At 44.7% G+C, this 67,572-nt stretch overlaps 1 protein-coding gene, 1 long non-coding RNA gene and 1 other non-coding gene across 3 annotated transcripts; 2 read left to right on the top strand and 1 right to left on the bottom strand.

The window, feature by feature from the left end:
• Nucleotides 1-34,207: 34,207 nt before the first annotated feature.
• VXN (vexin) lies at nt 34,208-61,934 on the bottom strand. The gene is made up of 6 exons (XM_008000777.3): nt 61,409-61,934; nt 57,109-57,164; nt 47,228-47,378; nt 42,554-42,615; nt 39,077-39,174; nt 34,208-36,833 (listed from the first exon to the last, which is right to left on the bottom strand). Exons 1-6 carry the CDS (start codon nt 61,476-61,478, stop codon nt 36,650-36,652), a joined length of 621 nt encoding a protein of 206 aa, XP_007998968.3. The 5' UTR covers nt 61,479-61,934; the 3' UTR covers nt 34,208-36,649.
• Nucleotides 51,799-51,905, top strand: LOC119625014 (U6 spliceosomal RNA). Its single transcript, XR_005241164.1, has one exon. It is a non-coding gene; the product is annotated as a U6 spliceosomal RNA (small nuclear RNA).
• Nucleotides 57,174-59,872, top strand: LOC140712204 (uncharacterized). The gene is made up of 2 exons (XR_012093699.1): nt 57,174-58,371; nt 58,979-59,872. It is a non-coding gene; the product is annotated as an uncharacterized lncRNA (long non-coding RNA).
• Nucleotides 61,935-67,572: the final 5,638 nt, after the last annotated feature.

Genomic DNA, 67,572 nt, shown 5'->3' with positions numbered 1-67,572 from the left:
AAAACACTTTCAGGCTAAGAACTATGTGTTAAAATGCGTAGTTTAGTGATTTATCTTCTTTTTTTCCCTAAATTTTCTGAAATGCTAAGGTATTTCAATAGTATAAGATGAAACTGGACATACAGAAGGATTTAACATTTTTACTGATTTAACAGATTATAATACTAGTTGTTCAAATTTTAAATGTTTATAAAGCAAGGCCAAGTTACCAACAATCGAACTTACAAATTCAAATAAATTCTGGCAAATAGTTTATTTTCTCTGAAGGCATTGATATCTCATTTATATTTTCTTGATGGAAGAAGAAAGATGGAATTTTATTTCCAAATACCACTAGCTTGCATTTATTTTGCAGTAGATCCTTGACATCCACTGTGCTTGCGTATTGTTTTTTGTTTGTTTGTTTGTTTGTTTGTTTGTTTTGAGACACAGTCTCACTCTGTCCCCCAGGCTGTGGTGTAGTGGTATGATCTCGGCTCACTGCAACCTCTGCCTCCTGGGGTTCAAGCAATTCCACCGCCTCGGCCTCTTGAGTAGCTGGAATTACAGGTGGGCACCGCCATGCCTGGCTAATTTTTGTATTTTTAGTAGAGATGGGGTTTCACCATGTTGGCCAGTGTGGTCTCGAACTCCTGACCTCAAGTGATCTGCCCACCTTGGCCTCCCGGAGTGCTGGGATTACAGACGTGAACCACCGTGCCGAGCCAGTTTTTACATATAAAGTAGAACTAATGTTGCTTATCCCTTCTCTAACATCTAGTTTCATTTGTATATAAAGGAGGTGTTGATATTGCACAAAGGGTCAGAAAGAAGGCCAGAATTCTCATCCTAGAGAGAGATCTCTGGAGGAATGATAGATCTGACAGTAGCCTAGGTTGGCTACCTTAACCTCTCTAAATTTCAGTCTCCTCTTTTACAGAATGGGAACAGGTATGTCTTTGTTACTAACCTCTGAGTTAGGTTGAAATGAGCTAATGAGGCCGGGCTCAAGCCTGTAATCCCAGCACTTTGGGAGGCCGAGACGGGCGGATCACTAGGTCAGGAGATCGAGACCATCCTGGCTAACATGGTGAAACCCTGTCTCTACTAAAAATACAAAAAACTAGCCGGGCGAGGTGGCGGGCGCCTGTAGTCCCAGCTGCTCGGGAGGCTGAGGCAGGAGAATGGCGTAAACCCGGGAGGCGGAGCTTGCAGTGAGCTGAGATCCGGCCACTGCACTCCAGGCTGGGCAACAGAGCGAGACTCCGTCTCAAAAAAAAAAAAAAAAAGAAATGAGCTAATGATTGTGTATGTGCCTATCAACCATGGAATTGTCTGCAAAGATGAGGCATTCTTATTGGCCAAATGACTAACTACTGTATTATTACATCAGGAAAAGTCATTGTAAATAGAAACCCCGCCTCAAATTTGTAGAGGAGACTGCCCAATTAGCAGAGGTATGGATGATTAAGAGGGCAGGAAATCATTTCTATCTCATTCAATACTGTAATTCAAGCACATAGTACAGTGCCTGGCATATGGTATATGCTCAATAATTATTTGTGGAATAAATGTATACATGCATATATGCAAGAATGATTGAAATTTTGCTCTACTCCAATATTGGGTTCCAATATTAGAGAGTAATTTTAATCAATGGAGATGAAGGAATTGCGTTTCAGGCAGAGAGAACAAAAATGAGTAAAAGGCTGGAGAATGGAAAATTAAGGATATACTTAAGGAATGCCAAGTGGCTCCACTTTGGTTGAAGAAATCATGTGGTAAAAATACACACGGGGGCCAGACCCTAAGGGGCCTTTATTTATTTTATTTTTTTTTTTATTTTTGAGACGGAGTCTCGCTTTGTCACCCAGGCTGGAGTGCAGTGGCGCGATCTCGGCTCACTGCAAGCTCCGCCTCCCGGGTTCACGCCATTCTCCTGCCTCAGCCTCTGAGTAGCTGGGACTACAGGCGCCGCCACCACGCCCGGCTAATTTTTTGTATTTTTAGTAGAGACGGGGTTTCACCGTGTAGCCAGGATGGTCTCGATCTCCTGACCTCGTGATCCACCCGCCTCGGCCTCCCAAAGTGCTGGGATTACAGGCGTGAGCCACCGCGCCCGGCTCTAAGGGGCCTTTAAAATCCTGGTAACAGGTTCAACTTTCATACTGAAGGAGTTTGGGAGCCTATGAGTATGTGTTACAAACAGGAAAGTTTGTGCTGGCAATAGGCAAGACGGGCCACCAAGAAATGGCTCACATAGTGACCGTTGGCCCCAAGCTTTAATACGGCTAGCTTATTCCCATCCAATCAATCAACAAGTATTTACTGAGTGCCTCCTGTGTGCAAGAGCCTGTGTGGACCATGTGTGGCAATCACAGAAGTACAAGACAAAAGTGAAGATTAACATTGTTCACAGCTCCCCCCAGAAAGATGGACATGTGCGTGTGAAAAGTTTACCAAAGACACACGGCAGTTCCTGCTGTGGACCAAAGGAAGGGATAGAGATGGAACGCTTTAACAGTTTGGGGGAAGATCGAATGCTGGGCCAGAGCAAAAAATTGCCGTAAAGGACATTATTGGGACCATGCTGGGGCTGCCATAATAAAATATTATTAACTTATATTAATATAAGTGGCTTAAACAACAGACATTTATTTCTCACAGATCTAGAGGCTGGAAGTCCAAGATCAGGGTGCTGGCAAACTTGGTTTCTGGAGAGAGTTCTGTTCCTGCCTTGCAAACAGCCATTTTCTTGATGCCTCCTCATACGGCCTTTCTTGTATGCATGTGTGGACAGGCAGGAGAGATCTCTGGTGTCTCTTCTTATAAGCATACCAGTCCTATTGGATCAGGGCCCCATGCTCACGACCTCATTTAACCTTAATTACTTCTTTAGAGGCCCCATATCCAAATACAGCCATGCTAGGGGTTAGGGTTTCAACATATGAATTGTAGAAAGACACATTTGGTCCATGCAATTAGCAACACTTAAGTAAAATTAATATATTAGATAATGGTATTGTATCAGAATTAACTTTCATGATTTTGATCTTGGTAGTATGATTATTTAAATGAATATTTTTGTTTCTAATACAGGAGCAGTATTTAGGGATAAAGGAGTAACTCTCAGTTCAAGGGAAATGTGAGTGCCTGTACATATGCATGTCTGTGTGCACACACATGTATGCACGTAAACATACAGAGAGAGAGGGAAAGAGGATAATAAAGCAAATGTGGCTAAAATGTCAACAGTTGGTGGACCTGGTTTGAAGAACTATTCAGAAATTTCTTGTATTGGCCAGGCACAGTGGCTCACACCTATAAACTCAGCATTTTGGGAGGCCAAGGTGGGTGGATCACCTGAGGTCAGGAGTTCAAGATCAGCCTGGCCAACATGGTGAAACCCTGTCTCTACTAAAAATACAAAATTAGCCAGGCGTGGTGGCATGTGCCTGTAATCCCAGCTACTCAGGAGGCTGAGGCAGGAGAATCGCTTGAACCCGGGAGGCAGAGGTTGTAGTGAGCCGGGATCACACCGCTGTACTCCAGCCTAGGCAACAAGAGCGAAACTCCATCTCAAAAACAAACAAAAAAACCAAACCAAACAAGAAATTTCTTGTACTATTCTTGTTACATTTAGTGTCAAATCATTTCAAAATTAAAAGTTAAACAAGAAATGTTTGAAGAAGCAAAAGAAGTCTGGAGTTCTGGAGGAGATGGGAATAAGACTTTCCTTCGTCCTTCCTGGACGTTGTGCCTCTAGCCTGGCCCCACTCCCGATGTCTTTGAAGGCTGCTCTTTGCATCTGACCTCCCTTCTTTGAGGCTAGCCAGTGGGGGATAAACCTCTGAGATATTTAACCAATTTGAAGTAGTAAATGTAATTTATATATTTATTATTTCATTTACTGTTCACTTTCCAAAGGAGAAACTATATGAATGGCACCAGGGAGTCATAGTGAGTTTGGGGAGTAGATGTGATGATAACATCAAAATTTACTGCAATTTCTCAGCACTTTAGATTTAGTGGTAGATTCTTCATGTAGCTTGGGTCCTTTATTTATTGCAATTACCTTTGCACCAACCTAATAGTTTTTCTCACTGTAACTTTTTATGATACAGTTTTTATTTTTTAAGACAGGGTCTTGCTGTGTCACCCAGATTGGAGTGAGTGGTGAAATCATGGCTCACTGTAGCCTCGACCTCCCAGGCTCAAGAGATCCTCCCACCTCAGCCTCCTGAGTACCTAGAACCACAGATGCATACCACCAAGCCTGGCTAATTTTCTCTCTCTCTCTCTTTTTTTTTTTTTTTTTTGTAGAGACAGGGTCTTGCTATGATGTGGTTTTAAAGGTAAATTTTTCTCAAGCTTGCTGGTGGAGAAAGAATAGCACAGGAAATTGTTTCCCTGGACCATAATACAAATTAAGGGTTGGGAGGTGGGCAGGATAGGAACATAGAGTGAATGGAATTCATTAGATCATTGCAATACCACATATTACCTGAATTCTCGAATTCAGTTTGAGATTTTTAAAAATCAATCTTTCAACCTGGGCAAATAATTAGAAATACATGTTTTTCTTTGTTAAACAATAAATTGTAGTGTATATATTTGAACCTTAAATCATGATATTGGCTGGGAGTGGTGGCTCATGTCTGTAATCCCACCACTTTGGGAGGCCAAGGCAGCTGGATTGCTTGAGTCCAGGAGTTTGAGACGAGCCTGGGCAACATGGTGAAACCCTGTTTCTACTAAAAATACAAAAAAATTAGCTGGGTGCCTGTAGTCCCAGCTACTCAGGAGGCTGAGGTAGGAGGATCACCTGAGCCCAGGTGGTTGAGACTGCAGTGAGCCGAGATTGTGCCACACCACTGCTCTGCAGCAGGGGCTACAGGAGTGAGATCCTATCTCAAAACAAAACAAAACAAAGCAAACCATGATATAAGGGATATGTATAGATAGTAAAATTGATATAGTAAAACAAATTAACATATCTATTATCTCACATAGTTACTTTTTTGTGTGTGACAAGAGTCGCTAGAAATCTTATTTAACAAAAATTCCCAATACAGTACAATTTTATTAACTTTGGTCCTTACATTGTACTTTCCATCTCTAGACTTGCTCTTCCTTCTTATCTGCTGCTTTGTATCCTTTGAACTACATCTCCCTATTTTCTCTCCCTTCCCCTCCTCACTAGTCCCCGTTTTCTATCTTTGTATATTTGGGTTTTTTTTTTTTTTTTTTTAAAGATTCCACATATAAGTAAGATCATGCAGTATTTTTTCTTTCTGTGTCTGGCTTATTTCACTTAGCATGATGTCCTCCAGGTCCTTTCCATCCATGTTGTGGGAAATGGCAGGATCTCTCTCTCTTTTTTAAAGATGGGGTTTTGCTGGAGTGCAGTGGTGTGATCATAGCTCACTGCAGCCTCAAACTCCTGGGCTCAAGTGTTTCTTGAACTTTAGCCTCCTGAGTAACTGGGACTATAGTCCAGCACCACCACACTCAGCTAATTTTTTTTTTTTTGTAGAGATGGGGATATCGCTATGTTGCCCAGGCTGGTCTCAAACTCCTGGCTTAAAATGATCTTCTTACCTTGGCCTACCAAAGCGCTGGAATTATAGGCATGTGTCATCATGCCCATCCAGGATCTCCTTTCTGTAGTTGAATGTAAACAAGTATTTTAAAAATTTCATTGTCTATATGAAAGGCAATTATATTTTGGGTGAAGCTATACTTTTATTTGAGAAAAGCTGGTGGGCATAATATGCTTTTTAAGTAAAACAAAAGTTAATTAACTTATAGAATGTTCATTCATTCTGAGAACACATTCTTTCTATTTTTGGGGTGTCTGCATAATAATCTTTCTTTTTGAAACAATGGGGATAGTCCTAATTTGGCAATATATGACAAACCCCAAACATATTACTTCTTCAAACCCCTAATATTTTTGAAATCTTACAGGCACATGAAATCCAGAATTTGGGGAACCACTCCTGGGGTTCTTGAATAAGAAACCCCCATCCCTAGAAAGATCTCTTTCACTCTCTTCCAATATTTCCTTGTATTGTTCATGTTCTTGAATATGTTCGGTGGCCAGTGAACTATGACACGAAGCTTGGTGGGAAGTAAGATTTAGCTCTCGTTGCCATTGTTTTCTTGGCATGTTGATATCAGAAACTCTAGTCACAGTAGTTGACTGGAGTAGGTGATTTTATATTAAACGGATAAGAGCACGGTTAGTGGTACATTTCAGTTAAACTGGGCATTGCAGCCATGATGGGGTCTCTTTGCGTTCTGTGATGAAAGATACTGAATTCGCAGGTTTGAGCCTGGAATCCTCACACAGAATGTCAAGCCATGGTAAAGAACAAAGGGGCCCACAGGAAAACAAGCCACTGCATTCTTAGCAGCAGCCTGGATTTTCTTCTCTTATTATAACCCAGTGGCAATGGTTTTAAATGACAAGGCAGGATGTCTATTTAATAATAACCACAAAAAAAAGTAGCTGAGGAGGTAGAAATACTTGGTTGGGTGATAGTGATGAGAGGAACCCTGGAGGCAGAATGTCTGTGGGCCATGTAATTAAATCAACAGATGTCAGCTCTCGACTTTTTCCTACATTGTAAGGAGAGAGCTATCTTCTCACTTATGGTTATTTCTCCTCATTTTCATGAAAACATAAAATGCAGTGTGTTCTGGAAAAAAAAATACTAAAGTACTATTATAGTAGATAGCTAGTCAGACACGATCAGGGCAGGAAACGCCCCCCGCCCCCCCCCCCCCCCCCCCCCCCCCCGGTGATGGTCAGGTGGTTATTAAACTCTCTCTAAAATAATAATTGCAGCCAGGCTCACTCCTGTAATCCCAGCATTTTGGGAGGCCGAGGCGAGAGGATCACTAGACCAGCCTGGGCAATATAGTGAGACCTCACCTGTTGGGGTCCGCGTGTTTCCTAAACAAAGGAATGAACACACAAGACAACACAAGACAAGACAAACATGGCGGCCGCCTCGAATGGCTTGCTCTGCTTTATTTTATACACTTGTTTGTGGAATGTTGCCAAGTCATAAGACACATTGTTGTTTTTCTGATCTTTCCCTGACTTTCTGGATTTTCAAGATGTTTACACATAAACAAGCCCCCAACGCCCTGCTTCGTTTGCAAGAGCAGGAACGTCTGGTTTGCGAGCATGTAGTCCTCTACACTCACCTCTATAAAAAAAATTATATAAAAAAACAATAATTGGTCACAACCAGCACCAGGCAAAGGCAGTCTCCCAATAGATAGAAACACCTGAAACTGGTGATCAGTAGCTTCCCAATAAGATCTCAGGAATTGGGTGAGCAGGCTCCAACATGAGCACTAAGAGGCAAAATGATGGAGTTTAAGTGCTAGATGACCTTCCTCCGGGAACACTTGACTGGTAAGGCAAAAATGCTTCAAGTGAGCATGTACACCACCAGTGAACACTGCTCCTAGGGCTCCTCCAAGTGCTGGGCAGCCACTGAGCATGTGGAGAGCCCACCCCAGGGGAAGAATCAGGGGAGAAGAGAGCAAAACCCCAGAAACATGCCAATATATAAGACCCCAAGTCAAAGGTCAAACACGGCGTTTGAATCTCTTAAGTCACCGCTTGGCCCTCTTCCAAGTGTACTTTACTTTCTTTCCTTCCTTCTCTAAAATTTCTTTAAAAAACTTTCACTCCTGCTCTAAAACTTGCCCGGGTCTCTCACTCTGCCTTATTCCCCTCGGTTGAATTCTTCTGAGGAGGCAAGAATTGAGGTTGCTTCAGACCCTTATGGATTTGAGGCTGCTAAGAGTACTATTATGCTCAAGAATATGGTCATTATTTTATAATCCCCACTTATTTTCCTGAGGCTTGAAAGTCATTTCCTGAGACAGATATAAGTTATTACAAAATCGTTGAGAAAAAGAGAGAGAGTTAGGGAGTATATGTTTGGGTTTTGTGTATTAAATGACTCATGTAATAGCTCAAGATATGCATGGTTTCCATTATATAAATAAAAATAGTTCAATTACTGTGGTGTTGGTTACACAACTCTGTGAATTTATTAAAAAAAATTTTTTTTTTTTGAGGCAGGGTCTCACTCTGTCACCCAGGCTGGAGTGCAATGGCACAATCACAGCTCATTGCAGCCTTGACCTCCTGAGCTCAAGTGATTCTCCTGCCTCAGCCTCCTGAGCAGCTGGGACTATAGTTTTATACCACCATGCCTGGCTAATTTTTGTATTTTTTTTTTTATAACAATGAGATTTTGCCATGTTATCCAGGTTGGTTTTGAACTCCTGGGCTCAAGCAATTCACCGGCCTCCTAAAATGCTGGGATTATAGGCATGAGCCAGCATGCCCAGCCTACCAAAAATTATTGAATTGAATACTTGAAATGAGTGAATTTAATGGTATGTAAATTATGCCTCAATAAAGCTGTTAAAAATTAATTGGTTTGTTAGGCATGTATAACCAATAAAATGTAACAAAAGAAGATAGGAGTAAAATATTTTTAAAAAGACGTAACTCAGTTCACATCCATGTGTAATATTGTAGGCTGTAGAGGGATGGTCAAAAGTGAGAATCTGATATTGAATCACATGAGAAATATGAAAAAATTTGCATTTTTAGTTTGAAGAGTGTTCTGAAAGCTTTGACCCGTGTAACCACTCCAGTTCTGTATTCAGTGTTCAGCAGTGACTCCAACAGGTTCTGAGGTACTAACAGGAACCATGGACAAGAAAGAGTTTATAGGGGAGGGTGACTCAAAGGGTTTTTGTTGACTTAAGAGTAGCTATGGCCAGGCGTGATGACTCATGCCTGTAATCTCAGCACTTCAGGAGGCTTAGGCAGGAGGATTGCTTCAGCCCAGGAGTTTGAGACCAGCCTGGGCAAAAATGTGAGACCCCGTCTCTACAGAAATATTTAAACATCAGCCAGGTGTGGTGGTGCACACCTGTAGTCCCAGCTACTTGGTAGGCTGAGGTGGGAGGATTGCTTGAACCCAGGAGGTTGAGGCTGCTGTGAGCCATGATTGCACCACTGCACTCCAGCCTGGGTGACGGAGTAAGAACCTGTCTCAGAAAAAAAAAAAAAAAAAAAAAAGAGAAAAAGTAGCTGTAACTGGAATAGTTATATAATTTATTATGTAAACTAGGGATAGTTTGGAACTTGAAATGTGATGCTATTCATAATCATACTGCAACAATAAACATAAGCAAGTCATATGCAGTCACTCTACCTCTAATCTTGTGTCTGATAATATAACAAATATTTGGTCCCAGAGCAGTGGCTCATGCCTGTAGTCTCAGCACTTCAAGAGGCTGAGGTAGGAAGGTCACTTGAGTCCAGGAGTTCAAGGCCAGACTGGGCAACAAGTGAGACTCTGTCTCTACAAAAAATAAAATAAATTACCAGATGTGGTGGTATGCACCTGTAGTCCCAGCTACTTAGCTGAGGTTGGGAGGATCACTTGAGCCCAAGAGGTTGTGGTTGCAGTAAGCCACAACAACAAGAGGTTTAGGTGTGCAGTAAGCACACCACTGCACTCCAGCCTAGGCTACAAAGCAAGACTTTGTCTCAAAAAAAAAAAAAAAATTCTATGTAACTCTTGATTGGTTTTATAGGTAGGATTTGGAATTGGAAGCCTTATATAGAAGAGTTTCTGGGCTTTGATTTCCTCAATTCTAAAATAGAGAATCTTATTCCTTTTTCCTTCCTTCCTTCCTTCCTTCCTTCCTTCCTTCCTTCCTTCCTTCCTTCCTTCCTTCCTTCCTTCCTTTCTTCCTTCCTTCCTTCCTTCCTTCCTTCCTCTCTCCCTCCCTCCCTCCTTCCTTTCATCCCTCCTCTCCTTCCCTCCCTCCCTCCCCTCCTTCCTCCAACATGTATTTATTGAGCTCCTACTATGTATTTTTAAAGTTCTGTGCTAGGGATTCAGGAGATAGAAATAATAATTTCTAACCCCAGTAACTCCTAGCCTACTTTTAGAAACAGAGTCACTGGCTGAGTGCAGTGGCTCACACCTGTAATCCTAGCACTTTGAGAGGCTGAGGCAGGCAGTTCACGTGAGGCCAGGAGTTTAAGACTCACCTGGCCAACATAGTGAAACCCTGTCTCTACTAAAAATACAAAAATCAGCTGGGTGTGGTGGCGTGCACCTGTAGTTCCAGCTACTTGGGTGGCTAAGGCAAGAGAATTGCTTGAAACAGGGAGATGGTAGTAGCAGTGAGCTGAGATCTCACCATTGCACTTCAGTCCAGATAACAGAGCAAGACCTTGTCAAAAAAAAAAAAGAAGGAGAAACAGAGTCAAAGACATAATTATAATTCATGTGCTCAGTGACAGCCCCTTCTTTAGCTTTTACAGGGTGCGACCCTAAGTTAAATCTTAAACTCAGAATAAGTCCAGCCATGGTAGCTCACACCTGTAATCCCAGCACTTTGAGAGGCCGAGGCTGGTGGATCTCTTGAGGCTAGGAGTTTGAAACTAGCCTGGCCAACATGGTGTTACTCTGTCTCTACTAAAAATACAAAAATCAGCCCAGCGTGGTGGCACACACCTGTAATCCCAGCTACTTGGGAGGCTGAGGTGCGAGAGAGTAGCTTGAATCGGGGAGGTGGAGGCTGCAGTCAACCGAGATCACACCACTGCACTCCAGCCTGGATGACAGAGCAAAATTCTATCTCAAAACAAAAACAAACAAACAAACAAAAGAGTCAGAATAGGCTTAGATTTTAAACTGGGGTTGGAGAAGCTATCTCTGGCAAGAGGCTGAAGAACATCACAATCCAATGTTCCGAGGTGACAAACTCTCTGCAAGGCAGCCATCCCCAGTGCCCCTTGTCATCTCTGACATCACCCTGGGCAGGTTTCCTCCATAGGGCTCACCCTTCTCTTGGGAGCACCTGCAGGTGGCAAGAGGAAAACACACAATGGTGCCCACTGGCCTTCTATGAAATGCATTTCATGCCCACAGACCTAAAGCAGTCCCTCAGGATGGCTGCATGGTCCTGCCCTGTAACCCTGGGCGGTCAGCTCCTCCCCTCTCAGGAGGGACCTTTCCATCTTCTCCTCTCTCTTCAGACTTGCATTCACAGTCTCTGCTTTGTGTTTTAGACAAAATAGTGACAACCAGCCAGATATATCTCATCGCCCCTGCCTGCCAGCACAACCCCCCACTTCCCGCTGGGCCTACACCCACCAAGTTCCCCGCAGAGGTGCCCACCTATACTCTCTACTCTGCTTCCTCAGGGTGCACCATCCTTTGCTCTCAATTCTAAAATAGAGAATCTTACTCTCTATTTCTCCCGCTGAGGGCCAGTCTACCCATATCAGCCGTCAGTCCCGGCGCCAGCCCGGAGCGGGAGGGGGCCCAAGCCCGCAGCACCCTGGGCCCTTTGAGTGGGCCGAGCCCCAGAGAGGCTAAGGGCACAGAGGGCACCATAGCCTGCGGATGGCCCTGGCCCGCACCTGCCAGAAGTGTGTCGCGTCGACCCGGCGCGGAGCGGCCACTGCACTGCACAAGTGCATAACCCGCTGGAGCGCAGCCGGGGCGGGCGGCCTTTGTGCATGCCAGACACCAGATGGGACGCGATTAGGGACATGACAAGCAGGGTCGAGGGCAGGCTCCCCGTGGACCTGCTGCTGCTGCTACTGCTATGGACATTTTGGCGGGAAGAGAAAATTATTTAAAAACGAAATAAATAAAAGAACGTCTACTCTGTGACAGGCCCTTCGGACAAACGTCTTTTTGACTTCGTGTGTGCTCGGGGGCGGGGTTGCCTCTCAGAACCAGCTCTTTCCTCTGGGATAAAAGGCTTTTCCTCTGTTGGATCTGAGCCAACAAATGAGGGGGAGTTTCCATCTGGCCTTTGTGGGCAGAGACTAGAGCGATGTTTGCACTTGGGTGAGCGTGGCTGGCCCCGGGCCATTGTTAGGACTCTTGAATGCAGGGTGTCAGCCAGGATGGATCTGCTCTGCATCCCCCTGTCCAGGGCCAGCCCCAGGAGCGCCCAGAGTGTTTGCATCTGCAGACAGACAGGACACCGGGACCCCCAGAGAGAGTTTCCCAAGGTACTTCTTGGCCCAGTATTCCTGGCCAGAGAAAGACCTGGCAACTGGGGGACATGGGCCGACGCCTGACCCGGTGTGGATGTGTGGTGCGTTTAGGGGAGGGGGATGGGACACAGGCAAGCAGAGTCATGCTGTAGCTGTAGCCACACTTCCCCTGACCTCTGCCATCCCTGGTGGCCGTTTCTTCAGATCTGGCAGCAGAACTGACGATAGTAAGCATGATTTATCTAGGCCTGCAGCTTGATCACCATTTACACAGATTGGGAAATGCCCCGTTTGGATTTGAATGGAGTGTTCCGTTCTAGAACACCACCGTCCTGGGCTAGTAGATGTGAGCGAAGCTGTATGAAGTCCCCTTCTATGGTCGCAGCATCTGCTCCACTGCCTTGTCCTTTTCAGGTCTAGGTGCTCTCTTCAGAAGGCCCTGGTTACATCTGTGGTGGTGACCCGAGTCTATTAGCACACTTCATCCCTTTAGCGGGGACCAGTCATTGCATGCAGGCCATGAATCTTGGCCCAAAAGTGCCCTGAGGCATGAGAACCGGGTTAGGTCTGCAGTTAGGATGAGAGAGAGAGAGGACAGGCAGACCTGGGTGAAAGCCCAGCAGAGGGTTCCTGCTGTTGGGGGGTGGGGCAAAGAGAGAAGACTCCGCAGGGGAACCCCAAAAGCCACTTCTGACATATTTGCCCACAGCCAGCCTGTTTGGATCTCACCTTCCCACCCAATCCTGCATTTCTAACAAGTCATCCTGGGTAGTATGCACAGATGTCCATCTGTGTTTGCATGGTGTGTCGTTGCTCTTCTAAAAAGAGAGTGATGGCCAGGTGCAGTGTTGAGCGTCTGTGGTCCCAGCTATTCAGGAGGCTAAGGCTGGTGGACTGCTTAAGCCCAGGAGTTCCAGGCTGCCGTGAGCTATGATTGCACCACTGCACTCCAGCCGGGGTGACAAAGTGAGATTCTGTCTCAAAAAAAAAAAAAAAAAAAAAAAAAGGAAGCAAAAGGAAAATCTGCCAATGACCTTTATGCCTTATTTAACTGGCATTGCCTTTTTTCCTTTATATCAAAGCATAAGACAGTTAAGGCCTTAGGAGATATTTTGACATTGTGAGACCTGTGGCCACAACTTGAAGAAAGAGATGTCCTTCTTTCCCTCTTGAGCAAAGGTAAGCCCCAAATACTTCATTAGGAAGGATTTTACTGCCCTATACAGTGATTCTCCACCAGCATTCTGCAAAGAGAAGAACTCCTTCTCACGTCTCTGGGAAGCAACTGAGCATGTCTCACTTAGCTCCATTCCTCCCAAGAGAAAGCCATTTCACACCGATCTCTTTGTACTTTGGTGTAGGCCAAGCAGAAGAAGTTGCATTTTCTTAACACAAAGTTCTCTTCTAAACAGTTAAAAATCCCATTGCATTTCAGTTTTTACGAGTGAAAACAGACGTCTTAGAACACACAATGGGAATCAGGACAGGGTGGGGACAACCAAGCTGGGTTGTGTGGGCGGGTGGCCTACTTCTGGTCAGAGGCACTCTCCCTCACGCCCAGTACCCTGTGTGGAGGCCCTTTCCCCCAGCCTGCAGCCCAGAATGAGGCTGGAAATGGCCCTCCCCAGCTTCCAGCAGTCTAGAGGGCATGTGTGACAGAGAAGCCCCCACTTTCAAGAATGCGAGGATGCCAGAGACTCTCCTCCAGCTTCATGTTTGATATGTTTTTTTATTTTATTTTTTCACAAAGGCCCTACTCTAGGCTTGGCCAACTGCAGAGCTACACAAGTCATTTGGCCTCTCCATTAAATAGGGAAGTTGTGAGCAAAATGGATCCTATATTTCCATCTAGTTCCTAAGTCTGTGACTACCATGAGAAAGAAGCAGCAGCAGTGTCAGAGGAATCAGGTTCCCAGAAAAGGGAACTGAATATTTCTTCCCAGAACAACACATACCCAGAAACAAGCACAGGTACAAGGACACATTTGACTGTCAAATGAGGTTTCTTACCTGATCATCCTCTCCTTTTTGACGACTGTGCCCAGTGACAACCATCAAAACCCTGGACTTGAGTAAATCAATGGCTTTCATACTTACCATCCTAGAATCCCTGGTCTCCTTTGACTGTCTTCCTGGGAACCAAGCTCAGGTTACTTCCCAACCCTCAGACAAGGCCTTAGTAGGAGTCCAGCCCCTGGTAACTGGGATACTGCATACTTGCTGATTGCACGGTTGGCAGGAAGGCAGAGGTTAGTGGGCTGCAAGAGAATAATAACTATGTCTTTAACTGGGAGTGGTAGGGAGGATAGGATAATTTTTTTTTTTTTTTGAGACAGAGTCTCTGTCACCCAGGCTGGAGTGCAATGGCATGATCTCAGCTCACTGCAACATTCATCTCCAGGGTTCAAGTGATTTTCCTGCCTTAACCTCCTGAGTAGCTGGGATTACAGGCATATGCCACCAGGCCCAGCTAATTTTTGTATTTTTAGTAGATACGGGGTTTCATCCTGTTGACCAGGCTGGTCTCGAACACCTGACCTCCGGTGATCCACTCGCCTTGGCCTACCAAAGTGCTGGTATTACAGGCGTGAGCCACCGTACCCAGCCAGGAGGATAATTCTTTATCCTCCCACTTACTCCCTCACCTGCCAAGAACTCCTGGCATACAAGAGCTCTAAAGTCCGGACATGATCATGTCACTCCTCTACTCAAACCCTTCGATGACTCTCTGCTACTCACATTTGGGCACTTGGAGCCTCCCATTCCCGCTTGCTTCCTCACATTCCCCAGTCAGATCCTTTCATCTCCTCAGAGAAAGCCTTTTTCTTCCTACCTCCATTCTTTTTGTGAGCTAGATGCCCTTATAAAAATGCCCTAACCCCATAGCTCCCTCTTCAAATCCTAATCAGCATGCAAGGCTCAAGGCTCAACTGGTTCTGCTGCCTCCTTCATGAAGTCTTCTTGGATCTCCTGAGCCAGAATTTTCTCTCCCTTATCTCAACATTCACAGTCTTTGGTTTGTACCTCTCTTTTGATACTACTTGCTTCCTACCTATTCTTATCATTATTTCTACTCACCTTTGATCAAGCTTTTATGTACCTTGGAACATTTAGCTCACACAATGTATTCAGTAGGTAACTGAACAGGTGTCCCTTGATTGACATATGAAATGAAGCTGGCACAAACCTGCCTGCCGGGATATTGATGAAGCATGCAGCAGGACAGCTGTGAGGCAGGTGAAATGGAGATCTAAGAACAAATGACTCCCCAGCCACCTCAAAGCACATGGGCTTTATTTTCCAGAACTGCATCTGCTGCTAGCTTGCCAACCCTGTCTGCCTTCCAGAAAGGACCCATTTTCTTTCCCCATCTCTCTCTCTCTTTTTTTTCCTTCTTATTTGAGGCCCACACACCTGCATACCTCTCAGGTGGAATAATGGAAGAGTTGGAAATACAAGATGTATTTAAGGAAAAGAGCTACTATTTTTGAAAGATTATATTGTGGTTAGATTAATCTCACAGTACAAGGAGTTTAGTTTTGATCACTTTCTGCTTATCATTTATTTTTTTTTTCTTAGACTATTTAAAACAAGCTTTAAGGCCTCATGGGCTGCAAACCAGTGCTTCTCAAACTGGAATGTACATACACACAACCAGAGGATCTCATTTAAATTCAGATCCACATTCAACATCTGTAATTTTGCATTTCTAATAAGCTCCGGGGTGATGCCTTTGCTTTGGTTCCATGAGCCATACCTCAAAAAGCAAGAATCTAGAGATAATTTTCCAATTATGTACAGTAACTAAGGTTCTCAAAACACCTTTCTCACTTTGAATTCCCTTAATATCTTGTTTGTGCTATTCTAAAGGCCCATGTAGCAGATTTCATTTTATTACAGCCATGCAATATATTAGAAGTAACCTCCTTGAAGACAGGAGCCATCCCTACTTATGTCTCGATATTTCTCCTTATAGCCTTCACACTGCTGGCACAGAGCAGGTCTTCACAAATGTTTGTTAAATGAATGAACAAACGGGTGAATTAATGGGCAAAATAAAACTATAAGACTATATTCCAACCTGGGCACAGTGACTCATGACTGTAATCTTAGCACTTTGGGAGACTGAGGCAGGAGGATTGCTTGAGCCCAGGAATTTGAGGCCAACTGAGATCCTGTCTCTATAAAAATTTAAGAAATTAGGCTGGACACAGTGGCTCATGTCTGTAATCCTAGCACTTTGGGAGGCTGAGGCAGGCGGATCACCTGAGGTCAGGAGTTTGAGACCAGCCTGGCCAACATGGTGAAACCCTGTCTCCACTAAAAATACAAAAATATTAGCCAGGCATGATGGCATGTGCCTGTAGTTCCAGCTGCTCTTTGCTTTGCCTAAAACACCTTTTCTTTGTCCACCTAGTGACCTCTTACTCCTGGCCCTGCCCAAGCCCAGCTCCCTGGGTCCTTGTGATGCCCCAGGCAGAACTCATCAGTTCACCTCCCTGGCCCTAACTCTTTGCTCCTCTTGGATTTCTGCACTGATCACATTGCATCATCACGGGAGCTCACTCCTTCTGCCCACCTGTCTTCTCCTTTGAGTCTTCGGCATCCAGTGAGCTCTCAACTTATGGTTGTTGAAGAAATGAAGTCAAGAGGAGAGCACTTTGACTGTTATTTGTTATGCTTCTTCCTTTCTCTTGGTAATCAGGAGTTCCCATCGTTCCAGTACCTATTGTGTACCAATGTCATTACCTCCCTATCTTATTTTGTGCCTCACAATTTCTCTGTGTGGTAGGTGTTATCTTCATTTTACACAAAGACACTGAGGGTGAGGGAAGTTAAAGCACTTGCCCCAGAGGTTTCTGAAATGTTTGACTGCAGACTTGGGGCCCAGAAATCAATCATCCTCTAGAAGTTGGTGCTCTGAAAGCCCAAGTTCCATTAAGTGTGCACTGATTGCTTGTGGCTTCTTCATAAGGGCCGGGAGCTGTCAGTGGCCTCTGAGTCACTCATTCCTGAAACAAGACTTCAGATGTTTGATGGAATTTCCCCTTCCTTTCCTGTCGTTGGCATATTCATGACTCAAGTGGAGGGCACAGTTAGCAGGGAGCTCACTGACTTGATAGGTGCAGCATTGAGGGTGGGGCAATGTTTCTAAACCACAAGCAGCCAAATTATTTCCCCTTTCAAGAGAGGTTTTTGCTGGCCATGCTCATGTAGTCATCGGTGCAAACATTTTCAAAAGGTTTATTTTTGCTTTTTCTATTAATTTTAAATACAAGTGATTTCACACTTTCTTGTTTAGAGTTTCAGATAGGTTGCAGCTGTAGGGTATTGGACCGCTATGGGATCAAAGCAGACAGAAACACACTTAGTGTCTGTGTGACCTCGAGCAAGTTATTGAATCTTTCTAAGCCTCCAATTTCTCATTTAGAAAATGAGGTGGCTGGGAGGACTGCATGAAAATGTGTATTTGTGAAAACAGAGGATGAGCTGATACCAGCCACTCACGAATGTGAGGTCCCCGATCTTCTAGTTTTCCCTAATATGTATCTCTCATTGCCATCCTGCTCAAGCATTGACTGTTTCAACAATCCTAGCAACAGGCAAGATATAAATTACGAGTAAATATTCAATGATGTATCTCACTACTTAAATAAGGCTGCCCTTTAGGATTCAACTTCTTCTTCAGAAAAACATGGGCCATTGTGAAATGAAGTGAAAGTGAAATGAAGTGAAAGTGAAATGAAGGCAAGTGAAACTTATTCACTCACTGACAATTTAGGGCCAATTGGACCGATAGCATCTGAATTCCGTGTGTGTGTGTGTGTGTGTGTGTGTGTGTGTGTGTGTTTAATTCTCCACCCTAACCTATGATAATCTGAGATAGGGACCCAGGAATTTGTATTTATACAAATTCAGCAGGTGATTCTTGTAAAGATTAAGGCTTTAGGGTGACTCATCTGCTTTTCCTAATCCTGTAAAACTCACTAACAAAAGGTGCTATAGGCTGGGCATGGTGGCTCACATCTGTAATCCCAACACTTTGCGGGGCTGAGGTGGGAGGATTGCTTGAGCCCAGGAGTTTGAGACCGGCTTAGGCAATGTGGTGAGACCTGGCCTCAACAACAACAGCAACACAAAAGTAGCCGATTGTGATAGTTTGTGGCTGTATTTCAAGTTACTTGGGAGGCTGAGGTGAAAGTCTTCCTTGAACCCGAGAGTTCAGGGCTGCAGTGAGCTACGACTGCATTAGTGCACTCCAGCCTGGGCAACAGAGCAAAACCCAGTCTCAAAAAAAAAAAAAAAAAAAAAAAAAAAAAAAAAAAAAACCAAAACGCTATTCCAGAATTCCACAGAGCCAAACTCCTTGCTCTGGTCATGTCACAGCCCTTTCTTTAGGAGACCCCAGACCTACATTTGGCACTTGTCATACCCCTTGCAGGTTTCTGGAGACAAACCTTTCAGTCCTGAAGGGAGTTAACTGACATGTGTTTTGGCGGGAAGATCATGGAGCTGTAGAACCCTACAGCAGCAGAGTTTTAAAGCACGGCATATAAGTAAAAGCAAGAAAAAAGATTGAGTTTGATAATTCTGGTATTGGGTGCTGGCATTGATTTTGATAATCCAGAAATTCCGATAGTCTCTAGAGGGAATGCACAATGAGTGAATCTGCTCTGTTGGGGTGAACATTTCATCCTGTGTGTGTGTAAAACATGACACATATTATGGGGCCACAGTATACCTGAGTGTTCGGCCCCGCTCTGCTGCATGCTGGCTTGGTGGCTCTGAAAGATCCTTCCCCCTGTGCATGCCTCTGTTCCCTCTCCTTGGAGTGACAGGTGGACTAGCATCTTATTAAGTCTGGAAGGACACCTGGCATTTTGACATTATCATTTTGATGTAAGCATATTTGATACAGCCTTTGAAGAAGCCTAAAAAGTCATTAAAAAACCCCACACAACACTGATTTTTTCAGCTGACTTTATTATCAATAAAGGAAGAGCTTCATCCATTCCAAGCTCCATTTGGTTGCGTAACCTCCCCTCCATGTCAGTGCCCTGGATGCCTTTGAGACAGGGATCGGGGAAGGCGGGGACCAGGGCTGTGTCAGGTCCGGGGGCAGGCAGTTGCTGATGGAAAACCATGAATAACAACACCGTGATTGTGTTTACCACACGTCTGCCCTCAGCAAGGGCATCATTATGCTTGAGGATTGCTTTTTTCCTGAGAATCTGCTTGAGTCCTGAGAATTCCACATCTCACGTCCTCTGATTTTGCTCTTTGAATTGCAACACTCATATTTTATGACAGATTTGCAAATCTGTCTGTTTTTTTAAGTTTCTTGAATATGTCAGTGGAATTATTTTTCAGACGCTAGAGGGGGCAGGGGATAGGAGGCGAGGATACTGGAGACAATGTGATCCTTTTTCCTTAGCAACAGGCTGCCCAGATAATGCTCAATTACATTTCTAACAGTTTTCTCAACATATTTTGTATTGGCATTAGTTAATAGGTTACATTCCTTTATGATGACGGTTTGGAGGAGGGGCATCCACTGAAAAGCTAACCTAGTTTGAATAGACTTTTCAAAAATATTCTTAAGGTTAAAACAATTTTTTTCAAATAAATAAAGATGCACATGGTTAAAACAAAAATCAAAGGCAAAATTACGGAGACGATAAAAAGACCGGTTGTTACCCGGGGTCCAGTGGAGAGAGAGAGGAAGGGAGAGATGAACAGGCAGGACACAGAGGATATTTATGGCAGTGAAACTAGTCTGTCTGAGACTGAAACGGCAGATACATGCCATTACACATTTGTCGAAACCCATAGAATGTACAACATCAAAAGTGACATAATGTAAATTATGGACTTTGTTTGTTTGTTTTTTGAGACAGGACCTTACTCTGTTCCCCAGGCTAGAGTGTAGTGGTGCTATCACCGCTCACTGCAGCCTCAACCTCTTGGGCTCAAGTGATCCCCCCACCTCAGCCTCCCCAGTAGATGGGACTACAGGCTTGCGCCACCACACCTGGTTAATTTTTTTGGTATTTTTTGGTAAATGCACATGTTGCCCAGGCTGTCCTTGAACCCTTCCGCCTGCCTTGGTTTTCCAAAGTGTTGGGATTACAGGGGAGAGCCACCTGGCCCAGAGGACTTTAGTTATTAATGTGTCAATCTTGGCTCATCAATTGTAACACATGTACTACACTAATATGCAAGATGTTAATAACAGGGTGTGGAGGGGTGAGGGAGTATATGAGAGCTCTGTGTTCTGCCAATTTTTTTCTGTAAATCTAGAACTGCTCAAAAATAAATTTTAAAACAAGATTAAAAATCAGATGCATTTGATACAAAAAATATTCAGAGTTCAAAAGGGTGTATCTTGAGCAGTACAGTTCTCACTATTCCTGTTCCCAAGTTCCTAAGATCCCACGCTAGAGGCAATGATTACTGCCAGTTTAGAAAACATCCGTCTAGGCCGGCCTGTAATCCCAGCATTTGGGAAGCCAAGGTGGGCAGATCACCTAGGTCAGGAGTTCGAGATTAGCCTGGCCAACCTGGTGAAACCCTGTTTCTACTAAAAGTACAAAAATTAGCCAGGCGTGGTGGCACATGCCTGCAATCCCAGAGAGGCTGAGGCAGGAAAATTGCTTGAACCTAGGATGCGGAGGTTGCAGTGAGCTGAGATTGCGCCATTGCAGTCTGGGTGACAAGAGTAAAACTGTCTCAAAAAAAAAAAAAAAAGAAAGAAAGAAAGGAAATATCCATCTAGGGAGTTTCTCTAAGTACACATCGACGTGATAGCCTACCTTTTTTTCACATGAATATTGCATGTTATTTATACATTTCATTAAAAATACATAAATTCTGGATGACTAACATGGAACCAAAAGCAATAGAAGGAGCAAAAATCCCCTATAAACCCTGGCGGCCAGAGGCAGAGCAAGCAACAGGGATGCATATAGGGTTCGGTGATACCAGACAGAAGGAGGCTCCATTTCATGGAGCAGTTTCCATGAGACTGCCAAAATAGCTGTCCTGAAAAATAACTGCACCACAAACACTGTCTGTAAACAGCCTGTTCCTTCTCTGATTAGAAAGTCATATGGGGATTGTATGAAACCTGTGGGGTCTAATGAGGGCTGTTTTCTTTAAAACTGTGGCAAGCAGTCCATTCATCCTGGTGACGTCATCTCCCAAATGTCTTTGAAACCTCTCCTTTGTAATTGCCCTTCAGAGTCTACAGAACAATGTGTTTTCTTGCAATTGTTTAAATAGCAAAGCCCTTTTAGACCCTAAGAGCGTAAGCCCTGAGACACCTGGTAGATCTGCTTTTGCACCTGAATTTGCTAATGTGGTCATTCTGTTATTTGCTTTTCTTGTTACACAAAAAGCAAACAAATCCACCATCCTAGCCTACTCCCACCACCTGCATTGTGGTATGAAAAATGTGGATTCAGAAGGTTGCTTTGCATTTGAGAAAATGAATACAAATATGTCAGCCTGATTTACTTGTGACATTTTTTCCAAATTAAATTAAATGAAATCCAGGGAATGAAGACATTAGACCTATGCTGTCCAATACTATTGCTAGTAACCACGTGAAGCTGTTGAATATACTTAGTAACAATAAACAATATACTTATTTATTTGTTTATTAGTCATTATCTGTCTCTCCTTACCCCTACCTCGGTCCCCTACCCCACCCACTAAAATATAAGCTCCACGAAGCCAGAGATCTTTGTTTTGTTTACTTACGTACTTAGAATAGCACTGGCACGTAGTAAATTCTCAATAGATACTAGTTGAATAAATGAATGAAAGCCCTCACCTCTGTGCAGAAAGAGCTTTCATTTTGGTTGGGAAGGAAGCAAATATACATCCATGAAAGGTGTAGGGAAAAACTTGGAATATAAATAAAATTAGGCCGGGTGCAGTGGCTCACGCCTATAATCCCAGTACTTTGGGTGGCCAAGGCGGGTGGATCACTTGAGGTCAGGAGTTTGAGACCAGCCTGGGTCTCGAAAATGGTGAAACCCTGTCTCTACTAAAAATACAAAAATTCGGGAGGCTGAGGCAGGAGAATGGCGTAAACCCGGGAGGCGGAGCTTGCAGTGAGCTGAGATCTGGCCACTGCACTCCAGCCTGGGTGACAGAGTGAGTCCATCTCAAAAAAAAAAAAAAAAAAAAAAAAAAAAAATTAGCTGGGCGTGGTGGTGGGCATCTGTAATCCCAGCCACTCGGGAGACTGAGGCAGGAGAATCGCTTGAACCCGGGGGCAGAGGTTGCAGTGAACCAAGATCGCGCCATTGCACTCCAGCCTGAGAGACAGAGTGAGACCCTATCTCAAAAAACTAAATAAACAAACAAAATTAAATTTCAGATTGTGTGGTGTAGGTTATAAATGCTATTAGAATTCAAAGGAGGGAAATAGCAGTGAGGTCTGGAGACAGACTTGAACTGAAACTTGAAGAAAGTATAAGACTTGAGTCTGGAGTTTGGGTGGGTGTCAAGAAAGGAGATGCAATTTGAGTTAGATAGATGAAAGGCAATGGTATAAGGGTTGATTCTCCAAGACAGTGATTGTAATGCAGGATGAACAGAGGGCTGAGGCCTCAGTTTTAGGGGGCACCTACAGTCACAGCCTGGAAGCAGGAAGAAACACTAGCCAAGGAACCAGGAAAGAGAAGGTCAAGGAGATGAGCGGGACCCAGGAGTGTCCCGCAGCAAGAAGCATGGAAAGAAGAGTTTGAAGAAAGGGGATGTGTGCTCTCAAGTGTCCCATGCGAAAGCAGTCCTGGAGTACAGACATTGACTTGAGGGGCGATTTTGACCTGAAGGGAGTTCCTATTTGTTATCACTTCATAGATTTTGGGTTGCCAGGCTGTTTCTTTGTGTAGCAATTATAATTTGGGTAGTGGTCAGTGTAGGTGCTGCCTTGCTTAGGTTTGATTGATGCGTGAATAACAAAGATCACCCTACAATTCAGACTCATAGCATTTTCCTCTAAAAATATATCTCTTTTATAAAATAGGCTATTTATGGTTGGGTGCGGTGGCTCATGTCTGTAACCCCAGCACTTTGGGAGGCTGAGGCGGGCAGATCATTTGAGGTCAGGAGTTCGAAACCAGCCTGGCCAACATGGTGAAACCCCATCTCTGCTAAAAATACAAAAATTAGCCAGGTGTGGTGGTGGGTGCCTGTTATCCCAGCTACTCAGAAGGCTTAGGCAGGAGAATCGCTTGAACCCGGTAGGTGGAGGTTGCAGTGAGCCGAGATGGCACCACTGCACTCCAGCCTGGGCGACAGAGCAAGATTCCATCTCAAAATAAATAAAATAAAATAGGCTATTTGTGATTAATTTCTGCTTATAAAGAAATACTATATAATTTAAAGTAACTCAACATTAGTTAAAATTCCATTGTTGTTAAACTCAATTATTATTATTAGTCACTGCTTAGCTAAATTTTGGCCTTCTTTATAATTTAAAGGAAATGTTAAAATTTCTTTCACTTATTAAGGTAAGACTTTAGGTCCTGGTTTGCTTGGGACAGTCCCTGCTCTGCCTCTTATTCTAACATCCCGTCCAGATTAGCCTTTGTCCCAGATTTTCTTTTTAAAAGATGTATTCTTATTACTGGCACAGAGAAAGCAGGGATGGGTTTGATAAGTTCCTACTTCCAGCTTCTGGTCTTGGCAAACAGTGTGTGAGACGGCATAGCAGCCACAGTTCTCCTTTCAACACATGACTACATCTGAAGGGCAGCTGGGCATACCTGTGCCTTTTCTTTTCTTTCTTTCTTTTTCCTTTTCCTTTTTACTCACCAAGGTTGAGTAAATAAAGTTGGAGCACCAACTTTATTTATTTATTTTTTAAAATTTGAGACAGGGTCTTGCTCTGTTGCTAAGGTTGGAGTGCAGTGGTACGATCATGGCTTAGTATAGCCTCCAACTCTGGAGCTCAAACAATCCTCCTGCCCCAGCCTCCTCAGTAGCCAGGACTATAGGCATGTACCACCATGTCTGGCTAACTTTTTTTTTTTTTTTTTTTTTTAGTAGAGATAGGGTCTCACTTTGTTGTCCAGGCTCATCTTGAACCCCTGGGCTCAAGTGATCCTCCCACCTCAGCCTCCTGAAGTGCTGGGATTACAGGTGTGATCCACCACACCCAGCCTGCGTCCCCCCGCTTTTTTTTTGAAGCTTTCCAGATGCAGCATAAGTAGCACCTCCTTTTCAAGGACAGTATGCAGGGTGTTTGTTGATGAAATAAAGTGCTTTTGGACAGCAGCTGCTAGGGACAACTAATTCCCTCTGGTCACAGGCAGTGGTAGTGTATGCTGTGGTACTGGCTGTTGATTGCTGTTGGTGACTCAGTGTACCAGTCAGCTGTGCTGTGACCCATATTTTGGCCTGCGTGATCCCATATGCTCAAAGTGCCAGGCTGCTAGTCGATGGGGTCAATGTGAAATCTGGAAAAATACAGGCTATGTGTACTTTCAATATGTTTGGGAAATAGAGGCCAAGCAGTTCTAGTTCAGAGTGTATAAGGAGTAGTTGGAAATCTGCTACATTGGTTGTGTCACTTATTGTATCATGTAAAATTACATCTAGTTTTTATATTGCTTATTGTGGTCAGCTGACCGATGCCCCACCACCTCCAGTACCCAAAGATGTCCCTGTCCTAATCCCTGGAACTTGTGAATACGTTACCACACATGGCAAAAAGAATTTGCAGATGTGACTAAATTAAGGATCTTGAGATGAGTAGATTATTGTGGATTGTCCACGTGGGCTTGATGTAATCAAGGGTCTTTGTAAGAGGGAAACTGGAGCTCAGAGTCAGTGGTAGATGTTACAATCAAAGCAAGGGGTTGGAATGATGTGGAGAAGGAGCCGTGAACCTAGGAATGCACGTGGACTCCAGAAACTAAAAGTGGCAAGGGAACAGATCCTTTGCTTAGAGTCTCTGAAAGGAACCAGGTTGGCCAACGCCTTGACTTTAGCCTAGTAAGACTGATTTGGAGCTTCTGACCTCCAGAACTGTAACTGTAAGATAATAATTTTATGGTTTTATTATTATTATTTGTTAATTTATTTTTTAGACAGAGCTTCGTTCTTGTTGCCCAGGCTGGAGTGCAATGGCACAATCTGGGCTCACTGCAACCTCTGCCTCCTGGGTTCAGGTGATTCTCCTGCCTCAGCCTCCCAAGTAGCTGGGATTATAGGTGCCACCATGCCTGGCTAATTTTTTTTTTTTGTATTTTTAGTAGAGACGGGGTTTCACCATGTTGGCCAGGCTGGTCTTGAACTACTGACCTCAGGTGATCCACCCACTTTGGCCTCCCAAGGTGCTGGGATTACAGGTGTGAGCCACTGCGCCCAGCCTGCATTGTTTTAAGCTACTAAATTTGTGGTAATTTGTTATAGCAGCAATGGGAAATGAATACACTTAATGTTTTTTAAATTTTTTGATAAGCCTTTCTGCCAACAACCAGCTAAAAAAATAGAAAGTTCTTGCTTAATGAAAAATTAGATACCAGCTTTCCATGTCTTAAGATTGTTGGCAATGAACATGTAACTTGCACAACATTTTGTCAGCATTTATTGTCTGTCCACCATAGGGAAGGGAGGCATAGTGACATCACTGACCAGGAAAAGCAGACAACACCCATCAGCATCTACTTCAAAAGTTTGTTGTAATTTTAAGAAGACAGAGCAGAAAGATGATGCAGCTGCAGGAGCTGCATTTCCACGTGACTTAGTAAAGCATGACTTTTCATTTAGATCAAGTGTTATTTCTTCTAAATTAATCTCACTCATTTTTATTTCTAAGTTTTGTTGTTCATATACAAAAAGTAAAGCAATTGGTGTTAATGTGATGGCTTCATTAGAAGCACAAGAGACTTTTTAAAAAACAAGTTCTCAGGCTGCATTTAGGTTAAAATTAATTGTAAATGTTCTCAGCCTCAGCCTCCCGAAGTTCTGGGATTACAGTCATGAGCCACCACGCCTGGCCAAGTATTTTCATTTTGTTGTGCAAAAGACCTCTAGAACTTTTTCATCTGGTAAAATTGAAACTCTATACCCACTGAACAAAAGTTCTCCATTTCCCCACCTCCCCAGCCCCTGGCTACCACCATTCTATTTTCTGTTTCTGTGAGTTTGACTACTTAAGATACCTCAACCATATGTATATTCTTATCCTAACTTTGCAGAGGGGCAATTATTATCCACATTTTATGGGTAAGTAATCTGAGATGAGAGCCTATATGTAAAGTACGGTCAAAACCATTCTCTCTCTTCCCTGGCCCACATCCCCTTGAGTTCAGGCTGACCTGTATTGCCATTTCTCAAGCCCCTTGCCAAAGGACCCATGCATTTTGTCCAGGAATACTCCCTTTTCTCATAGTAAGAGAAATCTTCCCGAACTGGGTTCTTGGCGCCTTTTCTTCTAGTACTTTCTGAGTGACTTGTCTTTGGAATGCCTTTAGGCCCTTGCCCTTTCTTTTCTTAGCAAAACTTGTACTTATCTTTCAATACCCAGCTCAAATGTCCCCGACTCTCCCAGTCAGACACTTATTCTATTTTCGCTTTGCAAGGTAAACATGTCTAACACAGATCACATGGTTTTCTTGTTTGTTTGTTTCTGTCAGTATCTTCCATTAGACTGTTACACTGGCCAGGAGCAGGAGCATTTCATGTTTACATTCCCAGTGTGCAGCATGGTTTGCTGAATAATGAGTTAATCGTGTCTGAAATCATCTAAGCTGCTTCAAGTTCTTCCCTTTTCTCTTTTTCTTTCTGATTGCCAACTCAAATTCTCACATCTAATTCCCAGCTCACTTCTTCTAGTGCATAACCTCCTCTTCCTTTTGCCTGCCCCGTAAGTCCAACTTAGGCACTGCTGAATTCTGTGTTTCCTGAGGATGATGTTTGCTTTTTGTTGTAGGAAACACAGGGTTTGCATTTCAAAACACAATGTTAAATTGTGGAGGAGGGTGTGTTTCTTAAATCCTTGTCATAAATCTAGGTTTCATGGTGGGGAGAGGACCTCTCGTTCTGGAGGTCCCCAGCACTAAAATAATCACTTGGGCGAGAATTAGGCTCATGGTTTTATTGACTGCACTTTCAGGCAGAGGAAAGAGACGCCCCACCCACTGCACAGGCTTGGGAGATTTTTATGATAGGAGGCCAGGACACTGACCTGTATGGCTCTGCACTGTTGTGCTGTTGCCCTGGACACTGGGATGACAAGTGAGCTACTGTCTTTCACAAGCAGCTCACCTGCTGAGTAATGGGCTGGCTGAGGGCCTGACTGGTCCTCTTGCCTCCCTGAAGCCACAGGCAGCATTTCCTCCTTCTGAACATGAGCTGTGGTTCTGCTCAGGAACACTGAAGTCTCCACCCTTCTTTTGGTCCTTAGAATGAAAAATTGTGCAATACTAACAGATCATTGAAAATGGGGAAAATATCTGTGGCCGTTGTCCTGAGTCAAGAGAGACCTGAAACGATTCAAGAGCAGGTAGGCACAATCTTCATGATGTGGAAGTTGTGCAGGGACCACACTCTGATAGCCTGGACATTCTTGGACTGGGGATGCCACTGTTAGACTTGGCATGTTCTCACCCGTCTATCCCCACCACATTTCTCCATCACTATTAACTAGGGCCAGAAAAGCCCCTGCCTTATGGACAGGGAACCCAGAGTAGGAACCAGTTCTTTTTTAGAGTGGTTTTCTATTGCAATCAATAAAATGTGATAAGACCCTGGCAGGCAGGCCTTTTTGCCCGGGGGATGGTGTGTGGGTGCAGGGCAGTAAGTGTCTAGGAGGTAGAGGATCTGTAGTTGGAACTTCAAGGTGCAGGGCTGGGGGAGGAAGGAGACCTGGGGGTGGACCCTACCACTCCCAGGGAGCTCAGAGCATAAATGGGGACTGGAGCATTGCCAGGCAGCTTGGAAATGCTCCACACGTTTTTACTTTAATGCCTCTAACAGCAGAGAAGATATACCCTGGGGGTGGTCAACCTAGGAGCAACTTTTCTTTGAATACTTTTTTTTTCTGATTTGTTTTCTTGTTAACTTAAAAAAAGCTAACTTTGAAACAATCCTAAGCTTATAGATAAATTGAAAGTATAGTTCAAAGAACTTTTTCCCGTCTGAACCATTTGAAAGTCAATCACATATGTGTTTGTATTCTATAAAAATACCACTTTGATAGTAGTGGTGACCTTTGAGAAAGGGGCTGAAATTGAAAGCATTAACACAAAAACTTTAGACAAATTAAATTTAACAGAGTTTAATGGAGCAAAAAGCTTTTTGTGAATCGGGCAGTCCCCCGCACCAGAATAGGTTTGGAGAGACTCTATTGGTATTGCCGTGTGGTCGGAGGCCTTTTATGGAGAGAAAAAAAGAAAGTGATGTACAGAAAATGGGAGTGAGGACCAGACACAGCTGGATTCTTGCCTGGTACAGCTGCACAGGGTACAGCTGGGCCTTTGCCTTACTTGAACACAGTATGAACGGTTGGCCGTCTGTGATTGGCTGAAACAAGAATAGGTTACAGTCTGTTTATATATCCAGTTTAGGTTACAGTTCACTGTGTAGGGAGAAACCTTTAGGAAGATGTAAGGAGGCAACTTTAGGCTAAACTCAATTTAACAGAAAATTAAATTAGTACCAAAACACCAATAACTATATGTAACTATATGACTACATAACAGTTACATATAGTTATATAGTGTATGTATATAACTACTTACATAGTATATGTATATAACTAGTTATATAGTATATGTATATAACTATATAACTACATAACAGTTACATATAGTTATATAGTTACATATAGCTATTGGTGTTTTGGTACTAACACCTCCAAAGAGAACTCAACCTTTAACTGAAATAGTCAAGTAAATTTTGCCACTTTAGGAAGCTGTCCCCTCGAAGCAAGTGGAGAGTGCTGTCTTTGAGTGGAGGCAGTGCCCATGCACACAGCACTTGTCGCTAGTAGGGCACCTTCGGGCAGTGTACAAATTGGACATCTACCTGCAGTGGGCTCTGCAGTCCAACTGCCTGAGCCCATCTCTGGGCCGTCATCCGTATCTGTGTGACCTCAGGCAGCCTCAGAAACTCGGTAAGCCTCTGTAAACCAATAGGGTAAATGAAAGAGTCATCCCATGGCATTGTTTGGAGGATTGCATGAGCTAAGGCACTTGATGCACTTAGCACAGTGTCCGGCACATGTAAAGCATAAATGTTAGCTTCTGTTAATACAGTTGTATTTGTCTTAATGTGATAAAGTCCACCGCGGCCCAACTGGAGGGCCCAGGAAGATGTGTGGGTTTAGCTTGCAGCTTCAAGTAGCCACCAGCACACAGGTGGGTACCTGGGGGGTGCATTTACCCAGTTTCAGAGACTGAGGGTGACTTTCTGCCCTCTCTCTTCTCAGGGTGGAGGAGCAGGGAACAAACAGCCAGGACTTCCAGGCCTCTCTTCTTCCTACTTCCTTCCCCAGTCTCCACCTCTCACCACATCCTGAGGAAGAACAAAGCAGCAGATGGGGGAAATGAAACAGGACCAGGCTGAGTGGTTTTGCAACAGCACCCAGTGCTCAGCTCCCAGCTCCCAGGTCCAGCTCCAGCTCCCAGTGGCTGCCGAGGCAGCATGCTGTCACAGAGCCTGGCCAGGACCCGAAAGAGCCAAAATGACAAATAGCTTAGGCTTTGTTCTGCTTTCTTTCTGTGGTGGCAAGAGGGCAGGACCCACAGAGGGCAGAAACCCTCTGCACTGCCCACCCCTCGCTGCTGGGATGGTGGTATCTCTAGGCAGCTGGAAAAAGCTCCCTCCCTGCTCCCAGCCTGCTTCTCAACTGGCTACCTGCTCCCTTTACAGGAGAGTGCCTCTTGGGGAATTTTCATGACACACTGAGTACGGGATATATGGGGATGTGGGATTTGTGTGTGAGACGGAGGAGCCTGCTTTCCTGGTGAGGTCACTGTTCCTTATTACCTTGCTTTCCTTGGCCTGAGCTAGCAGCAGAAATGCCTTGAAGGAATGTTTGTTTATGAAACATCTGCCTAGTTACACCCACACAGGCCAGCTTGCCGCGGGACCTTGATGGCTCAGTAGTGCTTAGTTCTGCGGGTACCGGCCCTGTTACCTGCCTCAAAATAGGAGGGCTGGGACTCAGCTAAGGCAGGATGGGCAGGGGACGCTTCCCTTGTGGGGCTGGAGCATGCAGGCAGGGCCTGTGGTCTCCTGGGCCAATGTGCTTTGTAGGTTTCATCCGTGGGCTAATTTTGCTGGCGGGAATGCAGGCAAGAAGCCAAGAGCCGCATTTGGCAGCAGGCAGGCGGCTCCAGGAGAGAGAGTCATTCAAATTCAAAAAGCTGGTCATCATCCCCCACTTCTTGCTTGTAAGCAGAGGTCGCTGGCCTGCACTGACCAGGCGGGGCATCTGGCCACCTCGGACTGCAGCACTGGGGAGCAGGTAACTGGGGCCTGGCCAGCCTGGAGCCCCTGTCTGCCAGTCGCTGGTGAACCTGGCCCCGGGAACCTGGCACGGGAGCTCTGCAAACGGTTCTATTTTCAGTCCCCGCCTAGTTTTTCAGCCCTCACTCCTGTCTTGAGCTGCCTGAGTCACTTCTCCCCACGCCCAGCTCTGCTTCTTTCTGAATGGAGTGGATTAGCATAACACCATATGTTAGAAGTGCGATTCACAATTTACAAAGCCTTTTATACACTAGCTCTCTTCTGATCTTTCATCAGCCTGTGAGGTTGACTGGGCAGGTAATTTAATCCACATTTCACAGATGAGGGGAAATAGAGGCTTAAAGAAACTCAGGCAGCTTGACCAACAACTCTCTCTCTCTCTCTCCAGAAAGTGTGGGGCTGAGTCTTGGGGCCGGGCATTCTGCCTTGAATCTGGTGCTCCTTCACCATGCAGGGTCCACTGTCCCACCCATCTACACTGTCCTGGGTGTCCATGGTGTTTGGGGCTGGTGAGTGGGACTGCAGCACCATCTGCGGGGCCCATTTCCCTTCTTCTTCATGGAGGACATCTGCTTCTAGGGAGTATTGCACCTTGAATCCAAGGAATTTAAAATGCTGGTGGGGAACAAGTAGGGTTTGGGGGATAAGTAGGGCTCTAGGCAGTGAGGAGAAATAGCCTGGAGTTGTTTCCCCATTTGGGCTCCTAACCCTTCCTTCCCTTGGCATTTCACCTCCTTCCTTTCACCTTACCTGCCAGTCCCTACGAAAACCTCCTCTCCATTCCTTCATTCACTTACTGTAAGGTATAAATGACTGATGACAGTTTAAAGGGTGATCCCACTCTATCTTAGCCTGCCTGATAATTATGTGGTCTATAATTCAACTTAGAAGACAGGTGCACCCAAACGCATTGCTTCCAGAGGACAGTCCAAATTTTTAATAGGAAGAGCATGGACAAATGACCAATGAGGACAAATGCCAGTTGCCATGCTGAGCAGGTCTGAAACCACCCTCACCATGCTGCTGCCCACCCCCCCCCACACACACATTGTGCCAGGCATTACCCACAGCTGCTGATCTGTGGGGAGGTCAGCGAGAGTCCTGGGGAGGGCCTGGGTAATCAGGCCAACAGGGGACAGGGGATGCTTCAGGGAGCTCTGGGATTGGCTGGTACCAGTCAGTGTTGAGGCATGTGGACATGTTCACACATGTGCAGTCGTCCTGGTGCATACCAGCTGCATGTCAGCAATGATTATTTCATTTAATCTTTCCTAGGACATTTGGAGCAAGATACAACATTTTCTTTTCAACTACTGAGGGCTGGGCACGGTGGCTCACACCTGCAATCCCAGCACTTTGGGAGGCCGAGGCTTGAAGCCAGGAGTTCAAGACCAGCCTGGCCAACATGGTGAAACCCCGTCTCTACTAAAAATATAAAAATTAACTGGGCGTGGTGGTGGGTACCTATAATTCCAGCTACTCAGGAGGCCGGAGCAGGAGAATTGCTTGAACCTGGGAGGTGGAGGTTGCAGTGAGCTGAGATAACGCCACTGTACTCCATTGCGAGTGACAGAGTGAGACACTGTCTCAAAAAAAAAAAATAAATAAATAAAAAATCATTCTTTTCAACTACTGAGGAAACTGGGTCTCCATGAAGTTCAACAGCATCTGCACCTCTCAGAGCCAGTGAGTGTTTCTGGCAGTTGGAAGGAAGTTCGGAGCCTGGGGCACCCAGGACGGAGGCCCCGAGTGGGAAGGAGGAGGTGGGAGTCCTGGCAGGCAGAGGACATGATGAGGTGTCAGGTCCTGCCAGAGGTCAAGGAGCAGAATGTGGGGGAAACCCGGGAAAGGAACAGAAGGAAAAGTGGTGTGTGTGTGTTTTGAACAGGGAAGATGGGGGTCTGTGGGGTGCAGGTGAAGACACTGAGAAACTGAAAGCAAACCTGCCCTCAGCAGGGTTTTGTTGTGGCCAAACTGGTCCCAGCGAGGCAATGAAACCATTCCCACTGTTTGCTTTCCCGCTGGCCTTTATCTGAATGTGGTCACCTGGGAGGTGTGGTCACACTTGGAGCAGTCACTGGGGCATCTTTGATTTTAGAAATAGCTGTATCTTGTCCACTGGGGGCTGCTGATTAACTCCTGATGTCCCCAGACCCCATGCCAATCATTCCATTGCCTGGCTGGGGCAAATCCTGAGCTCGGTGGAGTCTGGTTGAAGACGAAGTGGGGCCTCTCTCTCTGAAGAATGCCCAGGGCTCAGGCAGTTGAATAGAAAACTCAGTGTGCTTCTCTGTGGATCCAGTCCAAAGCGTTGGTCAGCATTTGCTCAGGACTCTGGGTACTCCTGCCTAATTAGGGCCAGGCAGGGTCTAGATCCTGGTCCTTCCTGGAAAAGTGAGGCCCTTCCTATCCCTCCTTGGGCTCCTCTGGGCAACTCTCCCAGGGGAGGCAGATGAGCCTTATGGCAACTGTGCTCCAAGGGGCCAGCCCAGGCCTGGGGAAATGGTGCTTGGCTTTCCAGAACTGCCCAGGTCCTGAGAAGTCTGAGGGGTGGGGGAAGGGCCCATAATGGGGGGCAGTGGGGGCCTCCTGGCTTGGCTCCCTGACAAGGACATAGGGACGTGGCTGCTGCAGCTCAGCTACCCAACTGATGACCTGCCGCATGTCAGGCTCCTTCTGCTGCCATTTCTCACCCTCCCTGCTCCCTCCTGACCAAGGGTATTAAAAGGTATGAATCTTGTCCCGGGTCCAGTGTAACAAAAATTTAAATAAACTTCCAGGCATGTGGCCTGGTCTGCAGAATGAGAGCCTTCTCGCTGTGCATTGTGGTGATAGTCAACCACAAAGCTCTCAGTGGTTTGCAAAACTCAATGCAAATTCTAATCCTTAGGAGAGTCATCTTTCTGCCTGTGTTTTTTCCTCGCTTGTCCTTCGGTCTCTGCCAATTTCAAGGAGACAACGTGTCACATGATTCCTTTTAAAGTTGGGCTCTGGCTGGTGCTGCTTTTCCTACCCACTGCCCATCTGCTGGCTCAAAAGACAACCTGAGTGCCGGGTGGGGTGGGGGAACCGCCACAGTGAGTGCTCAAGTAAGAACAGAAATATTTGACTGGACTGGGTCCTAACAGAGGCGATTTTATTACCCTAAATGTCCTGGAAACCCTGTTGCCTCTGGCTCGAGAAGACGCCAGGCTTGGTCATTCCCGGATGACCTGCTGCAGCGAGCCTTGGCGTCCTTCTGCAAGTGGCTGTGACATGAGTCATGGGGGCAGTCTCTAGCGAGGCTGAACAAGAGGTGGGCACAGAACAGGGAGGTTACATCTTCTCCCCATCAAAGGTGAGAGACCAGCAGGCTGACAATAGCCACTGGACCCCCTGGGGCTTATGGTGGGGACCAAGGGGTCAGTATCAGCAGGAGGAGGTCGAGCCCAGGGAGGACAGGTCAGGCCAGTCCAGGCCCTGACAGAAGTGACCCTGCTGTTAACTGCTGAGCAGTGCCCATAATATCAAAACCAGACATTGCCTTAGGATGGAAAGAACACGCTGGGTTTTTTCTTACCATCCCTCTCATTTAAAGGAGCAGTGAGGTCCAGGTTCCTAATTCTTTCCCTTTGTGAAAGTCGCCACTTTTATTTAATGAGGGAGCCTAGGCATGCTCTTACGGTGGCGCATTAATGTCACAAACAAAGTAGATTTTATTTTTATTTGAATTGGCCAAATAAAATGTTCTATACAAGGCAAACAGTTCAACATGAAATATTTAAATTAAAAATAAATTACTTCCATCCTATATAAATCTATAGCTGCCACATACAAATGAAAGATATCAGTTATAAAGGAAATAAATTAAAATAAATGGTTGTAAGAAGCTAGGTGTGGTGGCATGTGCCTAGCTTTCAGGAGACTGAGGTGGGAGGATGGATCCCTTGAACCCAGGAGTTTGAGACCAGTCTGGGCAACATAGCAAGATCCTGTCTTAAAAACAAACATCATTGTAGGATCCTCTGTTACGACCAGCATAGGTTACTGGTTTGCTCCCTAACTTGGTTCTGGACTCCAACATCTCTATTGAATAAGATTATTGAACAGTCCTTTGGGACAGCCCCTTCTTAAAAGAGCACTTGATGCCCAAGTCTACAAATCACGTTCAGGTATGAGGATCAGGTGTTCAGAGTCTAAAACAATGGTTGAAGAGCAGAGAATGCAAGGTGGAATCCCAGAAGCCCAGGCTTCTCAGCCACCCTCTGCCTTCTTATGGTTCACCTGGAGATATGGAAACAGGGAACTCAGCAAAAAAGCATGCATAGGCACAGAGCAGCAGTCACACATAGCAGTTGAGTCTGAGACCTGTAATGTGGCCAAACACTTCTTTGTACCAACATATGGCAATTTCCAGCACTGTCTTAGGCTGAATTTACCATAGGATCTCTGGTTTCATTAAGTGAGCTAGATTAATTTAAACCTCTGAATTAGAAAACAAACCTTTGGGGGCAGAGTTTAGGCCACAGATGACAAATATACAAGGCATGTGTCAACTAATCCCTCCATGGGCAAGCATTACTAATTGACCACTGCATTCTTCTATCTCAGATTCCATCTCTACACAGCACTTCGGGCAGCCTCTACCCATCAATCATGTTTAGTGTTTGGGATGAAAATCACTTATTAACCTTGGTCCTTCTCTATGTTCTGAACTATTTTGTGTGAAGGAGTAGCTCTAACACAGGCATTGAAGCCTGACACTCACATGAGTTAGGTGCCGTAGTCTAATCATTTAACCTCTTTGAATTGGCATCTATTAAATGGATAGGGCCACCTAATAGAATTGTTAGAAAGATTAGGATGATACATGTAAATTGCCTAGTATCATGCCTGAAACATAGTAGGCATTTAATAGATCATAGCTATAACTATCATTATCATCATTATTATTATGTTATAGTTTTAAGGCTACTAATGTTGACAATGGAATTGATGATGACATTTTCATTGATAGAACAAAAGCATAGTATCATATATAAGGTTGAACCATATGAAATTGATGCTTATTTTTGACCTACAAAAATGGCAACTTTTTCTGGTTCAAGCTAACATATAAGATATAATAATGTATTTCATTCAAATCCCTTACTTGTTCCAACATTATCCGTCTTCCCTTCAATGGTTGCCCCCAGAGACACACTCTCTCACCATTTTAAAATTTCCCCAAATCAGTTGCTAGAGAGTAGGCAAAGCAGGTAGTCCCCTGGAGAGAAGTTGAGGACCTGGTGTCTGGTTCCACTATCTGGTATCTGGTCCTGTAACCTCCAAAGGCCTCCATTTCCCCCTCTGCAGATTGGGAATAATTGTGCTTTCTTCCACAGGGGTTTTGTGAAGATAAGAGATAATGGATGAGAAAGCACTTTCAAAAGTTCAAATTATTATACCAAAGCAAGGGATTATTGATTCCACTAGACTATGCCACTTCAGAAAACATTAGCAGTCAACATTTAACTTTTAATGTTTTTCTATAGAAAAACTGCACATAAAAGAATAGAGAGTTCATGCAATCATGCCAAATGGCCATGAAAATCAACCTTGAGTATACTCTCAAGTGGATATTAGAACTACTAACTTAATATATAGTGCTTTGTCCTTGAAACTTGTACCTTGTCAAGGTGAAGTAAATGCAGTAATGGAAACAATAAGAACCATTGTGTTTACAAGTGCCTCAAAGTCAATTTACACTAGAAAATCACACACTTTAGAGCAACTCACAAGGAAGACAGAGGAACTGCTTTTTTCCTTCCTTGGAGGTCTTTAAAATGAGCTGAGAAAGTTTAATTTTTTGCTTAAAGATAGAGATACAAACTTTATGACTTCCCAAAGTCACTTTCAGACCAACGGCTTTAGCAGTTCTAAGAAGGGACAGTTTTATATTTTGCCTTCAAGGGACATTTCTTTCCTGTGCTCTATCCCAGGTCGATCAATGAGTGAGGGAGGATAATGGGTTTGGACCAGCTACTAGCAGAGGTGTGTGTGGCTCAGTTCCAGTCCTGAAGTTTTTTCCTCTTGTTCAGGGAACCTCGGCCAAAACAGGGCACCTGAAGAGGGTCACCTTTAGTCGGCCTCAAAGGCGCTGTTGGTGGCTCCCACATATTCAGACTTCTTCTTGTGCCTTGTCCACATTTTCCGGAGGATGCCGGGGACCCCGCAGGAAGCACTGCCCGTCAGTGGTAGAGAGGCTTCCACTCCTTGGGGAAGGGCTGGATACTCTTCAGTCATCTTCTTGAGATGTCTGGATCTAAAGAAAAGCCAGGAGTGGGTGGGGAGGGTGGTCCGCTCACAAGCCAGACTTCATTTTTGCCCTCGAGAAGAGTGGCCAGAGCTCTATCTCCTTTGCTCCTCCTCTGTGACCAGGATCCACACAGCTGTAAGGTCACTGTAGGGACCCTCACAGGAACGGCTTCCCCTGGGGAAAGCTTCCCATGGCGTGAATGGAGGAGGTGGCCCTGGACACACTGGTTCAAGGATTTCAAGTTCTGCTCCTGTCCCCCTGCTCTGGGTCTGGTCTTGCCAAAGGCTCTGCATCCCTACCTCTCTAGCCTCTATGTGAACAAACTTGCTGGAAAGGACAGGTCCCCAAGTGCAGCTATTGAAAAAGCATGAAGTCTGGGATGGGTTCCTGCTTCCCATCTGCTGTGTGACCTCAGGCAAGCGACTTAACCTTTACCAGCCTCAATTTCTTCATGCGCAAAATGGGGATAATCTCATCTAACTCAAGGGGCTTTTTGGAGGAGGAAAATGAGAGAGTGAAGCATCTGGCACATTGTGGGCCTCAACATGTGTTCATTCCCTACACCCTTCTCCCCTTAGGTGAAAGAAATGGTGGCCTTACTTTTCTTTTCTGCAACCAGGGTCCAGGAACAACTTGAAATGACAATGACTGAGTTTAGAGAGAAGGGAGCCATTTAGAACCCTTTGCAATGCAGCCACGTGGACTGAAAGGGTGGCCTCTGTCACGGCACAGTGAAGTTTTTGCTTGTTTACACCGGCAGCCAGCAACAGTTATTGCCACTTAAAAACTGTACCTCATTAAGGTAAAATAAATATGATCCAATCTTTTTGGATATTTATTGGATATAATAAAATCAAAGAAAAAAAATTTTTGTTTTCTCCAATTAAGTCCCCATACATTGAGTGACACATGACTTGGTTTTTATAATTCTTTCTAGCCAACCTTCTGTCACTCAGAAGTGCTCCTCACTAGCCTGTTCTTGCTCTGACCTCCCATTGCTTTCAAAGTGTGCAGTGCTTAGGCTGACGGTGTAGTCTGCAGCCCCACCTGCGTGCATCCAACATGTTCCCAAGTGCGTGGCTTCCCAACTACTAGATGAATTTCCTGAAACACGTTGACAACAGCTTGTACTAAGCTCTCCACACATTATCTCTTTCCATTCTCAGGCTGGGTGCGGAGGCTCATGCCTGTAATCCCAGCACTTTGGGAGATCAAGGCAGGTGGATCACTTGAGGTCAGGAGTTTGAGACCAGCCTGGCCAACAGGGCGAAAACCCATCTCTACTAAAAACACAAAAATTGTCTGGGCATGGTGGTGGCCATCTGTAGTCCCAGCTACTTGGGAGGCTGAGGCTGGAGAATTGCTTGAATACCAGAGGTGGAGGTTGCAGTGAGCCAAAATTGTGCCACTGCACTCAGCCTGGCGACAGAGCGAGACTCCCTCTCAAAACAAAACAAAACAAAAAACAAAAAATTAATTCTCACCACAACCCCCTAAGATGGGTACTCCCTGTGATTCCTGTTTTACGTTTTTGTTTTTGAACAGATGGGGACAGGAAGGCTGAATAACTTGCCTGAAGTCATGGTGGGTTGGTGGCAGTTCCAGGCTAGAAAGCAGATCTGAGAAAAGAACCTAACCCTTTGCCACCCTGAAATGCCTGTGGTGTGGAGGACGTAGTCCGGGGTATACAAGTATGTGCTGAATCGAGTTGAAGACTCACTGTCTTGGTGCAAGGCAGAAGGCAGTGTCACTGAGGGGTGTTGGGGTTATTCACTCCTGCCTCCCTAGCTGCCGGTTCTGGATGAAAGCAAGTAGTCACACTGCAGTTGCAAGTGTGGTTTGAAACCTCTGTTCTTGACACACTTCTTAACTGGTGGGCAGGGGACCCTGAACTTACTCATGAGACATTTCTGATGCCCACATGCTTATGGGAGGTTCTGAATATGGCTCGTGATTACATTCATCTAATTAACCAAAAAACCTCCCAAATGACTTCTCCAAGCCTAAAGAGTGGCGTTAATGAAGTGGAAACCATGAAAAACTCTCCCATTTAATCCTACGGAAACAGTTGATGAGGCACTGCAGAGACCCAGGATTATTGGCCTCATTAAAAGGTAACTTGCAGCTGGCATGGGTTTGTGTCAGCCTCTCCAGGGTCTGTCAGCCAGGCGGCCTGGTGCTCTTCTGGGGAAGGAAGGATCAGGACAGTGGGAGGCCACAGGCGGTGGGGCCAGAGACGCAGCACTTACCCTCTCATCAGAACAGCTCCCTTCTCTGTGCCCATGACTGTCGCCTCCAACGAGGCAGAGGTCGGAGTTTTCACTGAGATCCGGGGCACTGGCGGAATCTGCCATGAGGAAGCGGGAGGGAGTGTGAGGATGCATCTGCCTTCCCACTCTGGCCCTGACTGAGGCCATCTGCAAGTGGGGATGACTGAATGGAAACACCACCACCCGGGCATAGTCCTCATCATTCAGCAGGTGTGGGACTGCCTGGGAGGGCTTGATAAACAGTGCCGGGTCCCACCACCCCAGCTTCCGAGTCCGTGGGTCTGCTGTGGGCCTGAGAATCTGCATTGCTAACAATTCCCCAGGTGCTGCTGGTGCTGCTAGTCCTGGGACTCCACTTTGAGCCACTGACCTAGAGAAACTCAGGAGAGAGAAACGAGAAACTGGAGACAGCGCAGCTCAGTCTTATGTGGCAACTGCCACCCTCACACTTCCATCATCACTGGTGTCCAACTTGTTACTAAATTCTGCAGATTCTTGCTTTGATTAGGCTGCGTAGGGTAGGGCCAGCCCAGCCTCTCCGCTTCCTCTGCTGCAGCCTTCAAGCGACGGTGACCTCGGACCTCCTTGCTTCCGACCAGATCCACCACATTCCTCATGCCCCTCCTTGGGCTCTAGAAGCATAAGTCACCCCCACCCCCGCCCAACCACCTTGCAGGGCAGAACGACTCTGCACCTGTTCCTCCAGGCTCCTCAGCACAGGACGTCCTCATCTATGCAGCTCGGCCTCCCATTGGTCCCTGTGTGTGTCAGTAGCTCCACTGCCAGCAGCAGGTGCTCCCTTCTCTGATGCTCACACAACAGCACCTCCTCCTTCACCCTCTGGCTCTAGGCCTCATCTGTCTCCCCTTCAAGGCTGCTTCCTCCAGGAAGCCTTCCCTGAGGCTGGTGGCCCACGGTGATCTTTCTCTGTCCTCAGATCCCCACAGCACTGAGTGTCTATGTGGGTAGCAGGGTCTGGGACTGGACCACTTGGTAGCCCTCCTCACCGGTCCCAAAGAGTGGACAAGTACTCAGGAACATAGAGAGTTAACTGAAAATTAACCAGTGGCCTAACTAGGGCTAAGTCCAGAGGCTGCTTGGACAATAGACACACTCTGTACTGTGTTCTTCCCCCTAAGCCCTATCCAAGGCTTCAAGTCACCACATTCCTAAAATCGCTGGGAAATTCCCGGTCAAGGGCACTTTCTTCATCCCTCCTCCCGCCCCAAGCTGGCTGACTGCGGGCAGAGCTGCTGCCACCTGGTGTCCATCTGAACACTTCCTTCCCATTAAGCCATGGGCGGGTAAACTCCCACACCCCTCATCTCTGGGTGAAAGGCCTTGTTCCCACTCTTTCCCCCTGTCCTTAGGCCAGTCTCACCCAGCACACTTCAGCATTGACTGGGATTTAGCTGTGTGAGCCCTGGATTGCTCTCCCATGCTGGGGTCACGGATCTCTGATAAGCTGTGGGACCCCAGCCCCAACTGTCTCTAGGCCTGAGGAAGGGTCTGTTGTGCTGCCTCCTCTTCCTCTTCATTCTTTTTTTTTTTTTGAAATTGAGTTTCGCTCATGTTGTCCAGGCTAGAGTGCAGTGGCAGATTTTGGCTCACTGCCAACTCTGCCTCCCAGGTTCAAGTGATTCTCCTGCCTCAGCCCCTCAAGTAGCTGCGATTACAGGCATGGCTCACCACACCTGGCTAATTTTTGTATTTTTAGTAGAGATGGGGTTTCACCATGTTTGCCAGGCTGGTCTCAAACTCTTGATCTCAGGTGACCACCTGCCTCCGCCTCCCAAAGTGCTGGGATTACAGGTGTGAGCCACTGTGCCTGGCCTATTCCTCTTGATTCTTATTCTCTCCCTTTGTAACTATATCCCCATCACCACCCTATACCCTCCCAACTTCCTCTGGACACCTGCTGTCACTGCCTCTCTGCCAAGGACACTGTCTGAGGCCAGCTTAAGGGCTGGGGCCAGTCAGTCCAAGATCATGGCTACCTGCCTCCTCTTGACCTTGCTTTTTCTCTGGCTCAGGCGAGGGCAGCTGTTGGAACTGTCACAGCCTGATAATCTTCCCTCGACATCAACTGCCCAGACCTCCTGGTTTCCCCTGAGTACCAGGCTGGGAAGAGGAAACAGCCCTGTGTGTGGTTTTCCTAGAATAGTGATAACCTAAATAAGATTCCCTGGATTAGGTCTCCTGCCCAGACCAGGAGCAAAGCACCCATATCTCTGTCCAATTTGTTTGTGACGATGAGGGCCTGGCACAATAACTTGGGTCTCTTCTGGTTCTCACATTGTACCACCTACGGATCTTGAGAGCAGATATTCAAAGAGTCTAGGATGCCTGAGCTGACCTCACTTCCAGCCACTGCTGACTCTGCTAACCAAGAGGGAACCCAACATTCACGCCTAGAGATGAGAGAGATGTACTGATAGGCCTGGAGATGTGCCACTCCATCTCCTTCAAGGAAGGACAGCTTCCCAGCTGTGGGAGGGAGGACAGCAGGGTGGGTAGCAGAAAGCTCTTAATTCCTTCAGGTGGGCTTGGCTGTAGAGGGCCACCTTGTCAAGGTCACACCCTTCCTGGTACAGCCCACATGCCTTGATGGAGTGAGAAGGGAACATAAAAGCTTGGTCATTTTGGCCTGACTCAGACCAGTCTGAGTGGGTAATGCTTGTCCCGGACCTCCCCACAAGGTGTTGAAGCCCTAGTCCTGGATGTGATGGTATTGGGAGCAGGGCCTTTGGGAAGTGATTAGGTTTAGATGAGGTCATGAAGGTAGAGATCCTATGATAGGATCAGTGCCCTTATAAGAAAAGGAAGAGATGTCAGGGATCTCCCTCTCCCCACATGCACAGAGGGAAGGCCATGTGAACCCACAGTGAGAAGGTGGCCATCTGCAAGCCAGAAAGAAAGCCCTCGCCAGACACTGAATCTGCTGGCATCTTGATCTTGGACTTCCCAGTCTCCAGAACTGTGAGAAGTTGTTTTAGCCACCCAGTCTATAGTATTTTCTTACAGCAGCCTGTGCTAACTAAGACACCGGTGTCTGGTGTTTCATAGCGCGTGAGAACCTCACATCTCTTTTCCCCTGTGACTGTGCTTGGGAATTAGTCAGGCATTTCTACCTGGCAGGGTCCTGTGATAGAAACCAGCCCATCCCGCCCCCACCCCCACCATGTGTAAGATGTCTGTTGGATAATAGCTTCTTTTGTTTGCCTAAGAGCTGAATTTCTTACAAGAAGGAGAGAAGCAGCCAGGGATGTTCCACAAGGGCACAAATTAGAGCCAACTGAGAGCTTTTAGGAGCAAAGAACAGCCAGTTATGCTTTTCTAATAATCCTCAGGCCTGGAACAAAGAACACTGAGTCTCTCTTCATGGCACAGGAGAATTAGACATGACCAGAAGCTTAATGCACAACAGATACAACTAAGCAGGCTTATTCTACTTACCAGAGATTTTCCATATGCTCGATTCCCACACAGATTTGATGTTTTGGGTTCAGAAATCCCCACTGCAACATTGAACAGAGGAGATATTACTCAGTGGTACTCTGTGTTCTGCCTCCCCCTGGCTCTGCATCAATTACCTTGTTAGCCAATCAACCATGGCAGGGAATTTCTAAAGGCCTTTGTACCAAGCAGCAAAACCAGGCAGGAGGGTCAGGCCATGAGGCAACTGTCACTCTTCTAGGGGAGCTGGAACTAAGGCCTAAATAAGATCAGTGTGTCTATGTACGTTCATTAACTATAACAAACATATCCCTCTGGTGGAGGCTGTTGGTGGGTAGAGGCTGTGCTTGTGTGTGTGGGGAGGCTGTGCTTGTGTGTGGGGGCAGGAGGTATATGGGAAACCTCTGTACCTTCAGCTCAATTTTGCTGTATACCTAAAACTGCTGTAAAATTAAAGTCTATTTAAAAATAAGATCACACGTGTGGATCATTTAACACTGTGTCTGCATGCAGTAGGTGCTCAGAATGTGCCTTCAGCTCTTCCTTCCTTCCCAAGGCCTCAGATCACAAGAGGTTAAAGAGGTTCTCAGAGTTAAGTCTTTATCGCTGGGATCAGTTATGTAACATGGTGCTCTGGATACCCCTCTGAAAATGAGCAGAGAACACTTCATGCGCGTGCTGGGAAGGAAGTGCAGCCGCATAACATGGAAGGACCGGAGTGTATCAGATCAGAATCGTGGGACGCTGGCTTTACGAGAGGTATGGGTGGAGAACCTCGGAGAACCTTCTTTCTAATGCCTTTATTCCTGATGCCCCAACCTAATTCTGAGTAGGTTTTGCCCTGAAGCTTCTGAGGATTCAGGTGTTGAGCTGAGGTAGCTGACAAAACATAGGGGAAAGCTGACTTTCAGCACAGGTCTCTCTGGGGCAGGTGTCCCAGGACAAGCCCCATCTGACTGTACTACAGAATCTAGAAATAACTCCCCTCCCACAAGAAAATACCTTAATGCAAATGAAATCAAGTATTACAAGACTACCAAGATTAAACTATAATGAATGGACCCCTGGCATAACAAATAATAATAGCAGCTCACATTTTTGTCTGTACACCAGGCACTGTGCTGAACATAAACCGTAAAAGTATTATCTCATTTAATCCTCACCACAGCCTTTCTTTTCTTTTCTTTTCTTTTCTTTTCTTTTCTTTTCTTTTCTTTTCTTTTCTTTTCTTTTCTTTTCTTTTCTTTTGAGACAGGGTCTCACTCTGTCATCCAGGCTGGAGTGCAGTGGCATGCGCAATCTCTAGCTCACTGCAGCCTTGACCTCCTGGGCTCAATCAATTCTCCTACCTCAGCTTCCGGAGTAGCTGGGACCACAGGTGCACACTACCACGCCTGGCTAATTTTTGTTTGTGGAGATAGGGTTTCGCCATGTTGCCCAGGCTGGTCTGGACTAGTCTGTACTTTCCAGTCAAGGAAACGAGGCTTCGGAGATACATAACAGTTATGATAAAGCCAGGTAAGGGTGATTTAGGGAGTGGCGAACTGACTTTGGGTGGTCTTTCAGGGTTAAGGAGGCTTGACTGAGGGACCCTCTACCCTGGCTAGGAGAAAGCGGAATTTGCGAGGTGGAGAGACACAGGGAAGGCAATCTGCAGAGAGAACAGTGTCAGGGAAACTCCTGGGAAGCAGGATATCATGGAGCTGTTACAGAACTACTCCACGGCTCAGGGCTGTTCTACATGATAGAACGGTGAGGACAGGGGTGTCATAGGAGGTAGCCTTGGAGAGGTCAGTGTGGTCTGGAGGGCAGAGGCCAGGAGCGGACACAGTACTTAAAGCTGAGGGCGCACAGGGCAGATTTCTGCTCTCAAGTGGACCTCTCTGGTAGCCTGGTGGGAGGGGCTGGAGGCTGGGCCCTTCACTGATGATGTTCTGTACACAGTTGAGATGAAGGGAGCGGGAGCCAGGGTAGCTCGAGGTAGGTATCAAGAGGGCTAGGAGAGAAATACCTAGGAGTTGATGCTGTCAGTGTTTCATGTCGAAGGGGTGGGGAGGACAAGGTGGCATTAGGGAAAACATCCTGGGGACTTGCTGGGATGAAGGATAATAGCCCCCACTGAGCAAGGAGGAAAGGTTTGAACAGGTTGGTTCTGAGGTGCCTGAGGACATCTCAGAAGAAGTCCTGGAGGCAGCTAATTCTCCCAGGCCCAGGCCTGGGGACTGCCCCATTTCCAGGCACCTGAGAGTTTCTCAGTCAGGTCTCTGCATTCAGAGTTCCTACAATTCCCAAGATTCCCCGGAGCATCTTTCTCCCAGGTGAGACAGCTACTGCGTCCAGGGGCCGTCTATGACTCAGGAAAAAAGCAGTTCCAAAATCTGAGCTCCCTGGAGACAGGCACTTTTCTTGACAGGAGGATGGTCTGGCTTTGACTCAGAAACATTCCCTCCCTCCCACCCACTCTGGAATCTATCAGATTGGAGGAGGTGAAGGAATTGAACCAATCCCTAGCCCAGTCTCTCTCTCTCTTTTTTTTTTGAAACCTCACTGGCATATTTCCTGCATGAGCTGACTGTCACGTGCTGGGCAGATTCTCTCCATATCATAATTTATTGCTCTTGTCTTTTAGAATAAAAGACTGACTCAGGCAGCTCAAGCTTCCACAAACTACTTAGAAAGGAATGAAAGTGATCCCTAAAACTAGACAGTTGGAAAGACATTCCCTGTAAGGAAGAGGCACTAGCTAGGGAATCAAAAGACCTGAGATTTAATCTTGGCTCTGTTGCTTACAAGCAGTTCGACCTTGGGTAGGTCAAACAGTTTCTATGGTTTCAGTTTCTTCTGGAAATTGGCAGAGGGGCAATTGCAGTAAATCAGAGGCTCTCTACGTTCAGGGTGCATTAGAATCACGTGGGGCGGGGGCAGTGAAGGGTGGTGGGGAGAGGGTTGTTAAAACACAGATTAATGTGCCCTAAACCTGGAGTTTCTAATTCCATAAAATTTGCATTTCCAACGATTTTCCAGGGACTGCTGCTGCTGCTCCCGGGACTCCACTTTGAGAACCATGCATTAGATCATCTCTAAATCCTTGCTGCTCAATATGTTGTGCCCAGAGCAGCAGCATCTGGAAGCTTGTTAGAAACATAAAATCTTGGGGCCTACCCAGTCCTACTATATTTGAATCTGCATAAAAACAAGATTCCTAGGTGATTCTTTTGCATATTAAAACTTGAGAAGCATGGCTCTAAACTCACTTTATGATTTTATAGAAAAGATAAATATTCTGTCTCTTCTTCTTTCCACACACCCACCCACCCACCCACCTATATATAGACACAGAGAAAAATCTAATTTGCAAGGCAGATTGTAGTTTTCCTAATGCTTTCAAACTCTGCATACATATACGTGTATGTAACCACTTAATAGAGAATATAGCTTGATGTATGAGTTCTTATGCAAAGGATCAGAGGAGCAGGATTAGGTTCTTAGCAATCAAAGAAATCTTGGTGGCCTGGTCTAGCATCTACAAAGGGAAAACTCAAAGATGGAAGGGACTATACTCAGTAGAGTCTTATTTCAGTTCTTGTAATATACAAAATTGCCAACGTCCAAAGGCTTTCCGAAGGACACCCTGGACTTTCTATTGTGTATTTTTGGAGTTAAAATATGAATAACTTTAGGTTGTGGGCATAACAGAAATAACCTAAACCAGCAATTAAAGGCAAAATACCATCATAGACTTTGGTGGGCTAAAGGCAGATTCCTGGTTAGCTGCTTGGGGTGGAAGCCATTAAAAAAAATAGTATCTAAGGTAAAACTATAATGTTTCCAGTTTTCAAGACAAACTTACTCCTACATTCTTGTTATAGATTGTTGTTTGGGTCATTCAAATTTAGAATGGTAAGATTTTATGATGGCAGTTTATGAAGAGCCTGTACAATTTTACACACACACATACATTCTCTCTCTCTCTCTCTCTGTGTGTGTGTGTGTGTGTGTGTGTGTTAAATAAATTATGTGAGCCTCCTTGGCTTCTTGGGTCATGATTTTCTCTCCCCCAGAGCATTCTGATTTACACTATCTCTAGAATACAGTAGCGCCTCCTGTGGAGCAAGATGGTAGATAAGGGCCCATCTCAGTGGGTCATGCTTATAATCCCAGCACTTTGGGAGGCCTTAGCCAGTGGATCACTTGCATTCAGGAGTTCGAGACCAGCCTGGGCAATATAGCAAGACCCTGTCTTTTAAAGATTAAAAAAATTAGTTGGGCATGGTGGCTGTGCACCTGTAGTCCCAGGGAGGCTGAGGCGGGAGGAAGGCTTGAGCCCAGGGCAGTGAGCTGTGATTGCTGCCACTGTACCTGAGCCTGGGCAACACAGTGAGACCCTGTCTCAAACGGAAAAAAAAAAAAAAAAGAAAAAAGTATTTACTCATTACGTACACCTAGGAGTGATTGTTTTATAGGTAGAAGATGTGTGGGGCTAAGGTAAGGCCTGACAGCAGGTGCTTTTGTGGTGGAAACAGCATTTACTGGGGAAAGCACAGGTGCTTGGTCACCTGGCGCGACTGAGGCCGCAGCCACCGCCAACGCTGCCCTGACCTGGGCGTGTGGGTGGCTCTGAGTGGGTCCCTGCGCCCAGGGAGGTGCGGGAAGCTGGGGCCGGGACTCACGTACCGGGTCTGGCAGAGGTTTTGGTGGGGTGGGCTGTGGGCGGCCGCGCGGTCTGGAGCCTCCCGAACCTGCGGCCGTCCGGGTCCCTGCGGTCTCCGCGGTGGGGCAGCAGCTCCAGGGGCTGGTGCGTGTACAGGTCCGACTCGATCACCACCTGCCGGGCGGGGGAAGCGCGATTAGCCCACTCCTCTGCTCGGGCCTCGGGACCCACGGCCCCCAGGGCGGAAGCTTTGCAGATGGAGCTCGCGGCGAGCGAGTTTCTTGATCCTTCCTGACTCCAGTGAATTCTAGTAGCAGCCACAAAACCTGGGCAGGAAACCGGCCAGAAGTGGCTGCTTTATTTGACTTCAGACTGCCAAATGGTGCCATGGTGCAAGCAAATGAGGGTTCTGGAGGGGGCAGGGGTGTTCCTCAACAGCAAGCCCTTCACAGAGTTAGGAGCCTGGGCCATCAGGCCAGAGATCTGGGCAGGTCAGCTGCGCCGTCGCCTGACATGTTTTGACAATAGGACAGGCCTTGAAACGAGGGCAGTTCTGGAGATCGAGGTCTTACAGTCTTTGTAGCTGAGTGGACAACACCCTTGTTCATGCAGAGGACAACTTTTTGGATGTTCTAGCGAGCGAAGACCTAGGGAGAGGGCTCAGGCCCAACTTAGTCTCAGATTTTTAAAAAGAAAGAAGCTGATGGCAAAATGGAGCGGGGGACACGGGGTGCTCTCCTACCCGCGCCCCCACTTCCCAGAGCAGAGTGCCTGGGTCAGGGTGGAGCTGGGAGATGAATTTCCACTGGGTGTGGTTCTGTGCACTGAAATCTTGATAAGCCGGAACAAAGGGCCCAAAGCTAAAATGTTTTCAGTCATCACCACCTGCTGAGTAGTTATATTGGGAAGTTACTCTGTTAGAGTCCACCAAAATGGGCCTTAAATTTTTTTTTTTTTTTTTTTTGAGGTGGAGTCTCACTCTGTCACCCAGTCTGGAGTGCAGTGGTGTGATCTCAGCTCATTGCCAGCTCTGCCTCCCAGGTTCAGGCCATTCTCCTGCCTCAGTCTCCCGAGTAGCTGGGACTACAGGCGCCCGCCACCATGCCTGGCTAATTTTTTATATTTTTAGTAGAGACGGGGTTTCACTGTGTTAGCCAGGATAATCTCGATCTCCTGACCTCGTGATCTGCCCACCTCGGCCTCCCAAAGTGTTGGGATTACAGGCGTGAGCCACCATGCCCGGCCGGTATTATTTTTTTTTTTTTGTGGAAAAGAATGTAATAAAAATACTTAAATCATTGAGATAATTTAAGTGTAAAAACTTGAGACAAATAGTGGCCATTTTATCTTACTATGGAGAGTCGTGAAGGGGAATCTTGGTAGTTTGGGCTCTGATCCTGCATATTTATATATAGGTAGGACACTGGGTCATTCATTCTGGGGGTGGGGGGTGGTGGGCAGCCCTTTCATCACAGCTGTTCCTGATTTTATTTTCATTCTCTCAGCATCGCTCTCAGAGAGGAGGAGTGAGGACTGCTGCGGAGTTCTCAGACCCACTTTGTAGAAGCAGGAAGTAAGGCAGGATGTGAAGCCTGGAGTCCACAGGAAGACTGCCGCTGCCTTCCAACATTTCCTCCTCTGAAAGGGAGACAAATGTTCGCTTTCAGGAACAAGAACCACCACCTCCCCATCTCTTCTCTGCATGGTGGGGAGGGAGAATGGGGAGGGAGAGATTGGAGTGACATTAGCTGCTCAGCCGAGCAGCCAGATGGATGTAGGAGGTTTCCTGGGGCTGGCAAGGAGGCCAGCTATTTCTCAGGTCTCGAATGGGGACGTGCCTCCTCCAGCCCACCAAAGCATGCCAGTAGCAGGAAAGGAAAGAGGAGAAGGGCCCAGCTCTGAGCATTCCTGTTTCTTAGCTGGGCCTGATACTTGGTTCTCATTTTCCACAATAACAGAGGCTCTGAGATGGCTGCAGCTCAGTGGGTTAGGCCCATCCCAGGAAACAGACGGCTAAATGGATGGATGTGGCCTCCTGAAAGGCTCCTGGCAGCCTGGTTTATTTTCTGGTCTATAGGACACAGTCTGAGTTTGCTGCTGGTGGTCTTAGAACACACTGGTCTGAGAGGAGGCTCTTTAGCATCCTGAGTATAGGAGCAAGATTAGAGAATTAGGATGGTGGTATGGGATGTTAATGAGCAGGGAGGAGGACAGATAAGGGTTGAATGCTGAAAGTTTCCTTTTCTAGGCCAGCAAACTGTCAGCTGAAGTCGGGGAATGTACTAGAGTAACAAGCGTTACCACAATAAAGTAATACTCCCTTGCTGGTCATAGAGAGGTCAAGGTAGGAAAAGCAGAAGACACGAGCTAACACACAAGCCTCAGGATCCCATCCGCTGACATCTTTGATTCACACTTCTGCTTATTTGTTGCCTAGATTGCTGATAGGCAGTTAGAAAGACAGTCAAGAAGACCGAGATAATAGAGAATCACAATGCTTTGGGGCTGAGGGGATCCACAGAAATGTTCTAGCCCAATTCTAGCCTAATTTTATACATAGGGAAACTGAGGCCAAGAGAGGCCATGTGTCTTACTCAAGACCACAGAACTGTAAGGGACAGAGCCAGGATGAGAACCATGGTTTCATGCCTCCTAAGTGCGTGTTCTTGGTAAACCCATAGAAGTGCCTACATTCAGGCTGGGCACAGTGGCTCATGCCTGTAATCCCAGCACTTTGGGAGGATGAGGTGGCAGATGGCTTGAGCCCAGGAGTTCAAGACCTGGGCAACATGGCAAAACCCTGTCTCTACAAAAAAAAAAAAAAACAAAAACGAGCTGGGTGTGGTGCCACGTGCCTGTGGTCTCACCTACGTGGGAGGCTGAAATGGGAGGATCGCCTGAGTCCAGGAGGTTGGGACTGTAGTGAGCTTTGACCATCCCACTGCATTCCAGCCTGGGGGACAGAGTGAGACCCTGTCTTAAAAAAAAAGAAAGGGCTTACATCCAGATAGGAATTTTCAAGTGCAAGTGCAATTGGTTGCTCTGTGCATTTCTTTTCTTTTTCTTTCTTTCTTTCTTTCTTTCTTTTTTTTTTTTTTAATTTTGAGACGGAGTCTCACTCTGTCACCCAGGCTGGAGTACAGTGTGGCATGATCTTGGCTCACTGCAACCTCTGCCTCCCGGGTTCAAGCAATTCTCCTGCCTCAGCCTCTCAAGTAGCTGAGACTACAGGCACGTGCCACCATGCCCGGCTAATTTTTGTATTTTTAGTAGAGATGGGGTTTCACCATGTTGGTCAGGCTGAGCTCAAACTCCGATATCAGGTGATCCACCTGCCTCGGCCTCCCAAAGTGCTGGGATTATGGGTGTGAGCCACCGTGCCCGGCACTCTGTGCATTTCAAAAAATCAGGAGAACCCCACAAATATTTCTCCTCACAAGCTTGAAATCTGGGAAGAATGTGACCTTTGTAATCTCATTTATCCATCTTTTCTGATGGCTGACCGCCTGCTTATTCTGAAGGGGCCACAAATCTCCATCGTCGTCGCTCCATGCCAGAAGGCTTAACTGACCCACATCTTTGTGTAAGTTTATCCCCTTGAGCTACTCCTATGATAGTGGGCATCGGGATGATCAAAATGTCAATAAAATTGTCTAAGAATTAAACAAATTAAAGACTGGAGAGACCGTCTAGAGAAGGAACAGTGTGAGGCTTTGCCTTGAATTTGGAAGAAATACAATTCAAGAAGAGTGAGAGAGGAAGGAAAGCTGACATTAAGCATCGCTCGGGGAGGAAAGAGATATTTGAGAAGAAGGAACCTGACATCCATCCACATGGTAGTCTAAGGGATGAGAAGAGATACAAATACAAATTTGAGGCCATAGGAAGTTGTAAATATGGGTACAGTTGCAAAATAAGAATTATTTTCCTCATCAAGATAACCAATCACAATTGCTTTTAGATCACCAAGTTGGAGAAGACAAAGACTCAAAGGGAAGCCAAGGATCAGTTGGTTAGGGACACAAGAGACCAGAGACAATTCTTTCCTTTTTGGGATTCACTTTTCCCATCTGCAAAAGGAGGAGGTGGACTAACAGACATTGCCTGTCTTCTAATTTGAATGGTCTGTATGACTGGGGCTGAGTTTTACAAGTAGAGGCTGGGCTAAGCTAACTGTTAGGGGAAATCAGAAATTCAGAGGAAAGTGCAAAAGGCCAGAGAGTACTCCTGCACTGTCCACCTGGAGGAAGACTGAATATGGGAAGGCCAGAGAGCACTCCTGCGCTGTCCACCTGAAGGGAAGACTGAATATGGGAAGACAAGAGCCAAACTTCTTGACCAAAAGACTGAAAGATCTGTGGTGAAACTTTCTTAAACTCCAAATTACCCACGGACAACTCCTTCTCTTTCAATTTTTGGGAATACCTCACCCACTGCTCCTTGAAAGATGGGAGCATTTTCCTTCTAGACTTTGGGATTGAATTTTCAGGGACCATGAGAAGGATCAGAATCAGTTTCCCTACAATCAAATTTTCCATCCATTAGAAACCCTTCTCTTTCTTAACATACAACAGGTTCTCGAAAAAGGCATACAGTGCTTGCTTCAGCAACACATACACTAAAATGGAAATGATACAGAGAAGAGTACCATGGCCACTGTGCAAGGGTAACATGCAAATTCATGAAGTATTCCATATTTTTACTACACGGCCATAAAAAAGAACAAAATTGACTGGGCGTGGTGGCTCACAACTGTAATCCCAGCACTCTGGGAGGTTGAGGCGGGCAGATCATTTGAGGTCAGGAGTTTGGGACCAGTCTGACCAACATGGTGAAACCCCGTCTCTACTAAAAATACAAAAAAAATTAGCCAGGCATGATGGCGGGCACCTGTAGTCCCAGCTACTCGGAGTCTGAGGCAGGAGAATCGCTTGAACCTAGGAGGTGGAGGTTGCAGTGAGCTGAGATCACGCCATTGCACTTCTGCCTGGGCAACGGAGTGAGATTGTCTCTCAAAAACAAAAACAAAAAAAACAAAAAAACCAAAAAAACCCAACAAAACAAACTAAAAAAATCACATCCTTTGCATCAACGTTGATGCAATGCAGCTGGAGGATATTATCCTAAGGAAAATAACACAGAAACTGAAAACTATATACTGCATGCTCTCACTTTTAAGCGGGAGCTAAATATTGGGTACACGCAGACACAAAGATGGAACTAATAGACACTGGGAACTCCAAAAAGGAGGAGAAAGGGAAGGGGGAAGGGGTGGAAACAATACCTATTGGGTATTATGTTCACTACTTAGGCGATGCTATCATTAGAAGCCCAAATCTCAGCATCATGCAATATACTTATGTAAAAAACCTGCGCACATACCCCCTAAATCTAAAATAAGGAAAAGGCATATAACTGAGAGAAATATATGCAAAAGACATGAGTAAGAAACCTGTAGGGAAAAAAATGTTGAAAAGACATCTATGAAAAGACAAAGAATCACATCAATAATTATAGAAGTACAAATTAAACAGGATATGTTTACCTATCTGATTGTCAAAGACTAACAACATTGATGCCACACAGTATAGGCTCAGCTGTTCTGGAAAAGCTGTTTTTAAACCTAATTGCTAGGAATTTGTCAATGGCTATAAAATTGTTTCAATGTTTATCTCCTTTGGCCTAGGATTTTCATATCTATAAATTTATCCTCAGAATCATTTAAGAACATAAAAATATGTTCAAGAATTTGTTGTGGCATTATTTAACAGAAAAAAATGGGGAACCCTATTTATTGATAATTTGGTTAAATAATGAATCTGGAAAACTTCAGGTTTGGTTTGGGTAAAACAAATTATAGCACATTCATACAATGTTGTATTATACAGCCGCTATAAAGAATGAGGTAGGCCAGGCATAGTGGCTCAGGCCTGTAATCTCAGCACTTTGGGAGGCTGAGACACTAGATTTTCTTGAGTCCAAGAGTTCAACACCAGCCTGGGCAACATGACAAAACCCTATCAAAAATAATAATAGTAATAATAATAAATAAAGATTTAAAAATGTTTGTGTATATAAAAAAGAATAAGGTAAAGCTATACGGATGAATTGGCATAGAAAGATATTCAAGATTTATTAAGAGAAAGAAGCAAATTGCAAAGCAGTACATTATCAGATAATAAGGCATAATATAGTTTAGTATATGGAAATTTTTCACTTAAAAAAAAAGAAACAAAAACCTGGGCAGGGGGTAGTGGCTCACGCCTGTAAACCCAGCACTTTGGGAGGCCGAGGTGGGCAGATCACCTGAGGTCAGGAGTTCGAGACCAGTCTGGCCAGCATGGTGAAACTCCATCTCTACTAAAAATATTTTTAAAAATAGCTGGGCATGGTGGTGGGTGCCTCTAATCCCAGCTACTCAGGAGGCTGAGGCAGAAGAATTGCTTGAACCCAGGAGACAGAGGTTTCAGTGAGCCGACATGGTGCCACTGCCCTCCAGCCTGGGCAACAGAGTGAGACTCTGTCTCAAAACAAAACCAAAACAAAACAACAACAACAACAAAAAACCAAAACCAACCAACCAACCAAACAAAAAACTGGCTGGGCACTGTGGCTTACACCTGTAAATTTCAGCACTTTGGGAGGAGGCCGAGGCGGGGGGATTGCTTGAGTCCAAGAGATTGAGACTAGACTGGGTGACATAGTGAAATCCTGTCTCTACTAAAAGTACAAAAATTAGCTGGGTGTGGTGGCCCATGCCTGCAGTCCCAGATACTCGTGAGGCTAAGAAGGGAGGATCACTTGGGCCCAAGGGGGTCAAGACTGTGGTGAGCTAAGACCATGCCTGGGTGACAGAGTGAGACCCTGTCTCAAAAAAAAAAAAAAAAAAAAAAAAAGCCCAATACTTATTGAATGCTTATATGTGTCAGGCTCTGGACTAAATATTTTATATGCATTAAATCATTTGCCAAAAAATGAGAAAAAAAATTAAAAAAAATAAATATGGCTTTTGCTGCAGAAGAAAAAAAAATCATTTGTTCCTTTCCATGGTTCTTGAGATATGTTCTCTTATTATCCTTATTTTAATGCTAAGGAAGTTGAGTTCCACAATAGCTAGGCAACTTGCTCAGGGTCGCATAGCTAGAAATGGATAGAACTGGGATTTAAATCCAGGCCATCTGACTCTGAAGTCTACACATCTAACCCCTCTCTTCTGTAGCTTCTCAGGATTTGCTGATAGTATACAGTAGTCCCCTTTCATCTATGGTTTCAGTTACCCTTGGTCAAGTAGAGTCTGAAAATATTAAATGGAAAATTCCAGAAATATTTCATAGGTTTTAAATTTTGCACCATTTGGAGCAGCGTGATGAAATCTCACACCAATCTACACGGCCCCTCCTAGGGCATGAATCATCCCTTTGTCCAGGGTCTCCATTCTGTGGACAACCTCCACTTGTTAGTCACTTAGTAGCCATCCCGGTTATTAGATTTAAAGGACATAGTGATACAGGGTTTAGTACTATCCATGATTTCAGTCATCCACTAGAGGTTTTGGAACATATTTCCTGCAGATAAGGGGGGGACTACTGTATTGTATAAAATTTTATATAGCATATACTGCTTTTGGATATAAAAAGGTAATACATTTATATACATGTATATCTTTACATATATAGTATATGTACATGCTATATACAAATAACAATTAGTAAAACTCCATCTCATTCAAAGGACATTAATTTTTTTTTTTTGAGGCAAGATCTCACTGTTTGCCCAGGCTGGAGTACAGTAGCATGACCATGGCTTACTGTAGCCTTGAACTCCCTGGCTCACATGATCCTTCAATTTCAGCCTCCCAAGTAGCTGGGACAACAGGAGCATAGCACCGTGCCTGGCTAATTTTTTTTTTTTTTTTTTTTTTTTTTGAGATGGAGTCTTGCTCTGTTGCTCAGGCTGGAATGCAGTGGCACAATCTTGGCTCACTGCAACCTTTGCGTCTCAGGTTCAAGCAATTCTCTTGCCTCAGCCTCCTGAGTAGCTGGGATTATAGGTATGCGCCACCATGCCCAACTAATTTTTGTATTTTTGGTAGAGATGGGGTTTCTCCATGTTGGCCAGGCTGATCTTGAACTCTTGACCTCGGGTGATCCGCCCACCTCGGCTTCCCAAAGTGCTAGGATTACAGGCCTGAGCCACTGCACCTGGCCGCCTGGATAATTTTTTGACTTTCTTTGTAGAGTCAGGGTCTCATTATGTTGCCCAGGCTGGCTTCGAATTCTTGGGCTCTAGCTAACCTCCTGCTTCAACCTCCCAAAATGCTGGAATTATAGGTGTGAGCCACAGTGCCCAGTCAAAAAACATTTTTAATGGAGAATAGGCTTTTGAAAATTGAGATACTTCAAAAATTGAAATGCTATCCTATGAAAAATTGTCGATCAGGCGCAGTGGCTCAAGCCTGTAATCCCAGCACTTTGGGAGGCCAAGACGGGCGGATCACGAGGTCAGGAGATCGAGACCATCCTGGCTAACACGGTTAAAACCCGTCTCTACTAAAAAAATACAAAAAAACTAGCTGGGCGAGGTGGCGGGCGCCTGTAGTCCCAGCTACTCGGGAGGCTGAGGCAGGAGAATGGCGTGAACCTGGGAGGCGGAGTTTGCAGTGAGCTGAGATCCAGCCACTGCACTCCAGCCTGGGTGACAGAGCGAGACTCTGTCTCAAGAAAAAAAAAAAAAAAGAAAAATTGTCATAGAAATAGAAACTCCAGTACAAGCAAGAGGAGACAATTCAGTTTTAACTTTAAAGCACAAAGATGTATTGACAGTTTTTATGTAAAGATATTTATATATAAAATGGGAATTGCACAGCATTATTAGGCTCTAAAGACATGTAAGCTAATTTTAGAGTAATGTATATGCATGTTAAAGCAGCAAAACATAATACAAAAAGAGGAAAGCCAATGCTGGTGATGTTGGTGGTAAATGGACAAGCACTACTGGAAGCCCCCCAGTTGTTCAGAATTCCTGACAGTATGTGACAAAACTGTAAAAAGAACTAATTTGAGCAAATCACAATTCTCTACATCTAGCACAATGTTTGTCACACACAGTAGGAATGCAAATATTTGATGAAGGAGTGGATGGATGGATGAAATTGTTCTTATGCTTTTACCTGTTTATTCTACTTTGAGGTCTATGCTCTGATGAATTAATCCAAAAGAACAGTGTTTTGGCCAGGTGCAGTGGTTCATGCCTATAATCCCAGCACTTTGGGAGGCCAAGGCAGGTGGATCATGAGGTCAGGAGAGCAAGACCATCCTGGCCAACATGGTGAAACCCTGTCTCTACTACTGTAGTCCCAGCTACTTGGGAGGCTGAGACAGGGGAATCCCTTGAACCCCAGAGGCTGTGGAGGTAGCAGTGAGCCAAGATTGTGCCACTGCACTCTAGCCTGGTGACACAGCGAGACTCCGTCTCAAAAAAAAAAAAAAAAAAGAATAGTATTTTATATAAATACATTCATTGATGTGCTATTAATAATAGTAAAAAAAAAAAAAAAAAGGGAACATTACGCATGCCAACAATAGGAAAACACCTAGATCAGGAATGCTATGTTCATATCATGGACTCTGTTTAAACAAGAAAAAAAAATGTGTGCATAAAACAAGGCCTACACTCTGTGCCTGGAGAAAATGGCAGAATAAGAGGTCCAGTTCTGGGTCACTCGGTGTCTGGTTGACATTTGTCAATTATTTTGGTTAAGTGGAGAACAGAGAGTGCAGCACCCACCACATGGAACACTGAAACCCTCCTGGCCACTGAGAGCTGGGGAGGGAGAGTGAAGAAGCCTGGCATTGCTTTTTAAATGAAAGTCAACCAAACAGCATCAAAACTAAAGTTTCCTTACATTCTTGGTCAAGAGGTGTTGAGAGCTTTTGGCTCTTCTTCTGGCTGGACTGGATACTGCAAAGACAGAGAGAAAGAAATGGTTTTAGACAACACCAGCGAGGCTGACATAGCTATTAGTAACAACACTAAGAAGGCTTGAATCTCTGGCGAGGCAGGGGCATAGAGGAGGAGATGGGAAAAAGAGACAGGGTCATTGCGATCGAAGATGTTACTTGGCTTGAGTACAGAGTTCATAGCTGCATTACTCGCAAGAGCTGAAGTTTGGGAACAACCCAAATGTCCACCAACAGATGAATGAATAAACAAAATATGGTGTCTATATGTGATGGAATATTACTCAACCTTGAAAAGGAATGGAATTCTGATACATGCTACACATGGATGAACCTTGAACACATGGTACTAAGTGAAATAAGCCGGACACAAAAGGTCCCATAGTCTATGATTCCTCTTAATATGGGGTTCTTAGAGTAGTCAAATTTATAGAGACAGAAAAACAAACAAAAGGACAAAAAACCAAATTTGTAGAGACAGACTGTAGAATGGTGGTTACCAGTGGTTGGAAGAGTAGGGGAATGAGTTAGTGTTCAATGGGTTCAGAGTTTCAGTTTGGGATAATGAAGAAGCGATAGGATGGATGGGGTGATGGTTGCATAACAATGTGAATAGACTTAATGCCACTGACCTGTACACTTAAAATAGTTTTTAAAATGGTACATTTTGTTATGCATATTTTACCAGAATTATAAAAATAGTTAAAGAAATTAACCATTAAAAATGTTACTTGGTTGGGAAAAGATGTGGATTTTGTTGAAAATGGAGACACCAGGCGTCTGTTTTCTATGTTGCTGCTAGGATGATCCACCTACAACTTAAATCCCACCATGTCCCTGCCCGGCTTAGAACAGAAATGACTTCGTGTCAAATATCAGATGAGTGACAGACGAGTGCTGGCCTTGTTATCTTCTGCAAAGCCTGAGAAGCCTGCAGAAACGAATGCTGGTTAGCAGCCAGAGCTCCCGGCTCCCTCCCGTGGCTTGGTGTGAATCTGAACTTGATGCTTTGCCAGTTACCAGCTATGCGACTTGGGTAAATCTCTCTCTCTCTCAATCTCTCTCTCTCTCTGTCGCACTTTCCTCCCTTCAAGACAGGGATCATAATGGCACCTACCTCAGAAGGCTATGGCAAAGACTAAAGGAACTCATCCTTAAAAAATCCTTGGTCTAGCACCTGATGAGGAATGAATTCCCAGGAATCAGAGGTAGTTATGATTTTCCTCTTTTTTCTGCAAGATGAGGGCAGGTGGGAGGTGTAGGTGATGGCTACAGATGATAGCATTCTGTTAAGATTTCTCTTTCTGGAACATTCCATGTTTTCTCCTGCTGTTCCCCAATTCCCCTCACCACCCCTTCCCCATTGTTGCTTATCCCAAATGAATTATTTGGAATGCTATGGTGTTGTTCACCCAGAGTTAAATCCACTTCTGGCACAGTGGAAATAACTTCTGGCACAACTTTTTCATAAAACCACGACATTTATCTATTGTAGTTACTGTGAATTGTGCTGATGAAATCTTTCCCTTAAAGAAAGTAAAACCTTTCAAGAAAGTAAAACCACACACATGTTCTCAGTTACAGGATTGGTCTATGTCCTGTGCCTTTCAAAATACTTAAGAAGCAACATAATATTTGCTATTGCCATATTTTGGGGAGGTTTTAAGATGGCTCAGTTAAAAAAATGTGTATGTAGATACTGGGCTGAACTCAGTATGTATGTGTTGGAAAGAGAGATGTAATACAAAAACAATAAATGTAACGATGGCTCACATTGCACTACCCTGGGTGATGGCTTGTTTATCTCTTTTACAGCAACTTCACAAGGTAGCTACTCTTTGTGAACTCCCCTGTACAGATGGGGATGCCTGAGGGGTAGAGGGGCCACACAGTCGATGTTGGAACAAGGCCCACACTCCTAACCACCAGGCTGCACTGCCCGTACTGCTGAGGTTGTACTGGGGAAGGTTTGGATACTGAACATCCTTAAGCATGGCTAACCCGCAGCCTTTGGGAAACGGCACACCAGGGAGGAGCCCTTGTTAGATAGAATCAAGCAACTCTATTTGTACATTGAGGGGATATGGAATGTAATGAAGAGTTACCACTCTCTCTCATGAGTAGCGACTTAAGACCTGCTAGCGCTGTCTTCTCTCATGGAGAGGCTTTGGAGAAGGCCAGTGAGGCCAGGCAAGAAGTGAGAAGAGGTGGACTTAATTCATCCATGATCTAATACAAAATGGCCATAATCCTTTTCTAGAGAACAGCTTCCTGAGCAGTGAAATGTCCGTGAATACCAGTGAATACTTTGTTTAATACCAGGAGGTGGCCATGAATGAAAATGACAAGGAAAAAAGATAAGATTACATATTTATCTTTGACGGATCATGTTGATTATTGTAAATACAAAATAAAATTGGAAATCACTTTGTAAGTGATGTATTTAATGGTGCTAACTACATGCCAGCTACTGTTCTAAATGCTTTATATACATACTCATTTATTCCCCATATGATCCTGGAAGATAAGTTGTTTCTCCCATTTATAGCAGTGGAAACTCAGGCCCAGAGAGGTTAAGTAGCTTGCCCAAGGTCAAACAGTGCAGAAGTGGCAGCAGTCCCTTAACCACTTGGTCTTTCACTTTTTCTCCCTTTAAAAATTTTGTAAAGGGAAATAAATGATAGAAAATAAACACATGTAACATTTTCATATTTGCTTCTACTTTGTTTTCTTCTCATATACAAGAAACACAAAATCAGAGGCAAGGTTTTGGTTCTCTTTTTACCCTTCCCTAATTCTCCTTCCCTACCTTCCCAAGACTACTGAGATCACTAATTTTATCTGTATCTTTCTGGTGTATGTTTTAGTATTTTTCTGTAGATACATATCCATAAACAATATATAGTATTGGTTTATATTTTCAAATTTACAGAAACGCTATCATACATATATAATTTTTCAGCCTGCGTGTTTGGCACTCAGCATTATGCTTAGATCTACCTAAGCTCATACACATACATCTAGTTTATTCCTGTTGACAATGTATAGTATTCCATAGCATGACGGCACCACATTTTAACCATTCCCCGCTTCATGGACACTTAGGTTATTTTCAGTTGTGCCCTCTTAGAACCAATGCTGCTGTGAATATCCAGGGGTAAGAGGAGTTCCACCCAAAAGCGAAACTGCTGATTCCCAGGGTCAACTTGGACTTTCAGAGTTTCCAGAGGGAATTCCAACTCCTGCACGTGGGCGGCAGACTCCCAGCTCTTTTCCCTCTCTCTGGATCTGGCAGTAAATGTCTAAAGCTTAATGTATGTCCTGCAGGCTGTCTCTCTGTGGCCAAACGGAATCTCTCCCTCCCCCGCTGTGCAATGGCCCTGTCGGCGGCTGACACAGGGGAAGAAAGGAATTGTTTGAATGTGGACTCACAACACCAGCAAACACCCAGCCCACTTCATTCAAGGCTGACAATGAGACCAGGGGCTAAGCCTGAATCATGGGGATGGATGGGAGGGGGCAAGACAGGAGCGCAGGCAAAGAGCAGAGGCGGCAGGAGAGGGGGCCATGCTTAGGAGGGGGTGAGGGGACTGCCCAGGAACCAGATACTTGGAGTCATCAGAACCCTCACACAAAGCCCTTAACGCCATTCACTGAGGACCACAAGAGCTTATAAAGTCAAGATTCTCGTGTCGCATTCTCTGGCAGCATTAGTCGCAGGTTAAGTTTGCAAGGTGGCCCTGGGTTCTGTGGAGAAGCCAGCCCAGGGTCAGGGCGCTCTCTGCTTCATTGGACTTCAAGCAGCCGCCGGGAGTATTTCTCCGCACATTGCATGGCACAGTCAGAAGTCATACTTTTAAGCCAGCTGTTCTCATTTCAGAACCCACTTGCTCACTGGAAAAAATGAAAGTCTCTATCTAGCTGCCCCGGGATTTTGTTTTCACCTGTGTCCGCAGCAATGGCTTGCTGTCACTTCCATTGTTGTACTGGACTGCTGGTCCTGAATTTAATGAAACAGGGAGTATTTAGCTGCTCTCGCCTTCCCCTTGATGGATTGTTTCTCAGTGATTGATGTTTATCCTCGTGCCTCTTTCCCCCCTTCAAAAAATCAAATACCATCAAAACAGAGAGTCCGTCAGACCCCAGAGACCTGAGGATAAACCGTAGTAAGGCAGCATGTGACTGTCCTTCCCCTCCTGCCTAATATGCCACGTTAAGGAAACGGTCAAGGGCAATTTCACTCACCCTTGGAAGGAATCACGGTGGTGAAAACTTCTATGTTCTCGTCACTGCAGCTGTAAATCTGATGCATCATTTCAGCCTTCTCTTCCCGAAGTGCCTGGCAACTGGAGGCCTCTGCCTCTGGACCCCTAGTCGTGAGGCATCCTAATCCAGTCTGGCTCAGGGATCATTGTGCGGGTCCACAAAAGACAGGCTGGTGCTGTGAGCTCATCTCATTCCAGTCTTCACTGCAACATTTTCTAAACCCATCTGTCCTTTTTTTTTTTTTTTTTTTTTTTAAATGAATCCTATTATTGCAAACCTTTGATTGAGCCTGGAGGCTTCAATCCCCTCCCAGCTAGGATGTATTTAACATTTTTATTTTGCGGTGTCTGCCGCAGTGAATTTGGAAGTCTTTTGTGAGGTGACGATGAAGTGAAATCGCCTACTCCGTTAGCGCCAAGCTTGGCTGGAGAATTTCCACCAAAAAGGAAACGTGAATTTTGGTACCAGCAATTCCCTTTCTCATTTCAGAAATGAAGGGTTTTTTTTTTCTCCCCTCCAGGAGAACGGGATATTCAGTCATGTGCTAACTTGGCTCCCTTAGAAGTTTCTATTTTAAACAAAAGGACTGTTTCTCCAGAGTTGTTTTCCCCTCATACCACTACATGACAAGGCTGACATTTCTCAAGGGTCGTGTGTTTGGTACCTCCGCGTATAACCCTTAGGTGCTCACAGAGGCACGGCAACAGGCAGTGCCCCATGCTCAAGAAGCCAATTATAGAAAGTTATATTTGTATTACCCTATATATCCTAATATATTTATTATCTTATAAACCTTATTGTGCTACATATACAGGTTACAGGTTATATACTGTCCCATACATCATACACATTATATATGTATGTATATCATATGTAGATATGTATGTGTATATGTATCATATATTTGTATATATACATATGTGTATATGTATATATAGCATATGTATATATTTGTATTACCCTATATATCCTAATATATTTATCCTATATATTTATTATCTTATAAATCCTATTATGCTACATATACAAGTTACAGGTTATATACTGTTCCATATATCATATATAATGTGTATGTATGATATCATATATATATAATGTGTATATGTGATATCTATATATCATCTGTTTATATGTGATATCGTACATGTGATATATGCACAACGATCCCTAAGCCAGACTGGATTAGGATGGCTCACGACTAGGGGTCCAGAGGCAGAGGCCTCCAGTTGCCAGGCACTTGAGGAAGAGGAGGCTGAAATGATGCATCAGATTTACAGCTGCAGTGACGAGAACATAGAAGATTTCACCACCGTGATTCCTTCCAAGGTGAGTGAAACTGCCCTTGACTGTTTCCTTAACGTGGCATATTAGGCAGGAGGGGAAGGACAGTCACATGCTGCCTTACTACGGTTTATCCTCAGGTCTCTGGGGTCTGACGGACTCTCTGTTTTGATGGTATTTGATTTTTTGAAGGGGGGAAAGAGGTACAAGGATAAACATCAATCACTGAGAAACAATCCATCAAGGGGAAGGCGAGAGCAGCTAAATACTCCCTGTTTCATTAAATTCAGGACCAGCAGCCCAGTACAACAATGGAAGTGACAGCAAGCCATTGCTGCGGACACAGGTGAAAACAAAATCCCGGGGCAGCTAGATAGACGATATCATATGCATATGATGTCCTATGTATGCCCTGTATTTTATATATTCTGTATGTATATACACATAAATGAGGTTATGGTTGAAACATGTATCGTGCCAAACCCACTGCATTTTATTACACTGTTACAGCTTCTTCATACTAATATTGATGGTGATGAAATAATAATAATGAGAGTTGCCATTTATTAAATGCTTGCTATAAGTTAGATAGCCTGATATATAATTTCATTTAATATCTACAACTACCCAATAAGACAGCTATTATATTTGCCATCTTATAGGTGAGAAAACTGAGGCATAAAGCTACCGAGTAATTCTTGTGAGATTAAAATATCTAGTTTGTGGTAGAATTTGGATTTAATCCCTAGTTTGACTCCAAAGTCAAATGTACTTAACCGGGCCAGGCGCAGTGGCTCACACCTGTAATCCCAATACTTTGGGAGGCCAGGACAGGAGGATCACTTGAGCTCAGGAGTTTGAGACCAGCCTGGGCCACATGGCAAAACCCCATATCTACCAAAAATACAAAAAATTAGGTGGGCATGGTGGTGTGTGCCTGTGGTCCCAGCTACTCAATGCTGAGGTGGGAAGATTGCTTGAGCCCAGAAAGCACAGGTTGCAAAGAGCCAAGATTGCGCCACAGCACTCCAGCCTGGGTGACAGAGCCAGACCCTATTTAAAAAAAAAAAAAAAAATCGTAATCACTAAATTTTAATATATTATTTATCTCCTGTCAATCCAAATAACAAAGAGAAGCTTTCTAAAAATATGTAGTTTAATTGGGAATTGCAGGACACAGATGCTATGATAAATCATAGGCACATCCAGGGAGGCTGAGGTAAGGGGAAGTTTTAAAGGCAAAAGAGTACATGTAGATTGTTTTGAAACAAACAGAACATTGGTTACAAGGGTTTATGACAGGAGTTGTTGTCAGTTCCTTTTTTTTTTTTTTTAGTGGGTTACAGAAAATTCCTTTTAAAAAATTATTTATAATTATTATTTTTTATTATTATACTTTAAGTTCTAGGGTACATGTGCACAACATGCAGGTTTGTTACATATGTATACATGTGCCATGTTGGTGTGCTGCACCCATTAACTCATCATTTACATTAGGTATATCTCCTAATGCTATCTCTCCCCCCATCCTACGACAGGCCTGGGTGTGTGATGTTCCCCTTCCTGTGTCCAAGTGTTCTCATTGTTCAATTCCCACCTATGAGTGAGAACATGTGGTGTTTGGTTTTCTGTCCTTACGATAGTTTGCTGAGAATGATGGTTTCCAGCTTCATCCATGTCCCTACAAAAGACATTAACTCATCCGTTTTTATGGCTGCATAGTATTCCATGGTGTAAATGTGCCACATTTTCTTAATCCAGTCTGTCACTGATGGACATTTGGGTTGAGTCCAAGTCTTTGCTATTGTGAATAGTGCCACAATAAACATACGTGTGCATGTGTCTTTGTAGCAGCATGATTTATAATCCTTTGGGTATAGCCCCAGTAATGGGATGGCTGGGTCAAATGGTAGTTCTAGTTCTAGATCCTTGAGGAATCGCCACATTGTCTTCCACAATGGTTGAACTAGTTTACAGTCCCACCAACAGTGTAAAATTTTTCCTATTTCTCCACATCCTCTCCAGCACCTGTTGTTTCCTGACTTTTTAATGATTGCCATTCTAACTGATGTGAGATGGTATCTCATTGTGGTTTTGATTTGCGTTTTCTCTGATGGCCAGTGATGATGAGCATTTTTTCATGTGTCTGTTGGCTGCATAAATGTCTTCTTTTGAGAAGTGTCTGTTCATATCCTTTGCCCACTTTTTGATGGGGTTGTTTGATTTTTTCCTTGTAAATTTGTTTAAGTTCTTTGTAGATTCTGGATATTAGCCCTTTGTCAGATGGGTAGATTGCAAAAATTTTCTCCCATTCTGTAGGTTGCCTGTTCACTCTGATGGTAGTTTCTTTTGCTGTGCAGAAGCTCTTTAGTTTAATTATATCCCATTTGTCAGTTTTGGCTTTTGTTGCTATTGCTATTTGTGTTTTAGACTTGAAGTCCTTGCCCATGCCTATGTCCTGAATGGTATTGCCTAGGTTTTCTTCTAGGGTTTTTATGGTTTTAGGTCTAGCATTTAAGTCTTTAACCCATCTTGAATGAATTTTTGTATAAGGTGTAAGGAAGGGATCCAGTTTCAGCTTTCTACATATGGCTAGCCAGTTTTCCCAGCACCAATTATTAAATAGGGAATTCTTTCCCTATTTCTTGTTTTTGTCAAGTTTGTCAAAGATCAGATGGTTGTAGATGTGTGGTATTACTTTTGAGGGCTCTGTTCTGTTCCATTGGTCTAAATCTCTGTTTTGGTACCAGTACCATGCTGTTTTGATTACTGTAGCCTTGTAGTATAGTTTGAAGTCAGGTAGCATGACTCCTCCAGCTTTGTTCCTTTGGGTTAGGATTGTCTTGGCAATGCAGGCTCTTTTTTGGTTCCACATGAATTTTAAAGTATTTTTTTGTTCCAATTCCGTGAAGAAAGTCATTGGTGACTTGAAGGGGATGGCATTGAATCTATAAATTACCTTGGGCAGTATGGCCATTTTCACAATATTGATTCTTCCTATCCATGAGCATGAGCATGGAATGTTCTTCCCTTTGTTTGTGTCCTCTTTGACTTCGTTGAACAGTGGTTTGTAGTTCTCCTTGAAGAGGTCCTTTGCATCCCTTGTAAGTTGGATTCCTAGGTATTTTATTCTCTTTGAAGCAATTGTGAATGGGAGTTCACTCATAATTTGGCTCTCTTTTGTCTGTTATTGGTGTATAGGAATGCTTGTGATTTTTGCACATTGATTTTGTATCCTGAGACTTTGCTGAAGTTGCTTATCAGCTGAAGGAGATTTTGGATTGAGACGATGGGGTTTTCTAAATAAACAATCATGTCATCTGCAAACAGGGACAATTTGACTTCCTCTTTTCCTCACTGAATATCCTTTATTTCTTTCTCCTGCCTGACTGCCATGGCCAGAACTTCCAACACTATGTTGAATAGGAGTGGTGAGAGAGGGCATCCCTGTCTTGTGCCTGTTTTCAAAGGGAATGTTTCCAATTTTTGCCCATTCAGTGTGATATTGGCTGTGGGTTTGTCATAAATAGCTCTTATTATTTTGAGATACGTCCCATCAATATCTAGTTTATTGAGAGTTTTTAGCATGAAGGGCTGTTGAATTTTGTTGAAGGCCTTTTCTGCATCTGTTGAAATAATCATGTGGTTTTCATCTTTGGTTCTGTTTATATGCTGGATTACGCTTATTGATTTGCATATGTTGAATCAGCCTTGCATCCCAGGGATGAAGCCCACTTGATCATGGTGGATAAGCTTTTTGATGTGCTGCTGGATTTGGTCTGCCAGTATTTTATTGAGGATTTTTGCATCGATATTCATCAGGGATATTGGTCTAAAATTCTCTTTTTTTGTTGTGTCTCTGCCAGGCTTTGGTATCAGGATGATGCCGGCCTCATAAAATGAGTTAGGGAGGATTCCCTCTTTTTCTATTGATTGGAATAGTTTCAGAAGGAATGGTACCAGCTCCTCCTTGTACCTCTGGTAGAATTTGGCTGTGAATCCATCTGGTCCTGGACTGTTTTTAGTTGGTAGGCTATTGATTATTGCCTCCATTTCAGAGCCTGTTATTGGTCTATTCAGGGATTCAACTTCTTCCTGGTTTAGTCTTGCGAGGGTGTGTGTGTCCAGGAATTTATCCATTTCTTCTAGATTTTCTAGTTTATTTGTGTAGAGGTATTTATAGTATTCTCTGATGGTAGTTTGTATTTCTGTGGGATTGGTGGTGATATCCCCTTTATCTCTTTTTACTGTGTCTATTTGATTCTTCTCTCTTTTCTTCTTTATTAGTCTTGCTAGCAGTCTATCAATTTTGTTGATCTTTTCAAAAAACCAGCTCCTGGATTCATTGATTTTTTTGAAGGGTTTTTTGTGTCTCTATCTCCTTCAGTCTGCTCTGATCTTAGTTATTTCTTGCCTTCTGCTAGCTTTTGAATGTGTTTGCTCTTTCTTCTCTGGTTCTTTTAATTGTGATGTTAGGGTGTCAATTTTAGATCCTTCCTGCTTTCTCTTGTGGGCATTTAGTACTATAAATTTCCCTCTACACACTGCTTTAAATGTGTCCCAGAGATTCTGGTATGTTGTGTCTTTGTTCTTATTGGTTTCAAAGAACATCTTTGTTTCTGCCTTCATTTTGTTATGTACTCAGTAGTCATTCAGTAGCAGGTTGTTCAGTTTCCATGTAGTTGAGCAGTTTTGAGTGAGGTTCTTAATCCTGAGTTCTATTTTGATTGCACTGTGGTCTGAGAGACAGTTTGTCATAATTTCTGTTCTTTTACATCTGCTGAGGAGTGCTTTACTTCCAACTATGTGGTCAATTTTGGAATAAGTGCAATGTGGTGCTGAGAAGAATGCATATTCTGTTG

Source organism: Chlorocebus sabaeus, chromosome 8, assembly GCF_047675955.1.
Source record: "Chlorocebus sabaeus isolate Y175 chromosome 8, mChlSab1.0.hap1, whole genome shotgun sequence".
In the NCBI taxonomy this organism is placed as follows: Eukaryota; Metazoa; Chordata; class Mammalia; order Primates; family Cercopithecidae; genus Chlorocebus; species Chlorocebus sabaeus.
The sequence above is the reverse complement of the archived record's forward strand: the minus strand, read 5'-3'. Positions and strand labels throughout refer to the sequence as shown.

Bases quoted from the DNA above. Each gene is read 5' to 3' on its own strand.
- VXN (XM_008000777.3), bottom strand. From the start codon at position 61,478: ATGATGCATCAGATTTACAGCTGCAGTGACGAGAACATAGAAGTTTTC. The intron at 57,165-61,408 runs GTGAGTGAAATT...CTGTCTTTGCAG, and splicing joins CACCGTGATTCCTTCCAAGG to TATCCAGTCCAGCCAGAAGA. The intron at 47,379-57,108 runs GTAAGGAAACTT...CCCGCCCGGCAG, and splicing joins AACACCTCTTGACCAAGAAT to GTGGTGATCGAGTCGGACCT.